The sequence below is a fragment of the Anser cygnoides genome, chromosome 1 (genome assembly GCF_040182565.1).
Source record: "Anser cygnoides isolate HZ-2024a breed goose chromosome 1, Taihu_goose_T2T_genome, whole genome shotgun sequence".
In the NCBI taxonomy this organism is placed as follows: domain Eukaryota; kingdom Metazoa; phylum Chordata; class Aves; order Anseriformes; family Anatidae; genus Anser; species Anser cygnoides.
This window is the reverse complement of record NC_089873.1, coordinates 28356436-28428524: the sequence shown is the minus strand read 5'-3', so window position 1 is coordinate 28428524 and position 72089 is coordinate 28356436.

Here is a 72089-nt window from a genome sequence, read left to right as displayed (position 1 = left end):
CATTTTGCATTAAACTTATATACTTACCCCTCATTCCCTACCCCTCTAGTCCCAAATTGTATCTATCTGTAACACAGATTTAGAAACATATGGGGACTTGGATCTGATAATGTTTTATCGTGGTTTCTCCTACCTACCAGGGACCACTTTCAATGCTAACTGAGCGGGAAGCTGCGTCTCCCTCCCTTGCTGCTCATCATACTGGCTTGCTGCCAGGATGGTGCATCCAGCAGCAAATGAAGAAGACAGAGAGAAAGTTGTGAGAGGAGGTGGGAGGGGGTCCAGTATCAGCAGCCCTGGTTCTCTGCTGCCAAGTAGCTCCTGTGGACGTGCAAAGACTAGCACAGGTGTAGTCATGTGTCAGTAGACATCAGAGCAGAAAAAGAGTGAAGATATAGCAGCAGCGGTAAAAAGCTGATATGGTAGGCAGAAGATACAATAAGCACAGATAGAATAACCATGTGTCATTGAATTGGGCCTTTGGTGTCTTTAAATGCACATCCTGAAGCTGCAGCAAGGCAGTTAATGAGCTTTCTTTTGCTTTGTGGATTTCCTCATGGATCACAATTCCTTATAGACAAGCAATGCTGGAACCTGTGTCCACTTGCCAGTGCGTGTTCAGGTTCTGGGACCATACTGTGACCAGCCAGAGTAAAAACCACAAACCACATACAATTTGATGTTGATTCCTCTGTGTCAGTGGTGTCACTCAACAAATCCACTCTTACTGACTTGTGCAACTCCTTAATCTAGATATAGCTGACATTGAAGTTTTACTAGAAACTTGTGGTTTAATTTGCTAGGCAGCTAAGCATCACACAACCATTTGCTCACTCTCTCCTCCAACCCCCAGTGAGACAGGGAAGAGAATTGGGAAAAAAATGTAAATTTGTGGGTTGAGATAAAGACAGTTTAATAGGACAGCAAAGGAAGGGATAATAATAATTAATAATAATTATTAATAATAATAATAATAAAAGAATGCACAAAACAAGTGATGCACAACACAATTGCTCACCTCACATTGGCTGATGCCCAAGCAATGGCAGCCCCTGCCCCAGGCCAACTGCCCCCAGTTTTATTGTTCAGCATGATGCCATATGGTATGGGATACCCCTTTGGGCAGCCTGGGCCAGCTATCCTGGATATGTCCCCTCCCTGCTTCTTCTGCATCCCCAGCCTCCTCGCTCACAGGGTAGCACAAGAAACTGAAAAGTCCTTGGCCTAGTGCAAGCACTGCTCAGCAATGACTAAAACATTGGTGTGTTATTGACATTATTTTCCTCCTAAATCCAAAACATGGCATCACACCAGTGACTATGAAGAAAATTAACTCTATCCCAGCCAAAACCAGGACAAAACTTTTGTATGAGCTTATTCTCCCAAGACCTTAAGGTGCCCATTTTCTGAATAGTTATGTCAACAAACTTCATTAGAGGGAAAAAAAAAAAGAGAAAAAAGAAAAAGAAGATATTATAGACATTAAGAAAATTTTCAGAAAAGAAGCTACGACTTAAATGAGATGTTTCAAAATAATGAGGTTACTTAAGTCTTTTTAAATTTCTTATTTTGAGATGTAAATTTATGGCTACCATTTCCCCTCATGTTTCCTAATCCTGTCATTTTTTTAACTTTGCTTTTGTGCATAATCATTTCCTTATTTGCTTGTAATGCATTTCATAGACACTGGTGTTGCTGCAATATTACTGTTTTTTCCCCTTTTCCCAGCTTGTATCTCTTCTGCTTCCCATTATGACCTATGAGGGCTTAGGTCCCACAGTCTTCTTTGCCTATTTATTTAAATGTTCACCAAAATATGTAGCGTTAACTCTTAAAGACAAAACGTTAGATTTAAAATCAACATCCAGAGAGCTAAATAGCAGAAGTAGAGCTGTTGCTTTTCTGAACCCAGATTTCCATCTGTTTCCAGCCTTAGGCATTGCACCAGTTTACAGTCTGCTAACAGTTGCAGGTTTTCTTCACAACTATGAAAGCTAGAAACAATATTTTTCTTTTAATGGAAATGATTTTATCTGAAAGTTTAGAATATTTAATCTTAGTGTAACATATGGGTTATATAAGTATATGAAGCAGGTCCATTTGGCCCAATGCCTTAAAGCATAACTGGATGTTTGACATCACTGCATAATTTTATGCAGTGATGTAAATCAGAAAAGGTGCACACAGGTAATTCAGCATCTACAATTGTACTACATGAGAAAGGTTACATTTGATTATGTAGCTGTAAGGTCTCCATTTACTTATTAGTTGCAGAAAAAATGGCAAAGATGGGTGAAAGCTTTGAAATGCTCCTGTAAAAAAAGCAGAGTCTTACTATTCATGCCATGCCAGACAGGCATAAAAGTGATGGAAAATCATTCAAGGGTAGATAAACCACAGAAAATACTAGGAGCAGGATTGCACACTGGCTTTGTCTTGTTTTCTCCAAATTATTGCTACCAAAAGTTTTCTGGTTTTCTGGTTGCTCTGGCTGAAAGATGATTACACTTACTGGCATTGCTGACAAGAGAAATGTGCCTAGTAGGCAAAGATGTTGAAGCCTGACTCTAGCGTCTTGGAGGAGACACCATGTATTACTACAATTACAGGTTTCTAACTAGGGCTTGGGCAAGTGGACTATAGATACAACATCTGAATCTTTCAGCTTTCTGTGCTCCCACTCCTGGGCTACCACAGGGAGAAAGGGGAACACAGTTGTGCCCAGTTTCCAATACAGGTAGAAAGACTGTGAAAACAGGCCTATCTCTTTGCTTCATTCTGGTAGTCACAGCTCAACTGCATGTAACTGTCTTAGTTAGTGGTAACAGGACAGGTAAAGGAGGGCACAGACTGCTTGCTATTTACCTAGCATCTACTAGCACTAGACTGCTTGCTCATCGTAGACTACAAAGTCATGGGTTCTACATGAGCTAGCACTGAACTGAGCTTACTCAAATCCAAGGTGAATTCAGTTCTATAGGGTGACTTCTCTTTCCTGAAGGGTATTTATCTGCTACATAATTATTTCCTTTAATGTTCATTTTTGTAGGAAAAGAATATTGGCGGGGCAGATTGACAGATGTTGTAGATGAACTTTTTCCTGTGGACCAGTAACAGTGAAAACTTGCTGAAAAACCTGTCCCTGATTAATGAGTGCTTAGTTGTGGTTGTGGTGATGCCAACTCTCAGTACTCCTGCACTGCAGGATTCATTTCAGAGCTGATCCTTGCACCTGTGTGGGCTAGCAGCCTCACATGTTCCAGTATGGGCAAGGCTGCCCCAGCTGGGTCAGGGCTTTCCTCTGTACTCCCAGTGCTGTTTTCTTGCAGTGAGTCATCACTGAGCCTTTGAGGCACATCTGATATGCTTTGGCAGCAACTATCCTTGTTCCTATCTCTTGAATTTAAGAGGCAAACAAAATCACATTGCTTTGTAATGCTTAGGAAATGTTTCCATAAAAAAGATTATTTATTTATTTATTTATTTATTTTTGAGGGGGGAGATGGGAACAAATGCATGTTGCCTGACTTTGTCATGTACAGACCCATTTCTCAAAGGCGTTGCTGTAATGGTGAGGAGCTGACACAGACAGATTTACTGGAAGTTATTCATGTAAATTCTAGTTCAGTTCTTTTCATGAGCAGAGACTATGTGGTCCTCTTCATCCTGGAAAATCCATTTTTTCTGAAAGCCTCTATTGTACTAAATGCAGTAGAGATTAAAAGCACTAGCTACTTTATTCAAAACATGTTTCCCTTAAATTACAACAGGTTACTTTGCAGCCAGACATCTGAAAGCCATGTGCTAAATAAACTGTACATTATGTAGAAAAGGGTGTTAAAAATCCCCTGAAGTTGTAGAAATATGAGAGGCAGAGAGGAAGAATATGATTTTGGCAACTGCAGTCAGTACATTGAGGCTAAACTGAGCTTTGTCTCTGTAGTTCCTCTAGCAAGGAAGACAGATGTCTTGAATGTGGTTCAAGTATATTGCAAACATGAGCTGCTTAAGGAGGAGGTCATTGATGATGGCAGACAGTATTGTAAAACTGTGTTTATGTTCCAGATAGGGAGTTGGAGGCCGAGTACCTTATATGCACATATATTCTGGTACATTTTCAAATGGTTTAATTACTGAGGCTTAGTGTTTTCTCACACTACACCACAGAAAAGGTTTGAAAGTAACAAATGACAGAGACAGTGTGCACATTTTGCTCCCTTGGATTCCTATAAAGCACTTTATAGCAACCGTTACAGCTATAGGGTAAGTCTACTACTATGGGAACAGTGAGCTTACATCAACTAATTTTGACAATTCTTCTGGTAAATTACTGGATGTTTGATATTTATATTAATTCAATTGATATGCCTGTTTTTTGCAACTGTATTATTTGTCCAGAAAAATAGAGAGCTCCACCATCAGCATGAGTGAAATAATTTTATCACACAAGATAACACTATAAGATGGTGCACATGTTGAGAAGAACAGTGTGGCATGGCCAGTTCTGTGCAGAGTACTCTAATTTCTAAAAATCGTCTCGGTTTTCAAGCACTTTACTTGAACAAGAAGATTTAATTTATTTGTTATTTTACGAAGCATTTTTATGTGTAGAAAAAGTGCTACTTGTTTGCACTTGCTGGTTATGTGGCATCCTTACATGATTTCATGCTTTGCTGATGGAAAATTAGACCCTTGTGTATTACAAAAGAATAGAAGATAGCTATAGAATCAGGATGCGATTGCCTCAGGACATTCTGTTGACAGCTAGAAATATATACAGACAAAGCAATGTCACTGGATGCTAATGTGAACTATACAAGCTGATGAGTACTGTAAATCCCTGTAAAAAGAGGAATCTATACCCTTTTATTTTGTGGACATTTGCCTTTAAAATTACCTCTAATGACACTTCTATAATTTTGTTATATATAATAATTGCTAAGATTTTATAATTACAGACATGTAAAAGCATATATATATATTATTATTTTTGCTAATATATCTATATTCGGATAACATATTAACCTTCAGTTGTTTACTAAACCTTTGCTTCATGTTTAAGGTGAAACTGTTATCAGTTTAAGGGGGAAATTTGACTGTATAAGAAATGCCAGACAGACCAGTATTGCGCTGGAGAAATAGGGCTCAGTTTTTGAAACTAAAGCAAGATGCATGAAATTAACCCTAATATTACAGGATCTTTCACAGCCTCTTTGTGTTTTCCACATCATCCCCTATAATCAGCCTACATGTTCTGTATAGACCACATCTCAGTAAAGAAAAAAAAAATTGTAGGAATTTATTTCTGTTGAGCCTAAATCTATCATTCCCAATAGATTACAGTACTGTATCATCCCCGAGTTGCAACTATTTGTTCTACTGCTTCCATTTTCTGAAAGGCTCTCTTAACAACCCAGTACAAGTAAAGCTGTTTTGATATTTCCTGTTTCAATTCACCTTTCTTATTTGTTTAATCTTTAAAAATATACCAGAAGTATAAGAGGACTGCAACAACAATACAGTAGCTATGTACAAATCTCCATCTTCCCTGTCTATACTAGTGTGATAACACTTTGGACATCAAATATTTATCCTAATTACAATTCTGCTCCAATCTGAATATATTTTATGCCAGCAATACTGTTTCTGAGAAAAGAAAAAGATAATTTTCCTCTCAGATACATTGCTGTTCAGGCAGAGTGACTCTGGACTTAGCAGCTGTACCTTGGAGCAATAATGGGCAACAGCGGGCTCATGAAAACGTGCAGTTTTGATTCAAACTACTCAAACTAATTTGCTTATGGGTTTATTATTTAATCTTTTTCTTAGTTCATGAATACAGTCTTTGTTTTCTAGGTAACTATTTACTCAAGCTGATAGTTTTATCTCACTAATTTATTCTTTATGTGTAATCAGATGTCTCTCACTACAGAAAGTGCAACATCTCTATATATCTTATAGACCCAAAGTTTTCCCCAGAATATGTGAGAACTATATGTCCCACATTTGAAGGAAACCTTTAAATTTGGAAAGAGTTCAAATATGAACTTGCCAAGTGGCTAGCAAATATATTGTCTGTTCTTCTCATTTGGAAACAATTATGGGACTAAAATTTCATATACATCAAATGTCATATGCATGTTTATAAAGATAATTAAAGGCCAGTAAAAATTACTGTTGTATGAGCCTGATTGATTGATGTAAGAATTTAGAAAGGAGGAACACAGACACTGGAAGATTAAAGTCTGTATAGTAAGTAGTAAATCTAAACAGTAAACAGGATCAGCTATGAAAGGCTCTACAAAGCAAAACTATTAGAATTTCTTGAGCATGGGAAAGGAGAAATATTTTTTATATTCTAATTTTTGTATTTTAAAAGTGTTTTACAAGCCTTCATTATGTTAGGCTGTTAGAGTATCTAAATATTTGTTAAGAGACAGACAAGAATAATTTTAGTAAAAATGTCTACAAGACAATAGGTAGAAAATTATTATTATTATTATTAGCCATAAGAAAGGCTAGCAATGGATTCATAGATTAAACTCTGGCCCTGTATTATGTAATATAGTTATTAATAAATTACAGTTTAAAATATATAATAAATGAACAGAAGATTGCTATAGAATCAGGATATGATTGCCTCAGGGGTAGTGTAAAGCAATGAAGCAAACTTTGCAGAAAATTAGTAAAGCTTGTGAGGAATTTCACAAAGACCTACTTAAAGTAGGCAATAGGAAACAGTGTGGCAAGCCAAGCTCAATAAGCATAATTTCAGAAACCTTGAAAACTTAGTGGACAGCTTAGGGAAGTTATCTACTCAGTGTATGATTGTCATTGAAAAGGAAAACAAATGTTTGTATTCAGTGAGATGGAGAAGGAATAGAAAACTTTCTAGTACCATTATATGAAATGAACTTATGACTGTCTGAAATACTGTGTAGGGTCATTGCTGATCTTTGAGAGATTTGGAAAAAGGCACTGAGAAACAGGAAGGGAATATTAAAACTGTGCAATGGAAAATAAGTGTTGTTTACTTTAGAGACCAGAATGAGAGAGAAAAAATTAGAGTGAGACAAAAGAATGAAGGTAAATGAGGACGGTCTGTTCTTGTCTTGTAAAGCAGGAGAGTGCTCAAAACTGAATGGTGGTGAGTTCAAACACAGTAGATAGAAATATGTCTTCACACAGATACAGATTGATCTAAGCAGCTGATTTTCCACTTGATGTCAGGGAGGTCATAAATTCAATAGAATTCCAGTAGGAGATGGAAATTTATCTGAATAACAAATGTATCCCAACTAGTACCATTTAATCAGAAAGGGGGAAGGAAAAAGGGGAAAGGAAAAAGGGGAAAGGGAAGGGAAGGAACCTAAACAATACTTCAGAAAAATCCAGTCTTGGAAAGCATATAAAGCCTTTAGCTTCATACTTTATACTAATCTTTAGCTATTTGGAATAAAGATGTAATTTTCCTGGGGACAGATGGCCTGCTCTCTAACTGAAGTGGAATTTCTCATCCTTCTTCCTGAGGAGACATCGTGTTGATTACTGTCAGGTAGCAAGGGTTGCAGTAAAAAGAAGGTATTGTCTTGTAGGGTGGTATCTAATAAGACATTTCCTGTGTTTCTGCTAAATTCTCCCTAGCTGAGGAGCCAGCCTTAGCTATACTGCTTGGAGTAATGCTGCTGTGGCTAACCACTACTAGCCATTTCTAAGCCTATTTACACATGCTCTTCTGTGCTCCCATTGCAGAAGAGGGGAAAAAATCTGGGCAAGTGTAGCCATGGTTACCAGTACAGGGAATGGACAGATTTCCAATATTCTAATACCAACTGATGCTTTTACAGAGAAAGTAATGGAAATCTGTTGGGCAAATTCATCCTAATGCCCAGTTTTTCCAAGCTGGTAGTCACCTAGCCATTGAGAATTACTTGCATGTACTTCCACTTGTGCTATGTAATACTAGTATTTTCATTCCTCTCTGGGAGGCCCTTGTTGCAGATCAGGACATGAGCAAATTGAATGTGTAGAAGTGCATTAATAAATAAATTTTAGTTGTACTGCTTTTGTTTTATATAGTACTTCATTAACAGAAACCATATTTCTTCCCAAATTCCCACTTCCTATTTTTCTCCTCCTTTCCATGCTTTCTATCCTGTAATTCATCAACAAGCACTTCATGATACTGTTATAAATAATTAACTGTGGTGTGGAACAAAGTTATTTCATACCATACACAGTAGCTCTATTTTCAAAGAATGATCAGCTGTAAAACACTTATATTAGACAGTGGCAGAAATGAGGTTGACTCCGCATACACAAGCATTGTGTTACCTTTCTACTCAAATAAAACTAAAATATAAATGAAATTCAAATAAATTTAAAGAAAAAAAAATCTACACTACTCCAACTAAGTCTCTTTCAAGTTGATATTCCTTACATAGCCAGACTCTGAAATGAGTAAGAGTTTAGAACCAAATTTTATTTTATGAACATAGAAATATTGGGAGAGGTTTATATCTGTATGTGAGTATCTCTAGAGTCATAAAATACTAGAAATGCTTTTATAAACCAGTAGATGGTAATTTACTAGCTGCAGTTTTTAAAGTATAACCTTTAGAACAAATGGGGTGATGTTTACTCCCCCTTTACTCTTTTAATATTCATTGTTTTCATCTCATTGTAAGGAAGTGAGTAATGGCAACACTCACTTTCAACCCATCTCTTCTAGATAAGGAAGCCATTTCTGAAGTTATTTGTGAATCACCTCAAACAATATGTTATATAAAATAATATAAATTTATGTAAAAATGTGCCATCTGAAAATTGGTGACTCTAGCCCCAAATTCTAGCTTAATATTTTTATGTCCTTACTTGTTATTTATCAAATATCTTTGGTTGTTATTATTAAATTAACTTGTAATTAGTATCATATTATTGCTATTCAAAAGCTCAGAGTCTTTGCTTGCGATAAATTCATAGACTTCCAAGGAAATGCATCACAGATATATCTTTTGTTATAATTTCCTTTTGTGTATGTCTGTGTGTGTGTGTAAAATATAAAGATAAAATGCTAGAGTTCAAATTGTTGTTGGGAGAAGGAAGATTTTGTGTATCTATGTAGTGAGAGTATTGTGTCAAATTAAATGCTGGAAGATGGAAGGCTACTGGATTTTTTCCTTTTCATCCAGGATACTGACAGTGTTCCTAACCCTGCCTCTTAAACCTGGAAGATATGGTGACAAGGACCTATTTAAATTAAATAGCTGAATTTGTGACTTGCTCATATTAGGTGAAAAGTGTTACCTATATTCATAAATGGCCCAGGGCCAAATTCAGCCCATACATATGCCCCTTTCCAGACCACTGAATGCTTCTGAAATCAGAACATGGCCATCACACTTGATAAATTGTAAATGGATGCAAACCTTCATATCCTGTGTGCAGTTATGCATTCTTAAAGCACAAAATGAGCTGAACACTGGACAGAGCATTCACCCCTGGAGCCACTAAGAAGACATATGGCATAATCCAAGGCAGGTGTTTGTAAATCCAAAAGATCACATTAGACCCCTTAGGCTACAATCTGAATGACAGCAGTGGGATTTTGTAGTTTACCTAGGACCCTAAATTAAGTTGTCACCCTTAATTTGTGGGAGATATCCTACCACGGGCAAAAGCAAGTTAGAAACTTTTTCTTGTTGTGCAAGTTGAATTATTTTCCAGTTACTGAAGTCTACATTTTCCTGTAAATGTATCTGTTTAAAATGTCTTTTAACTTTTGGTTAAGTAACTTTGTCTGCTGTCAAGTATTGTTGGTTTTTTAAATCATAACTATTTATTTATTTATTTATTTAGCATTTGGAGAAAAGAAGTAGGTGTACAGTGAACAGCCAGTGGCTATGGGATTGCCTGGGACATCCACACATCCTTTTCCAGACTGATCACCTGAACACATGCTGTATTATGAACACCTTTGATTGATGAATTCGGATCAGCTTTGGCAGATGTATATTCTAAAGGAGTAGATTAATACATATAAACCGTGGAGCTTAGCAGAAAGTACTGCTCAACATTGTAAACTGCCAACTTTATCATCTTTAAGTAAAAAATACAGTTTTTCTTCCCAACAAAGACTTTTTATAAAAGCAATAAGGTAACTGCATGAAGTGTGCTTATCATGATATAATCACACCCCAGGGGGAATGAGAGGTGCTCGGCTGCACCTCATGCTTTGTAATGACCCAGGGGTGTGATTATCTTATGATAACCACACTCCCTGTCATGCCTTATTGCTTATATATTCCACATGTCATAATGAATCCTGAAGCACTTTCTAGGTCTCGTAGCAAAGGCAATGACTTTGAAGTATAGGAAGTAGTCAGATTTTCTAGGTACATACAGATTAATATTGTATACATTAGGAGGAATTATGAATGACTACTTATCTGTACTAGCCAGGCCATAGTTTTTAACTGTTTCTGGGTTCTTTAGGTTTCATGTGATATTTTATGGGAATATGCTTAAATTGTTCTCTGTAAAGTGCAGCACAAGGACCGTGAAAGTTGGACCAACATCTTTCAGGACTATGGGAAAGATAGCAGTTATGACAGAACCAGCGCACACTTTCCTGTTAGGACGATATTTTAAAATTATACAGAAATATAACAATCTGATTTTACCACAGAAATCTTTGTTCATTTGCATGCTACTTAAACTATTAAAGCAACTTCAGGTAAAAAAAATCTGCACCTTGATATGCCAAATTTTGGCAGGAGATAGAAAAGGAGCTTCAGAGACCTGTATTTAAAACACTGACTGAATATCCCATCAATCTCCTTTACTGAAGCTGTAAGAAAGAATTGTGGGTTATTTGGAAATATCTATTAAAAAAAAAAAAAAAAAAAAAAAAGCACACTACACTTTAATAATAAAAATAGTAATAAATCCTAATTAAAATGAATGGGGTTAATAACAGGTCCATAAGGAACTGGGAGATCAAGAGGTTTCTGAATTCACAATTAGGGGCCGACATAAAAGACAACAGAATAATAAACTAAGCAATTATCTTTGATATACCTTATGGTATAATAGCACCACAGGGTGAATCTGCACCTCAGGGAATGGGATTCTCAGTAACTTTGCAACCTTGTTAATCTGATGTATGTAGCAGACAACATTTAAATACTACTCCACTTGGCAGGAAAATCTACGGTACTGTTTTCTGCCTGTCATTGTAAACTGGTTGATAAAGATGATGGCCTATCATTATGACCACTGATGGGTTGATTCATTGTAAGCTTAGTCTCTGAGATCAGCTAAGTTAACTGCAGGTCACTGCAAAGAATTGTGTGTGTCTAAAATAAAGCTTATTTAGCTCCATAGTGCACAAGTGGAGTACTACTGATTACCATAAAGGTCAGACATGCACATTTTAACTGGTGGTAATGAGTAGTTTTAAAGATGTTTGAGTCTTTTCCTAATCTTTCCATGTCACAAGGCTTCTATTGTTATGCACCAAAGAATGTGCCTTTAATTGTACCATTTGCCCTATTGTATCTTGATCATAGAGTGGGCTGTGTGATGTTACTGGTGATAAACGCCTACCACATGTCCTAATAATTACTAGCCTTCAGTAAATTGCATAGTGAAGTAACACAGAAGTCTGGTAAAACAAAAGGCTCCAAAAAGTTGAAAGCAATATTTAAATAGTTTCGTGTACTATACTAAATAGCACTAAATGTGAAGTGTCTGAAAGCAGGGTATAAAAAATAAATAACTTTCAATTCTGATTAATAAAAAATTATTTGACAACAGGAAACATTAAAAAAAAAAAAGTTGTATTGTCCAATTAACTTCCTATAAATGTTCGGATAGATTTAAGTGGAAGATTGAAGAGTGGGAACCATCCATCAACAAAATTAATGTTTGTGGCAATTATTTTTATAATTAAAGATATTATTTTGGAGTTTCATGTGGAATGAGGTTTTCAAGCAGAAACATGCTAACCAAACTTACGCTTTGCAAAGGATATGCAATTTCACAGTTTCACATGTAGGAGATTTGAGCAATTAGTTCCTCTAATATTTCATAAGAGCTGTGTGAAAAGATAAGTTCAAATAGTTCAAAATGGTGATAAACATAAATATTACAACGGATATAAAATACTACCTATTTGTGCATGTTTAGAAGAAAAAGAAATAGAGAAATCTAACAGTTCTTAAAGTGTTAGTGTGATCAGTTCAACACCATTGTAAAAATTGTAAAATAATGCAGTAGCTTCAGTTATTTTAAATATTGATTATTTAAAATGCTGTGAATTTAACCTTGTACTTTGCATTTTCATGGAGTTGATTCAAAGATCTGAAGACTGAATTTCTGTAACTGAGAAACTTGATTATGAGGACAGAAGTACTTGTTCATTTTTGTCTATAAACTATTAGGAGTAATGTTTAGCAAAACTAACAAACTTAAAGGATCTGATGCTGAATTCAGCAAAATGCTGAACTATTTTAATAAAGTATCAAAATTTCTTGATTATTATCATCAAATGCCCTCAACATTCAGAGTGGTCCTGAAGCTCTCAGATTACTGAAGTACAAAAGCTACATTGGGAAGGTCTCAGTAGTCAGTCAGCAGTAAAAACTGCTCTGATGTTTTCACTACACCGGGTCTTTTCCCAATGACTGACTTAATCTTCACATTTGATGGAGCAGATCAAATGCAACATTCTGAAAACAAGTTATTTGTATTTTGTGTTATTTTGTATAAAATATTATGAAATTATTTGAGAAATGTTGAAGAGTTGATCATGTCTCCTTGCTTTCATAAACAAAGACCAATTTCTTACCTACATAAACACATACATTTTTAAATAGGTATGCCCCCAGCACATGTTAAAATCAAGCATAAAGTCTGGTCTACTTATCCAAGATTTAATTTAATTGTAACTAGCCAGCAGAGTTGATGCTACTAAATGTATTGGGTTTTGTTTGTTTGTTTGTTTTGTTTTCCCAATATGGATTTTTAGCTGCACTGCTCATTTTAGAGGAGAGTTCTCCAGATCAGTGGCATTAAGTGTCAGAGAAGCGTTGGACAGCCATGACAGCACATTATAATAGTCATCTTGGAGTATACTCATGGAGTACTTTATACTCATGGAGTATAAAAATACTCCATGTATTTATACTCATGGAGTATTTTAGGAAGAAACAACACCGATCAACTGACAAATATATTGTGTTTATTGCGATGTAAAAATTATTTATCTATGAAAATTAAAAACTGTTAAGTTCCTGAAAAGAAAAAAGCACATCTTTCAAGGCTGTGGGTCTTTAATGTAGTTATTTATAATCTCCTGAAATAATGCATTCCCAATTCCCCTTCACTCTCTATCAGATAAAAACCAAACAATGTCATCAGTGGCTCCACAGAGGTGAGAAATTTTACAAGCTAATGTGTTTGATCAGAGTATAGTGTGCCACAGTATCATGTCTGAGTTGTTCAGTTACAAATACCAATGAAGAGCTCCTTACAAAGTAGAGAGGTCCCTTGTCTTTGCATTTTTTTTCCTTAATCTTAAAAGGGTTTTCTATTTTTTTTTTGTTATCGTTATTCTCCACATCTTATTTATTTATTTATTTATTTCCAGAGAGGAGTCTTTTGTTTTTTCTTGTATTTGCCAAATTTAAATTTTCTTTAACTCCTTTATAATTCTTTTGTAGCATTCCAGTCAAACAATAGGCAAAAATGCAAACCTAAGTGGAATAAATGAAACTTTTCTGAATTCTTTTACAAGCAAAAATTCTCTTAGATGAAACCGTCTGGGTTCATATACCTCTACCTGGTATATAAATGTCCTGAAACCAAATAAGAAAAAAGGAAAAAATGAGTTGACTTGTTTTCTGTTGGATTGCATTTTTTTCAAGCATATCAAAGTCAAATGAATAGCAAATTGAGAAGAATTCACTTATGGTTAGAAATGCAGTGATACTCATAACTACATAATTGTGTAAATCTGTCCTTATTTATGTGAACTTCTTGTAAGATTTACTTCAGGGTATAACCTGTGAAGTGTTAATGATCTTACACTTGCAGTCCTGACTGTCATATCAAATTATAATAATGTTGGGTTTATTTTTCAAGTAGTTGGAACAAGGATTAAACTTTTTTTAGACCTACTACTAAGCAGTTCATTAAATGGGTTAGAATTATTCCTGATTATTAAAATTAGTAATCTGTTATCAATTGTTGAAGTATATGATGCTTCTGCTAATAAGGATTTAGGTGCATTTTAATATTGTTATACCTAAAAGTATTTTCTTAAGTTACACTGCGATTAAAGAAATGTCAATTTAACAAGAATCAAATCTATTAAAAGTAAATTTAAGATAAAAAAAGATAAATTTAACAACCTATCAGCTATTTCTCTTCCTCAGGAATGAACCTTTATGTTATTTTTTTCAAATCATTTTGCTTGTGTTTACATGTGTGTTTTCATATGCCCTAAATAGAAGTGTGCGGCTATGCAAATAATGACGTATTTTTAATCATGATTATTAAAGTTTATGATTCTTTTTCTCTTCCCATAGAATACTTCTGTTCAATGGCTACAGTATAGCTGTTCTAAATCTACTCAAGTGGGTGAAGCATTAACCTTTTTTTTTTTTTTTTTCTGAAATGCATTTTAGTACAGTGGGAAAATTATGAATTTAGTTATTTATTACACTGTTGAGAAGAGATTACTGATTTTCATTCATTTTATATTTTTACATTGATTGTGCACCAGGAAAAAAATTATCTGAAAACATGTTCTTCAGTTTACTCAGGACAGGAATGACAATCTTAGCAAGTAAAACCACTTTTCTTTAAATTTTGTTGGTTTTTTTTGTTGTTGTTTTTTGTTCAAGGAAATAGATATCCTCTATTTTATTGTAAGTGGTCTCCTGAAGGAATAATTTAGAGCCTGATGAGGGTATAAGAGCAAATATATTGACAGACTACTAGTTTTCCTATGACTTTATGTAGTACTTTTCCTTTCCCTTGCTGAATGCAGCCTTTGCTCCCTACCTGGCACTCTCTGACTGCCAGAGGAGGAAGGCAACATACAACCTTCTGTTGTATCATCCCCTTTTTACATCTTTCAGTCTTCTTCCTGGAAAAATGTGGGTAGGATATAAAACTGTCAGAAGAAGCCTTGACCACTTTGTATTTTATTTGAGGAAGAGAAGCAGGTTGTAATTTGTACTTAGAAATTATTCATAAAATTACAAATAAATTTATAATTTGGTAATACAAATATAATTTTTTTTTTTTAATCCTCTTAAAAATGTCCTCAGCTTATTTCTTCAGTCTCTGTCCTTACAAGTAAGATATTGACTTGTTTGAGTGTGTGCCGAGTTGAGCAATGAACCTAGTAAAGGGGCTGGAAAACCAGAGTAATGCTGAGTGATTGAGGGAACTGGAGTTGTTTAGTCTGGAGAAAAGGAGGCTCATCACTCTCTATAATCACGTGAAAGGAGGTTGCAGAAAGGAAGATGTTAGTCTCTTTTCTCAGGCAGCAAGTTATAGGACATGAGGAAATCGTCTGAAGTTATGCCAGGGGAGGTTGTAGATTGGACATTAGGAAGAATTTCTTTACAGAGAATGGTCAAGCATTGGAACAGTCTGCCCAGGGTAATGGTGGAGTCCCCATCCCTGGAGCTATTTAAGACACTTGCGGACATAGAGACATAGAATCATGAAGACCTCCAAGATCATCTGGTCCAACCGTCCCCCTAACACCAATATTACACACTAAACCATGTCCCTAAGTACCACATCCAACCTTTCCTTAAATACTCCCAGGGATGGTGGTAACTCCACCACTTCCCTTGGCAACCCATTCCTACTCCTTCTGAGAAGAAAATTTCTCCTAATTTCCAACCTGAACCTCCCCTGGTGCAACTTGAGGCCATTCTCTCTTATTGTCTGCGAGAAGAAGCCAACCCCAGCTTCCTTTCAGGAAGTTGTAGAGAGCAATAAGGTCTCCCCTGAGCCTCCTCTTCTCCAGACTAAGGGACATGGTTTAGTGATGGGATTCAGTAGTTCAGGTTGACAGGTTGATTATATTGGATTTCTCACCTGTTTGCATGGACACAGAGCAACAGCTCAAGTTTGCATAACAGTTTTCTCAGCTAAATGAGTTCTGTATTCATGAAGAAGCTGATGGTGACTTTATGTAGGACAGATTCATAGCTTTGCAGTTGCTCTGGCAATATACTAGCTTTGGGCAGTATACTAGCTCAGGATGTATGGATGTGTCATTTTCTGGGAAGGACAAAAGAACAAATAAAAAATATTTATTCTTTTTTACCTCAAGTAAAAGTATCTATATGCTCTTGTAGCCAACTTGGAATTTATTCCCACCAAGGACCTATGTGTGTATATATGTACATACCGATTGGCAGCTGACCTTTGGATAAGAACTTTTGTGAAGCTGAGGTGCCAGAGGGAAGGGAGTTTCTGGGTCTGTGTGCATGCAATCATATCACCTCAAGTGACTGAGTGTCCTCTGAGAAGGCAAGTGATTATTAATGACGGTAGGAAGCTCTTCCTTACCGCTAATGGTATGGATTAATTGCCATTTTAGTGTCCATTCAAACAGAAATGAAAATGGTGGATATCTGCCTTTTTAAAGCCAAGTGTGCACAGTTTGTTTTTTTTTTTTTTTTTTTTTTTTTTTTTTAGCTCTGAGTGTATGCCCTTTATATAGTTGATAACCAAAAGCTTATGTGCACACAGCTTAAATTGCTTTTGCAAGACACCTTTAAAAAGAAAAAAATACTAGGAAAATGTGTCTAAGAAATGTCCAACCCCTTTGTTGTCACAATATATGAAGAAGGTACTGTGAGCTCTTATTAAGGACAACAGAAAGTCTATCTCAATGGGATCCTGTTAAATAAGTAGGATATGCTTAGATGCTTGATGATGCAGGTATAGGATGTAATAGAAATATGCATCCAGAGATCCCCAATGTAGAAATATAGCTTATTTTACTGATTTCTGGAGACACTTAGAAGAAAAAGAAATATGCATTTATGGTCTAATATTTATTCTGGTTTTATCAGTGAAGCTATTTACAACCCTTTGGGGCTGAGCTGACCCACAGCAGAGAGGACCAGCCCCAAACCCTTTGCCTCATCCAGAGGTTCCTCAAGAGGTCCAGGAAGCCCAAAGTGGAGCTGTGGCTGGCTAGAAGCCTGTCAGTTGGGTCTTCAACTCTAATTCACACAATTTATATACAGACAATGAAGTTATTATTGTAATTCCTAGAGGAATCCTGGAATAAGAGTGTTTCTCTTTCTTTTGTGTTTATGCAGAAGTGTACCTCCAGTACATTTCTGTTTCCACATACCTATTTGTAAACCCTGGACACAGATGCTGCTTTCTTACAACAGTTCACAGAATCTGCCAGATTCTCTTCCATAAGATTTTAAAAATTCTTTTGAGGTCTTTCAATGGTACGATGACAATTATTGCTGGTTAAAAGTAAATGTATTCCTTACTGTTCACTTGCAACCATGCTATAAATCATGATTTTAATATATTTTGTTAAATGTGGTGAGATCTAAGTCTACAGCATTAAAAAATATTTTACTGCTCTTTGTGCTTGAGGCATTTTTAGCAAGCTAAGAGATCTTTACAGGCATTGACAAGTTGTATAGTGTCTGTAGAGAAATGATTTAGAATGAAGAAAATATATTTTTAATATACCATAATAAACAAAGATTTTTGCTGCGAATTAATAAAATTAATATTTAATAAAATCTCTACCTTATTTTGTTTATGCAGCTTCTGTCTCTTTCTGTCAGTTTTGTCGATTGCTCAGTGCTATTACCAGTCAAAATGCATAAAAGTGATTTTTTTTTTTTTAGAAAACTTGCAATTGATCAAAGCACACTTCTTTTACAAACCTCTCAAAATTCAGAATACTGGTGGTAAGATGTGGCGTGCGTTTTGTTTTTTTTAAAGACAATTTTCTTTTTAATGTTTTAGCAATTCTTTTGTGGCACTGTACAAAATGATACAGAGCATCTGACATCAAAATCAGCAATACAGATTGCCTTTAAATATAAAGAATGTGTTGCCTGTGTCTGGGAGCTGGTTATGTCTCACATATAACAGAAGGCACCTTTTGTTCTTTAGTTAATTAGCTCATTATACTGTAGGTACATAATTCTTTCTAAAGAAGCAAACTCATTTGACCAGGAATCACAAAAAAGTTATGGATGATAAATTCAGACAGTGCAAAAATGTTAAAGATGTTGACTTTCCATGAAAAATGCATGTGGTAGCATGAAAGAATTTAAGCTTGTGGAACCAATGCTTCTGTAATGTTTTAATTCCTATCTGTAGAAAGACTTTCTATTGTTTGTAAATAAAAAGGAAATATTTCACTGTGGCACTTCCATCTGTTACCCTAACAATAAGTGAAGTCATGCAGTTAATCACAGCATTTTCTAAAAAAGGATTTAAACTTGAGGCTCTGCTCTTATATCCCCATGCAGTTATAAAACACTTACCCACCAAGAACAACTGATTCTGACTGTTAGTGTTGTGTTTTAATTCCAGTATGGGCTAGTTCAGAACTCAAAGGCATGGGTTTCCTACTGAGTGCTGAGATCTGCTGCCAGGGATGGCTGCTGTCCAAGGAAACGTGCTACCTTTTAAAGAAAATGTTCTCGGGTGAAAGAATGTCAAGACTGCAGAAACTGTTTGCTCGCAACATTATTTAGTAAAATGTAATCTTCCAAGTATTTAATTTAAGCATGCTATCAAACATCAAAATAATGGGTAAAGAAAAACCTTGAATCTGGCTTGATGGCTCAGAACTCTAATCCTTCCTAGCACCAGTGGTCTGCTCTTCTGAGGACTGTGATTCAAATCAGCATACAGTGCCCTGAGCTGGGAACCAGGCTAACAGGGCCAGCCCTGCAAGGCATATTTCAACTTAGGCTGCTCAATAAAAGCTGCTTTTACGAATTTCAACTTTGGCTATTTATTTTTATTATTATTATTATTATATTTTTATTTTTTAAATTATTATTATTTCAGTATTTTTTTTTTTTATGGATATCTGTTGATTTTCCCTAGGGAAGGAATTCTGGAGTAACAGTGGCACATACCAGGAAATCTAGGGTCATCATATTTATCTAGACAATAGTCTATTTTGGAAACATAATGGCTATGGGGATTTTTTACTGATGGGTTTACTCAGTCATCTGGTCTAAGCATCCCTAGTGGTGATGTAGAGTCAGTAAAATGTTACATTCATTATAGAGAATTCCTGAGGAAATCTGAAAAAAATGTTCAAAGGCAAACAGCAGTTTAAAGAATGTCACTGACACTTCATACTGCTTCACAGAGTGGGAGCTGCTGCAGTGAAAACATCAGTTATGTGAAGTCTACCTGGAATTAAGTGAGGGAAATTGCTTCCTTTAAAAAAGAAAAAAGTTATACACAAAGTATATAAACTTTTCCCCATGATCAACAAACATAAATTTGGGAAAGGGGATGTGTTTTAAAATATGTATATGATTACTTACTCTGCAGCTACCTTACGTTTGGAAACTTCACTTTCACAAAGAAATGTAGTGTATATGAATTAAGGGCAAATATTTCAGCAAATGAAAAATGTGGAAAGATCTTTGTACTTCTGTGTGTAGATTCACTCCTATTCCAACCCTAAAAAGGAAGCCCCCTCTGCTGGCTCAGACGGTATATTACTTTATTCCTTTAAACTGTGGTCCCTACAAACTACTACGCAAATTGCTGTGACTTAGGTTCCTGATGTTCATTTCTGCTCTGCAGGGATCACTTTGCTGCTCTAAGTAGTACCAATACAATTTTACAAATATGCCTTTTCATTTCTCCACTTTAAGGTAACAATGCCACTGGTAAGACACAATCAAAAGTTTGATGAATTATATTTAAATTAGTTTTGTGGTTCTGTACAAGCAGATGGAACAACTTATATTAAAATCTCCTACTGAAGGATTTGTTTTATTGATTTGCAAAATGTGTAACCTTGAACAGAGGTACATGAAGGTTTTTGGAAACTTCTCTAAACGTAAAGGTACAAAATCTGGGTAGGCAAAATTGCAATTTCAACAGAATGGAACCTGTGCAGATTATTTCACTAGTTTCTGGGAATGAATGAGTTAATTTTTACATTGCACACTTCACATATAATTACTTTTCTGCTGTTATTGAAAGTACAACATGACTGCTCCATATGTTTCCACTGGGTTCTGCTACCAGCGTATTATTCTTTTCATACTTTGTGTGTATTTTTTTTAATATAAAAAAAAAAAATATCAAGTGATTTTCATATGTATTCCATATGAGCTGCTGCATCGGATTGTACTGTTCATATCAAAAGAGCCCAATGGAATACGCTGGAACATATCATAAGAACAGGTATATTTCAGAGTGAAATACAAAATGGACAGGGCCAGATAATACAAAGGCTGTTCTATTCCTTTCTAGTAGCTTTTTGCCAGCAATGACCTTCTCTTGGCTTACCCTTCTCTGATAGAACTGAATTATATAACACCACATGGTGGCATATATTTTCAAATTGTGTCCTAAATGAGGAATAAAAGGGCTTGATCCAGGACAGCACTGGAGCACACGCCTCAGAACCGACTGTGAGTGCATATGTCTGTGCTCAGGTGGATGGAGCTCTTGAGCGTTAGAGGTTGCTCAGCCTAGTTTCCAAAGAGATTTCATCTGTTCAAGGTAGCTTTGCTGAATGCTATAAAGTACATTTTGAAATAATGGTAATAGGACTTCTTGAGTTTCTCCCGTCATTGAGAGAATCTATCAAACAAATGAATGGTGGTAGACAGGGAATCTAAGCTTGATTTTTTTTTTTTTTCTGAGATATATTTGGAGCACAAACTGAAAGAGGAAAGTCTTTGATGCCGTCAGTTTGATGGCAGACCTTACTGCTGTAGTCAGTGCCTGGGCTGAGGGGTGTGCCATTGCACTAGAGCTTCCTTGTCCGCAGCCCCAGCTTCCCAGGATGGAAACCACTGCTGGGAGGGAGGGAAAGAAAACTGTGAACATCTGCCGCTCATCCTGAAATGTGGTCAGAGTGCACAGCTGGACCATGGAGCTTGAATCTTTTGGCATATAACCTTTTCTTCCTCCCATGTGAAGTGATTAGTACCTAACCTCTACTCTAGGAGCACCAGAAGATGTGTTGAAACAATGTTAAGTGGAGAGAGGGCTATAATATTTAATGCTGATGTAACTATTACTTTAATAATGAAAAATGATGTTCAATTCTAAAATATCATCACTCATAATAATGCAGGTTATCCCTAGACAAAAAGAGGAATATGCTCAAGCATATTTATTACAGTAGCAATGAAAGTAAGGGAGGGAAAGATCAGAAAGTTTATTTATTTTGTAAAAGAAAGACACTTCGGAATTCAAAATTCCAGTTATTAATGGGATATAGACTGAACTGAACTGATGAACTATGCATGTTAATACTAGATCTGATAACACATAATTAACACAAGAATTCCAAAATTGAATTTTCTGTAGAGGTCACTCCTTTGACACAGAGACAGGTGGAAAAAAAGTGGCATAATTTTAATTTTGTGTTAAGCTTTTATTAATGCATATTTTCAAGACAATATTTTTTTTATATATGAGTTGGAATTTTATAAACCACACTCCTTTGGTAGAGTTTACATTCTAAAACTTTATAAAGTAATTAAGTTAATTTATATAAAGATAGACATAGGGAGAGAGATATTCAGAGGGAAGAGAGAATATTTTGTTTTCAGATAAGACAATGAGTAAAACAGAGAGAGATACTACTTGTATGGCAAGGTCTGCAGAGAAGATTCTTTCCTCAAACGTGACAGAAATCACTTAGAGTGCAGACACATTTAAGAATTACAGCTGTTTGTTTACTGAAGGACACTTAAATCCCTTTTCCTGCTCATACAATCCACTTCACCTTACAAGGTCCTCTTCTACAACTCCATGAAACTATGCTGGCACCTCAGTTTGCAGCGTCTGAATGTTGGAGAGTTATTGTGTTTAATTACACCTGATGGCCTGGCACTTTTGTGAATTATCTAACAGAACTGACCATCATGCAGAAAAGGGAAAAATTCAGCGATAAGCCCAGCACCCTGATTTATTTATTTTTTTTGTCTTAGCACCGTTAGCTGCATTTCTAGTTTTTCATTCCAATTAGTGCCTATTTTAGTCATCTAGGGAATGACTTCTAGGGAATGACATCTAGGGAATGACTTCCACTCTATGGGAATGCCATTTGGGAATGATGCATAAATTTGTTAAATCTAGGATATTAAAAAACATGTATGTTTAGAGTGAGATTTTCAGTACATTTCTTCTGGCTTATGGCAGTGGCTGTCTGTAAATAGCCTTATGTAAGGCATAACTGAGAATGGAAGCTTAGCGAGACATTATCAGTAAGACTGTATTTGTCATGTAGAGGGGTGGTTACCTCGTGATGCTTTTTTTTCTAATGAACCACAGTAGCGCACTGAGAGAATACTGATATCCTTTATGTAGAAATATTTCTTTATCTTTCATAAGAGTGTGATTTGTGCTTCTCTTCATTTGGTAGTGAAGGCAGAATAAAAAATCAAAAAGGAAATCGTGTTGAATGAATGTTGGAGTTGCCATGTGAAAGGTACTGCTGCCGTAAATCTTTTCATTCTGCAAAATGTATGGGCATGCCCAAGGGAGGGAGGCTTCATAAGAAACACTTCTTATGAACAGTTCTTACGAACACGGGATGCCCCCTTTTTGAACAGCAAATATGGGGCAAGATAAAGAATGCATCTGAACACTAATGAAGCTTGGGGCAATGCTACTTTACAACGCTCCATGTGGGACTCTGTTCTGCCAAGCTGCACAAGTGCAGGACTTGCTGCCCACTGTAGTGTGCCTTATACCATGGTTCTGCTGGCCGGAGCTACATATTGCTTCTGAAAACAATTATGCTACTCCCAACACGGTTGGGGAAGTTGAGGCAGGGAGCTTAGTGGTTCACTGAGGATGAAACAGTGTGTCAGGGTAAGAGCAGGAATAAAACTCTTTAAGTCCCAGTGCCATTTTTTTTTTTTTTTTTGCTTATACCACTAGATCATAGGGTCTTACAGAAACTTATAAAGTGAGAAACCCTAAAATGCTCAAATCTATCTCCATATATTTTATCTTTTCTGCAATGGTATCACTTAAAAATAGCTAAGATGATTTTTTTTCTAAATTATATTTTAAAAAGCATGACAACTGTCCAAATAAGAACTGCAAACTACTTGTAAGCTTTTTTATGGATATATGCCACTGTGGAAATAATAATTGGTTGTAGAAACACTGAATTACCACATTCTTCATAATACCATCAATATATTTCTGTTTTTGTACAGTCCACCCTATGATTCTCATGATCTCCGTTTTATCTTGTCATTGGCATGAACATAGTGTGAACTCCACACGTGCTTATCTTGAAACCTAAACAGAAAATGCCACTGCAGTTTCATTGTCTGTTGTACAAAGGAAATAAACATTCTTTTGTTACCTTTGTTACAGTATGCTGAAAGTGCAGTGAAATGGAATTGCAAAGTGTCTGGTTTCTTGGGTTCCTGTTTTGATGAGTGTGCTTACAGTTGGATTACATGGTTCCAGTAGCTTTACAGTGAAAACAGGTCGTTTTTCCCACACAAAAATTAAAACTCTGTGTTAATATTAAGCCTTAATTAGTGCTCAGTTAAGAGAGAAGTGTGGTTCTGCCTTAATGTGCTACTTTTTAAAAGACAGATCACTGTGTCTGTTCCAAATCCTATGATGACTGTATGGGACCCTAATATAGATGATACACTCTGATACTTTACAAAAGTGTTTCAGTACTTTATTTGATTTTAACATTATTCTTCTCATAGAAAGCTAGAATCTCCTGCAGATATCTTATGATTTTATAACATTTCACCAATGTATGGCTTTTTTGGAGATGAAACGATCAAAGATTTCAGTTTAGCAGTATGGATTTCAGGACATTTTATTCTCCAGCTGCAACTTCTGATGCCAAAGAATGTCCCAATGCCCTTTGCAAATTTGACAAGCGAAGCCACAAGAAAGAATGAAATTGCATTTGAAAGAGCTTAAAAATCTTCATAGCAGGACCTTGTTAACATTACTTCTACACCTTAAGATCTGAAATCATATGTTTTGATAGAATATAAACTTATGGAAATCATTTGTAGAGATGTAAGTATATAGCCTTACTTAAAAAGAGGAGCAGTGCTTTGCAAAATCCCTCAAGAGAGCCCAAGCTTCTTCATAGTAATGAAGAAATGTCAGTGGAAGTTGATGGTGCGTGTGTGCATGTGTATGCATGTTGCAGGGAAGGAGAGAAAGGAGGTAGTCAGCCTCTAGAATTTTTACATTTCAAATGTCTTTTGGAAATCACTTGTGTACTCTAACACATGGTCCCAAACTCTTTCTGTGCTATTAAAAATGGTCTGCATACAAATCAGTCTGCTGTAAAAAATTACTTTGACAATAGCAGTTTTAAGTGGTTGATGGCTTCAAGTATACAGAATCTCCCTTGGCTCTTGATCCAGCACGAAAGGGAGGATGTTTATCTGTTATACCTACATTTGTGTGATGGTAAAATAGAGCACATTCTTCTTTGCTATTTGTTCTCCAGCTTAGTCTCCATGTCTTAGACTTTTTAAAAATGATCAAGTTATTGTTTGGTTTATACAGTATTAATATCCATTAGAAATTTAAATAAACTTGTGTAATGTCTTCTCTGAAAACCACAGAAGTTAATCGAAACATTTCAGAAATTTGAATGGGCTTTGAAATTCCCCCTTATTCCGTCCTCAGTTCATTCACTACTACATTTCTATCAAAAATGTAATAGTGTACAACACATTGTACAGACACTTAATGGTTCCTTACATGGTTCCTGTTCATGTCTTAATAGATTTCAGGTGGCAAATCTAAGGCACAGAATGCTAAGCAGCTCAGATAAGGTCCTAGCCAGAAGCAGCACTGTGTCTTGACTTAGGGCCTCCTATCTGTCTGTCCTTGAACAGCAAACTAGAGCCTTCTTCTCAAATTTATTCCACCTCCACAAACACAACTGAAAATAATTAAATTGCAATAATGTATTTAAATATTTTATATCTGTTGACTGACATCCAACAGTTTGTGTACAGTAAGCTATGTTTTCTACAAAGTAGCCAAATTTTTCCCTTCTTACCAAAACCATTCTACGAGTCTATAATTCTGTGAAATTTTTTGAAGTCATGACTATATGTTTTTATTTATTTATTTATTTATTTTTAAGGAAAACATTGTAAAACAAATGTAAAGTACAGTGAGGAACTTTATATATATATATATATATATACACATATATATATGAAAAGAATCCACAAGAATTATAGTGAGCAATTAAAATTTCATTTTGTGGAGTGAAAGCTCTAAACCCCAGAATCTTTACACTGATTTTTGGAGCTTTGTACTGATTTTTCTTGTTGTTCCACTGAATGCCATTTGCCTCATGGCATGAAACACTGTACCATACCATGTTGTTTTACCAGGCCCTCAGCAGTTACTTGCATCAGACAGCTGCCGAGAGTCATGTATGAATGATGTTAGTTAAAACTGTGGTCTAATGTGTCTGCTTCCCTGCTCTCAGAGCCTTTCTCCTGTTTAGATTCCTGTTCTCCAAAAGAAAGCTGAATGCTTTTTGCTGGTTTTGTTTTGTCTTTTAGAAAGTTGGCTGAAACTTGAAGAGCTGAGCACCTGTGCTACTTTATGACACAGTATTGCCTTTCTCTACAGCCTATTCCAAACTAAAAAAATTTGAATAGGATTTGCACCAGGAAACCTTAACACTCCTCTTTGTTACACCATGGCAGCCAAGCATGTCAGGTGTTGTAGCAACAGGGTTGGTAAAAAGTGGAGCTATAAAGTCAAAAGTAGTGCTATATTAGTAGCCATTGTCAAAGAGTTTTAGGAGGAAGGAGTGAATCAGGACTATAAGTCCTTAATTTTGCACTGTGATTGCTCACATAGCTTTTGGTATGCTGAAATCATTAATTATATGCAATTTCTTTCCTTGTGAAGTTTATTAGTGCTCATCCTCATATTTTCTCATTTAAAGATATCTTGACTCAAGGCAATATGAAAAGATTGCTGCATGTGGAAAGAACTTTGTAGCGTGCTGCAACATGATTGTTCACACTTCAAAGAAACCCCAAGAAAAACTGTAAATAAGGACTAAAGGCATAAAAATACACCAGCACCTGGGAATATTCAGCGTGCTGCACACCAGAACTGAATCCAAGCCCTGGAAAATGGCCAGCCACTGGGGATAAATCTGGAAGGACTTAATATGGACTGAAGTGATCCACTTGGAAACAAACTACATGCATGTACTTATCTCCTTGTCACATACTGTAGTCATTTTGCTACTTTGAATAAAAAATAGGTCTTGTCATCATGTAATAGACCTCAACCTAGCACTCCTGGTGTGTAGAGCTAAAATTCAGAGTTTGTAGGTAGTGCTCACACCTAGAAAGAACATTTCTTTTTCCCTTTTTGTTGGTAATTTTTTGATGTACAGGTGGACAGTGACATTCAGACCTAAGAAAGTGATTTGAAATCATTTCAGAAAGTAGAGATACTATACTGGAGGCTAGGGTGAACATTAATAAGTCTGAGTCATAAAATAACACAATAAAAGTCATAGATGAGTCATTTGTGGAAGTTGCCATAGTTATACAACAAAACATGAGGTTTCTGTTTATATATGGACAAATTAGCTCTTTCCTGCTAACTGTAACAATAGTGAGTTTAACAGGTTGGCTTAAAATTATTTTTAGCTGAAAAATCTTACATAAAGATTTGACAGATAAGCTGTTGCTATTTGAAATTAAAACTACTGTTTCATGGTAGAAAACAGACCATGTATATTTTGTATATGTATATTTTAGAATGTAATAATAGGAAAAAATCTAGAGATCTTCAGCATTCTAGCTGAGTGGTAAACCTCTAAGATATAAAAACTTTCCCAGTCAAAGGGATCTGTAAAAAGTAATTATTAAGTACAAAATGAAATGTTAGATTTCTGTTAGGCTTACTCAATATCCTAGTTTCTCTTTCCCTTAAGTATATATTTCTCTACTGTTGCAGGTTTCACTAGGGAAAAGCCAGCTTCAAATTTATCCCTAAGCTAAAACCTATAAAATGATTGACAAAATATTAGGTAACTTGAAAACTGGGTTAAATATAAACTCTCTTGTTACCAGTGTATATTCTCTACACATTGCATGTACAATTACTGTTCAGACACAATAGGAAGACAGTATTACCCAAATATACATATTTTAAAGCTCACAGCCTTTTGAAGAGCTGCACAGGCAATGCCTATGTGTATATACACACTTCTACAGAATTTTCCTTGGAACTGTGGCGCTATTTTTTTCTTCTTTTATTTTTTATTTTTTTCTATTAAGCAGTCTCTGTCATCCCCTCTACTCTTCCTCTTTTCTTTCTCCCCTCTTCTTCTCACACACTCACTCCACTGCATATGTTTGGGCCTGTGTATAAAGTTATTGATAACAGTGCAAATATGATGATCAGTAAATCCTTTCACTTAGACAAACTGTGCTAGCAGCACAGACTGTTGTGGTCATAAAAAAAGCACCAGTGGCATTTGTATGTGATTCCTATCTTAACAAATCTTTCAGAAGAGTAAGAGGTTGATCATTTATTACAGACAGATGTCTTTGAACCACATTGATTTTTACTTGTTAACCCCTTCTGTCATGAGAGCAGTTCAGTCAAAGTCAAGATATGACCTTCCAATACATGATTCTGCAACAGACTAATAATTTCATATGCAGGATGGCAACTCCTTCTGAGTGGTCAGCACATAGATTAATACATATGGAACAAGTCATTAAAAATGGCAGAGACTTAACAATTAATCCATGGGTGCAATCTAATGTCCAGCTCTTGAAAATCAGGCCAACTTCTTCTGTTTGGACATAACAACAGGTTTGGAAGGGAGTGGATAGTCTATCATCGATAGCATAGTGTTGAGACAACCCTGATTTTTTTTCTCTAATACAATTTTCTGTGTATGGCATATTTGGTAAACTTTTTTTTTCTTTTTTTTTTTCTTTTTTTTTTTTCTAAACTTGCTTTAGAATACAAGGCTGTGGTTACATGTTAGTATTTGCCATGTATTCCTACATCTGTCTGTTGACTCTGAGACAGGGATAAATACTATAGGTATTTTATAATAGCTATTTACTGTATTTTTTATATTCTTAATATCTTTGGATATGTAATTTTGAGAAGTTATATAAAGCATAGTAATATCAGCTCACCAGTGAAAGAGTGAGACAGAAGTAGACAAAATGCTAGTAAGAATGATACTGACTATTCATGATTTTTATTTTATGTGTTGACAATAAAATCAACACAAAATGAAACTTCAGGGGACTGGACGCATGACTCAGGTCGTCTTTAGTTAACAGTTTAAGCTTAAAAGAGGGGACAAATATTTTACTCTGTCATTTCAAATATTTGATTGCAAGATTGCAAAATGATAATATGTATGCCTTAAAAATTATTTCCAAATAAAATTATAACCATAAAGCTGTAACAGACATGCTTCTCAGTGCAGAATAAATTAAAGATAAATTGAAATATTTATTTACATACACATATGAACCCCCCCCTTTTATTTTTTCTTTGAGCAGGACCTTTTTTTTTCTTTTGTGTCAAGGCACAAGAACAATTTATTATTTGCACAATTCCACTGCTAATTGGAAAACACACTTTAATCTATAATATTACTAAAAAGAAAAAATGTAGCAATGTATACTTGCTTCTTTATTTGTTTTATGTATGATAGTTTAGTAATGGTAGATGGGGAGACTGAAAGTCCTCAGAAACACATTGGTGATATAAAGAACAAGAAGAGAAAAGGCAGGGACGTATCACATTGCTCCAGTCTGCCAGCCTGCTGCGCCTCAGTGTTAACCTCAGAGAACTGCCTCAGATAGTGCATAGTATTGCACTTTCTTTAACTTCGTTGAAAGTGCCCTGGGAGCAGTGAGAGCCAAAAATGTGCTTGTACAGAGAGCTAGGCTTTTTTTTGAGAATGCCTCATTTCATATAAGCCTTCAAAATATCTGCTCCCTGCCACCTTCAGTTGGATGAATACTCCAGAACATAGGTCACATTGCCAGTTCCCTTAACCATCTCATGCTGCTTGTGTACTTTTCACTGTGCTTTGTTGTAAAACTCTCCCGGTTCCTGTGGTTGTGTGTGGCATCACACTTGTTCCTAGTAAATTTATTGCATTAGCATAGCAAAAGCATTGAGGTATTTATAGTTAGTGTCCCATCTTGCTTTTCAGAAAATAATATAAATGAGTTTATGGCTTCATGCCAGCAGTAGAAAAATGATGCTTTTCTGGAACAATCTATGCTCCAAACAGGGATTTGTGCTGCTCACCACATCTGTGTTGGCCCCAGTTACTTTCCAAAAGGATGCACACTTTGGCAAGAAAATCCTTTTCTACTCAGTGAAACCTTCCCTCAGCATGATAGGTGCAGGCAAATTCATAAAATATTCCACTCTTGTGGTGGAATAACAGATGTGCAGCAGCCTCTTTCAGATGTGGAACAATTAGAGACATGAATGGACTTAGTTTCTGCCCACATTGCTTCTACCATGCAAGCATTCCCATATTGTCTTTCTTTTCAGAGGATGCTAAGGGACTTTGGAATATTCTCCAGCTCATTCCCCATATCTCCCAAACTTTTGCCTTACCTGTAGCCACTGTTCCTGCATTTCACATTTTCAATCTCAGATACTGTATGTATGGCTTTAGCGTCATGGCAATGTAAAATCCCCACTCTTAAAATAAGGCTGTCTCGACCTACCCTGGTTCACTGATTGCTTCCCATGAAAAAAATAAAATGAAACTGCACTTCTACCTATGGAAAAATAGTCAAAAGTGAAACGACATAAATACTGATAGGAGCAGTGGGTTGCCATATATCTGCACCTTTGACATTTTAGGCAAGCAGAAGTGGGATGGATCATAAGTGGGACAAAGATTTTTTGATGAACAATAAATTCACTGAGCAATGCAGCTTGAGGTTATTCAGCTATTTGTGGGTCTATTTGTGCTGGCTGGATTCAGGCTTGATTCAGAAACTGGCAAAAAGAGAGATGCAGCCTTGGGAGCTGTGGGTTCAATTCCTTCCACTGCCTAAGGGAATCTGAAATTGCAGCTCCCATGTCCCAGGAGAGCGCCTTGACTGCTAGTCAGGCTTAAAGAGTCATTCACACTCTCTTGCTCAATTAATATTTAAATACGCTATGGCAAGTGCCACTGCTCCCACAGGAGGGATTTCAGGAGCTCCACACTTGAACACCTAATAGCGCGGTGGTTAGGCTGCTCTCCTGAGTGGCACAAGACCCTGATCCAAACCCTCTCTCTTTCTGATTCGGAGAGATGCTGGAACCAATATCACTCTGGGGAAAGCTCTTCCAGTTTGCATGGGTACCTAAATATTCATTGAGCAAAGCCACGAAAGAGGGGCTTTCCAGCCTTGCAGACAAGAGTCTTTGTAGAAGTGGGATCGCTGGGCTCCAGCTTCTGCTGCCATGAATACAAAGCAGAGTGGTGCCACAGGGCTAGCTTGGTCCTGGCCCCTCAGTGTCCCCCAGAGCTTTGCTGTGGCATGCTGGTCAGGATGCTCTCCTGGCAGGTGAGCACTCTGGATTGTATCTCTTAGGCTGAAGAGAGGTCTTTCACAGCTTGGGAGATTTTCCCACCAAATGGGATATTAATTCAAATAGCTTCTCTCTGGAACAGATATGAATTTATCCCTTTCCTTGCTTTGCTTTTTTTGTGGGTGTGTCCAAACTGCAGGGTTTTGAATGGAATATTTTGTACTGACTGAAATGAAAATGATCTCTTTTCCCTTTTCTTGCAAAGAATATTACTGCGTATATTTTTGATCTGAACAATTTATTTTTTGTTTAGTGTTTGGATGATAATTTGCAAAACACCTGTTTGGCTGCAGACAGCACTGCTGTGAGTGCAAGCTTTTTAAATCATTGATCCTTGTGTGAGCAGATATAAGGGTGTTGATTTTACTGCAGTACTCACCTTGGGGATGAAATTTCTGCCTATGTGGTGAACCAAACAGAACTGCAAGGGAAGAGACTGTCGATAGTGGTAGGTTTGCAGGTTGTTGACAGGTATGTTAATGAAGTGAAAGGCATTTCACCAATTCCTTCTTTTTCACTCTATCTCATCCTTTAAGAAATGTCATGCCAGAAGCAGCAGTGATGTGGCACAGAGAGCAAATGGGAGACTTACCTCTCATTTCATTTCAGATACAACATTTTTTGTGCTTCAAGGTAGGAAGGCCAGACCCAAGGTTAGGAAGATACATCCTATAATAAATTCTCTTTCCTTTGCATCAACATCCTCAGACAAGTCTCACTTCATTTTGTCGTGTCCTGTAGGTATTTATTTCTAAACTCAAGTACTGTTTACAGCATATTTTACATATACCAGTACACAAATTTGAATGAAAGTAAAAATCTCCAATGCCAGAAGTTTGAAATCCAGAGATACAATTATACCATTGTTATAGCATATTTCATGAGACCACATTCAGAGGAAGATGCCCACAGTAAGGGTGAGAGGCCTGAGCCAGATTCACATACTCTATGAATAATTTTTGCAGTCTCTAAACTGTTATTTGAGTCATGTTACGGTATTGATTTTTTAAACAGAAATTCTATTGAAATTAATATTTTGGAGTGCTTAAAAAATGGATGGAACATAAGAAAAGCTAAATGCATATCTTGCACTATATAACATCCCTAATTTTCTGCTGTAAGATGTATCCTCAAATCCTCTCTTTGTTTAAATTTAGAAGGCCAGTCCTCATTTTTTCTCCACATTTTTTGGTTCATTCAGTGTGGTAGGAATAAATAGCTTTGTGCAGCATCTGAAAGTAGAATGCTTTTCATATTTTTCTGCCATTTACAGTACCTCTACACTTATTGCACATTCACAGTTGCATGACAGTTCCTACCAACATAATGAGACCCATGGCTGGACTGAGACATTATTAGAGATCTCTCTGAACTGGTCAGACAGCATGTTATTAGAAAAGTAAGAAAAAAAAACTGTTCTGTTTTTAACATGGTCAGTAAATAAAAGACAGTGCTCTCTGGATGCCTGCTGATGTGAAAAACTGGAAATATTTCATTCCATTGTGATTTATAATCAGCAAATACGTATGAATAATACAGATGAGATGAACTCCCTAAGCAGTTCAAGTGCTTTCAAACACAACAATTCTCACCTGATGACCTTCAGTTTAAAGGTGAACTGCCAAGGATTTGCTAAAAAAGAGGAAAAAAAAGTAGACTTTTGCCTTCTTCGCTTCATTCTGATGTATTCAACAAGCTGAATGGCTTGCATTTTAGATGGTTCTTCATTGTTTTTTGTGGAGTTTGTTTGCTTGTTTGTTTTCAGTCTACAAAGATCAAAAATATAATTTGAGTCACTTTACTTTTGTTGGAAACCCTTTCTGAATTCATAAGGGTGCTTACCAACTCAGAATTAAATGTATTTTCTTTGTTCAAAATACTGAAATAGTCAAAATAAATGTTAAAATGTAAATGTTAAATGTTAAAATGAAAAAGAATCAAAACATGATACCATAGGCATTCAAAGTTCTCTGCAATTTGAGCTGTTCACACATTACTAGTTATAAATAATCTCTGAATAACTACAAATGGCAGCCTACTTTTTTCTGTGCACTTGTACAGGGCCTCACATATGGGTGGGTTAGTGTCCTAATGCACTAGTGCTATGGAAATAATTAATGATAGTTTAATATTTAAAAATATTTCAAAGGTGAGACTGATCCTTAGAGAAGGGATGCCAACCAAAAAAATCAATTGATATCAAAAACTTGAATAAGAACGAACATATCTGTTATTATTGCAGAGGGGCTACAAGGGGAATTGGGGTCTGCATGGGATCTCTTCATCTTCATACCAAGAGGAGTGATGGTCTTAATCCCCTGTAAATGAATCTTTGATTATTTGGATATAATGATTCTGTGATTATTTTTCTATTCAAATTATATGGAAACTGTAGCTGTTTTCTCACCTTTGCTAAACTTTTTACTCATGGCTTTTGTATTCCCACAAAAACTGTGGCAGATGTGCCAAATACAGATGCTATTAAACAAAACCAAAATCTAGCTTAGTAGGGTATTAGTCTTCCTCTAAAGATTAGATTCACCTTCCCATGTCTTTCTGTAGTTGATCAGTAGTTAAAAATAATATTTTTTTTTCTTAAAAAATATTAAATACAGTTAACAATGATTTCAGTGATTCTTTGTTTGGCATTTTAGTCAGTTGTCTCCGAGGCATGAAAGTCAAGACTGTTAAATGCTGATATGGTATCATGGGGATTCATGATCAGAATTTTTGCTGCAGTATAGCTTCTCATCCAGAACTGACATTACACCCCGCTCAGCAGTGTCGGGATCAGCTGCAGTATCATTATCTGTAACAGCCATAGCAGTGTCTTTTGGACATAAAAGTTTTCACATTTACTTCTAAGGATGTTTCTTATTCCTGATGTTCACATAATTGTTCATTGCACTTCCACAAATACACTGGAAATATTAATATTAAAGAGGAAGTGTCTTTTTTATTATTGTCTTATGAAACCTGGAATTCATAGCTTTTGAGTTCACTTTTTCAGCATGCCTCAGATTGCTTAAGTGGCCTTGGACATGTCACTTAATTTTCTTGGTCTTATTTATGATGAAAAAAATAAAACAATTCGCCTATTTCCCCACCACACAGTGGTTGTTAGAGGATGAGTTGTAAACTGACTGTGAATTGCTCAGACACTATTTTATAGGGGGCATAATTTTTATAAAGATTCCCATGTTACTGTCTCTGCTCTGATTGCTAAGGAATTGCACAGCTACATAAAGAAAATACCTGTAAGTTGCTATAACTCAGTGTCTGCCTAATGATGATTACACCATCTGTATATATTTTAATTATGAGAAAGGCCTAGTGGTGATGGTCTGGGTATATTTTTCCTAACTTAACAGGCTAAATTATATTAGATCATTAGGGCAGGCTGCTGTCAAGGTTGATTTTGTTCACTTTTTTAAAAACCGTGGGAAAGTATCCATTTGAACATATCTTCTCAACACAAGAGGGGTGCTAACTCACTCTTGAAAATGGTTCAGTGTGTTGAAACACAAAAATGTTCAAACTGCACCACACTTGACCTCTTTGGGATTCACCAACAGATGTTGACAGATGGCACATGTGGACATAGCACTTCTTTTATAGAAATGTTTCTCTTTGCTTTGCCAGTCTTTGAGATAGAAAGTGTGTTATTAAGGCAACTGATGATGTTATTTTCTGTGTTTCTCATACAGATGCCTTGAGGAGCATATGTATTTCATATTTCATCACTCTGAAAGTTTGTGGTGGACATCTCACTGTGAGATATGTTACTCCTCCCTGTCGAACACTGTGTCCTGAGAAACCTTCCTGCAAAAAAGAAAGAAGTGTCGTCAGTTGTCTGTAACCTTCTTTTCAATTGACAGGACAAGTTACGCTTTCCATGCAGCTGTCTTAATTTCCCGCATCTTTGTTACAGAGTATCTGAAACGTCTGCGTTTTACATGCGGCAGCCAACATGTTGTGAACATTCCTTGTATTATGGAAAAAAAGCAGAGATTTCCAGGTTGAGTGTGGGTGAAACATGTTATGAGAAGAGATCCAGCATCCTGGACTGCGTTCAACTCCACTGTTCAAAATAACAAATGCTGTGTAAAAGGCCATTGGTTTATCTCTGGCCTTTACATTTCCAAGAGCTCCTTGGCAGGATGACTTTTCTCTCTCAATGTCAATAACAAATAGTAAGATAAGCAGGGCACAGACTCTGCAAAAGAGTAATAAAGATGAAGAAAAAAATTGTTTTCTGCCATTTTTGAATGTGTTTCTAGTCCATAGGTTTAGTCTTATTTATTTATTTATTTATTTTTAATGTAATTAATCCTATATGATTTGATATTTTGTGGGTTTTTATTTGTTTTCATTTTTTTTTTGTTTGTTTGTTTGTTTTCAGCATGAGTCTGTAAATATGTCTGCTCCAATATTTGATTACAATGCTCTGGTTTATATGTGAAAGAAGGAAAATGTCAGATTTAGTCATAAAATGGATTCTATTTTTAATCACTACACAAGGTATTAGCTTCCTTGTGGAAACTGAGTACTAAAAAGAAATATATTCTAAGCAGAATTGTCTTTCCACATGATCATGTGTTGCTGTTACTGCAAATGAATTCCATGAATGGGATGCAAAGGGTGTCCACTGACATTTGGCAGGGTGCTCAATTACAATACCAAGATAGCATTACTGCTTCAATATAGGTCATTTTTGCATGGTGGTTTTTCCAATAACTTCTGAGTTACATATAAAGTTTTATTTTTGTTCCAGAGACTGTACTTACTTACTTTTCATGCAGATCAATAGAAAACATGATAGATGATAAAGACAGAAATAGAGCTCAAGGTCTAAAGAATTATAGCTCATCATAAAATGGCATAATATAATCTTTGTCCAATGGTATATAGAATCTTTCTTTGAGTTTGTTATATTTCCATTATCTATTAATTTTATACATTTGTATTGATTGTAACCAGGTCATGGCTTCTTTCATTTTAGTTTAAATGAATTAACCAAGTCTTTTTGATGATCTTTTGGGTCTTGTATACTCAAGAGGATCTACATTTCATAATTTTATGATAAGTGATGGTTGTAGTGCTGTATGATAAATTGTTGGTTCACTCTCATAATAAATCAAAGGAATAAGTAACAACATTCTTAATAAAAGCTGTGCTTTTAAAAGCTTTAACTCCTTGACAAATATTGCAGTTAATGAAAAGACTGCACTAAATATATATCAACTATTTTTGTAGAAGTTTACAGATCACTATGGCAAACCTCTGCACTGTTGCACTCCATGTTGTTTTTTTTTTAATATATATATATATTTATTTATTTATTTTTTATACATTCAAATGGCTAGGAGAGAAATTCTAGTAGTAGATGAGCTGAGGTATACTTTATGTGAAGACTTATTGCTTAGTAACACTCGATAACAAATAAAGACACAGAAAGAGTTTGTTTGGAGCAGGGGAAATTAATGCCATTGGGATTGAAGCTTGCTATTAAAACCAAGCTAAAATAGTCAAAGTAGGACGAGTATGTTTTTAACAATTTTTAGACTATATATCATCATAATAAAAAAATCAGGAAGAAAAGTTTTTGGCCTTAGATGGCAAGTTACTTACTCATTTTTCAGTGTTGATTTAAAATGTATTTCTTTCCTTTCTTCTTTTTTTTTTTTTTTTTTTTGTAAAATGCAGTGGCTGTTCAAAAGAAATCATCTTTTTATTTATTTATTTATTTTTACTTTTTATTTAACCTTCATGGAAGATTTCTAATTAAAAAAACAAAACAAAACTAAACTAAACAAAACAAAATGTAGGATCTCTTTATACAAATAGAACCGTTAAACAAAAATATGTCTATTTCAGTGATAAGTTCCAGAATTCTCATTTTATGACATATTTATTTTTCCATTTTGAACATATAACAAGGTATAATTTCAAGATGAAGAACAATTAAGATTTCTTACTAACTTAGTATATATATTTGAATAAACATGATGTATTTTTAATAATCAGTACCCTCCCTGGTTAATTACCTGCTTACTTTTTTCAAATGAAAGAGAGTTTGAAACATTGTCAGATGCTTTTGTTTGGGTTTGAGATCCTTTGTGTACCTCAAAAAACTATAAAAGGAGTACTCTGTGTTTCTTATAGAATCTGCATAGTTTTGTATTATATATATAAAACTGCCTATATTTTATTTATTTGTGTATGATCTTGAGAGCTTTGACTATTTGACACATGATCTAGCTTTTTCTGTTTGAAAAGCGTCTGGTTGTGACAAGGGACTTTTTGGTGGTAGAATGTGTTATCAGCTCCTCTTGGTTGGATAGGTTGGCCAACCACGTGCTCTGAAAAGTAAAGGTATAGGCATCCTGGCACCACTCCATGACAGAGACTGGAAAGTTTCCTTTAAAAGGATCTTGTTCCTTATGTTCACTAATTCTGTTTAACTTGAAGCCGTACTGAACAAAAACTTGGGAAGATAAAACTTATGAAGACTGGGAAAGTCACTTTTCTGCAAAGGTTTCTGCTTCACATTTAATCATGTTTTATGAAAGGGATGGAATCTGTGGTTTGTAATTTTTTTTTTTTCCACTGATAATACTACAGGGCAGCTATTTGGTCCCTGCTTACCCAATGTTTATACCAATCCAGAAAAGGTTTACGAATATTACAAACATTTGATTCGTTTCAGTTCAGAGAACAGGTTTAAAAACAGGCTTAAACATAGTCACGTTCATAACCCATGCATTTCTGTACATATTTCTGGCATCAGCCTGGCACACTCCTATCAGTTTCTTGGCCTTATAAATCCACATTTTAGCTGGAAAGACATGAAATTAAATATGAGAGGAATTTCAGAATCCTTGGCTGCAATGGGAAGGCAGCATTCCCAGAAATGATAGTGACTCCTGTTATGTCTGCTAGTTGAAACTCTCAGTGTGTCCAGACTCTCAGTGACAGAATGTGAGCCCATGCTGTGGTCTCTCATACCCAGAGAGCTGTGAAATTTGAGCAAAGGCCCTCTCAGAACAAGCTTTTGGGGTAGCAAAACTGTTCTCACTGACAAGGAGGACACAGCTTTTCCAGAGGCAGCTGGCACAAGCAGAGTTCCATGGAAGGATGGACACCTCTGGAAGAATGCCCTGAGAATCCAAGGGGGCTTTCTTTGATATTGCTTCACCTCATGTCTTTTCTGCATGTCTGCACAAAATGAATCTGTATGTTATTAAATATCATGTAATCTTAACTGATCATCTCTTTTTTGGATGCTCTGATGCAGTCCTTTTTTCAAGAGAAGTCCTTGGTAGAGAATTGCTTGAGCAGAGAAGCTATGTCTGATGTATTTTGATCTATGTTCTTGGTTTTAAGATAAGATAAACTAAGAAAATTCCCCATTTTTTTTCCTAAAAACAAATAAAAAATCTTTATGCTAAATTCTTGGGTTAGTCATGAAACAATTAGAACACAGATATGAGGGAATCCTTCTGCACTGCGCTGGTAATGCCTTCAGCTATATGTATGTATACATATATATGTACGTGTACATATCTAATACACATTATATACACAATATATGCACAAAGATATATACTCTGTGTATAGTATATATGTGCACATATCTACTGTGGTGGTTTTACTTGGGTGGGCGGCCGAGCTCCACCACAACCGCTCTCTCACTCCCCCTCCTCAAAGAGGAACGGGGAGAAAATACGATGAAAAGGGCTCAAGGGTTGAGATAAGGATGAGGAGATCACACAGTAATTATCGTGACGGGCAAAACAGACTCAGCGTAGGGAGATAGTAAGATTTATTGTCTATTACTAACAAGCTAGAGGAGCGAGAAACAAAGGAAAGAAACCAAAAGCACCTTACCCCCCTGTCCACCCTCTTCCACCTCCTCCCCCCGAGCGGCGCAGGGGAACGGGGGAATGGGGGGTTATGGTCAGTCTATAGCGCTTCTTCTCCGCTGCTCCTTCTCAGTCACTCTCGTCCCCTGTGCTGTGGGGTCCCTCCCACGGGATGCAGTCCTTGCTGAACTGATCCGGCATGGGCTTCCCACAGGCAGCAGCTCTTCAAGAACTGCTCCAGATATGGGTCCGTACCACGGGGTCCATCCCTCAGGAGCAAACTGCTCCAACCTGGATCCCCCACGGGCAGCAGCTCCTGCCAGGTCACCTGCTCCTGCGTGGGCTCCGCTCCACGGGCTACAGGTCCGGCCCGGAATCTGCTCCAGCAGGGTTCTTCCACAGGCCGCAGCCTCCATCGGTGCAGGTCCACCTGCTCCACCGTGGTCTCCTCCACGGGCTGCAGGGTGGAACCCTGCTCCACCGTGGTACTCCATGGGCTGCAGGGGGACAACCTGCTTCACCGTTGTCCTCACCACAAGCCACAGGGGTGGTCTAGCGCCTGGAGCACCTCTCCCCCTCCTTCTTCACTGACCTTGGCGCCTGCAAGGCTGTTCCTCACTCCTCTCACTCTCCCAGCTGCTGTGTGTGGCGCAGCATTTTTTTTTTCCCGTCTTAAATATGCTTTCAGAGAGGCGCAAAACAACCTCGCTTATTGGCTCAGCTCTGGTCAGCAGTGGGGCCCTTACCAAACATGGGGCAGCTTCTAGATCCTTCTCACAGAAGCCACCCCTATGGCCCCCTGCTACCAAACCTTGCCACGTAAACCCACTACATCTACACACATGCATACATACATTAGAGATGCTTGGCAGTAATTAGCTTCATAACTCTGAGGTTCGATTTCCTCCTAATGTGCAATGATACAATCAAACTTTTGAATAAATTATAGACAAAATCCTTCTGTTGTCTAACATTTGACCTAGAGTTTCTGTAACCTGCTGTTTATTAAGACATATGGTACAATTAGAAGCTCTAAACACTTACAAGGATCTGTTGCCTGGGGGAGTATGTACACAGCATCTCCATTAAGCAATTTAAGTATTGTTAGTGTCAGTTTTAGCTTCAATTTTTTTTCACTTTCATTTCCTGTTCTAAGTACATACTGTACATCCCTCTGCGTATTACATGATAGCAGATAAAGAAAAATTGCCAGTAGAAGCATAGTTTATTTGAAACTACATTTTGTCACCAGTGATTTCCCTTCCCCTATTGTATAACTGCATTCCTTCTGGCCATGGACAAAGGTCAGATGTTCAGAGTAATTTTATTAGATCCATCAACAGCCTTTGATACCTTACAAATGAGAGACTGCTGACCCGCCCGCTGTTTGTGCTTTGTGCTTTCTCTTGTGGATAGTTTAGTTTAATATGTTGCTTACTTCTTCTGTGTGTTTCAAACTCAGATGTTAGGATGACTGGGTGCATAAAGCTCATTAAAGGTAAAATATTTTTGTCTGGGCAGCATACCATTTTTGTGTACAGAAACTTGTCTCTGTTGTGTAAAGTATGAGGAAATCAGAGTTGTACAATGCAAAACTGATGATAGAATAGCATCTTTGATTTTTTTTTTCTTTGATAATAGAATGTCTCATTTGAGTTCCTCTGACAGGAAAGCCAAATATAAAGGTCACTTTTGTAGCAACTTCACAGATGCTAAACTCTAATACCAGTACTACAATATAGTTACCTTAAAGTGGTATTTCATATCACGGTTAGGCTTTTCCTTGTTTCCATTAGAGATTTTTGTAGAGGCTTTGGAGCAGCTGTTGTCCTGGTTTTTAATTTCATTTGTAGACCACTTTTCTTTTGCCATGGCTAACCAATCAAAGAGTTCTTAACTGTCAACTCTTCGAGAAATGTCTTTGCATTAGGGTCCAACTGTGCAACAATGATTTCTCTCCATCTGCTGTATTTCTCATTTCTAATTAAATCTGAACACAGGCTTAAATACATCCTGAAATACCTTATATTGAATACAGTTCATGTTAAGAGTAGGATATTGAATTAATGTTGACAGATCTGAAGGAGTCAGGGCCAATAAGCAACTTCAAGGCAAGGGTTTATTGTGTTTTCAGTAAACCAGCACAGTCTGTAACACATACTCTGCCTCAGCCACCTTATCCACAGATTTGCTACATTGTGTTGCTTAGCACAATCATTCTTCATAAGGCATTCTGTAGTTGCATCTTTGATGCCTAATTTATTTATGTATTTTAAGGTCATATTGAGGTCTATAAGATCTGGGAGCTTTTCACTGACAGATTCTGATTTGTTTGTGTATTTCATCCTACAGTAAGAGACAGAGTACTCTAGACCTTTGTCTTCTGGGATTTGGTGTGCGCTAAGATTTTGGGTATACCAGAAGTATTTTGGGTGTCATGCAGCTGCTGCTGGGGCAGCCATGGTTCCCTGCCAGCCCACATGCTTGAATTTATTTTACGTGGAAAACAAGACTTGAAGAGGGGGCAGGTGGAAAGGAAGAGAAGTTCACACACCTGCATCTACCTTTGTCCTAAGTAAAATATACTAACTTTAAACCTAACCCTAATATACTTAGGACATAGCTAGGGTGAATGCCGGAGACAAGGGAGCACCTCTGGGCCCTGCAATAGAGGGACTAGCAATAGAGCCCCTGAAGAGACTTAAAACTCTCTTTCTTACCTGTGAATGAAACATAAAAACACAATTTGATCCTTCCTGTATGTACACATAAGCACCTAGTGCAGTCTAATTATATCCTCCATTTGTAATACATAAAGGAGTCAGCAAGTTTATAAAGTATTTAAAAGAAAAACATACTAGCATTCAAAGTGCTAAAGTAGGCATTTATTTTAAGAAGAGAAAAAAATAAACAGCCAGGAGTGAGTTAATGATCTGGTTTGCAAGGGTTTTAACTTTGCAGTTATGGAACAACTTCAGATATTGGAAAGTGTTAGGCACATTGGCTCCCTTGGACCCATATACTAAAGAAATGGAAAAACAATAGTAGGGGAAAAACATTTTTTTTTTCTTTTTTTTTCTTTTAAATTCATTTCAAGCCACTTAAATGAATAAAAACACTGGAAGCCCTATAATACTAAAATCTTCAGTCTGCTAAAATTGGCAGCTACGTCTCAGCATCTGCTGACTGAACAGACACACCCAAAGCATTAGATTATCTCAAAACAATCACACACCCTGTTGTGTTTTGGTTTGCACTTCATGGATTCACTTGGTGACATTCAAATGCACACGAATTATAAACATTTTTCACACACAACTGTTCCAAAATATAATTCTTATGCATATTCATGGTCAATCAAGTTTACATACAGAGACATCACTGCAGTCATTGTGATTAAAAACTATCACACAGTTGTTATACTGATTAGGCATCCATTAGACACACATACATTTTACAGTAGCTCTCGATCCTTCATAAATATGCTTTTTCTACATTGATATTTATTTTTCAGAGTGCTATTTGATTATACTTATCCAAAAAGCAAATTTGTGAAATTTTAGAATGGGAATTTGTTTCATTTATGTTCCCTATATAAAGTATATATTTTAACTGTTCCTGGTTTTCAAATCGATAAATAGTCATCTATTAAAGTTTGAAAAAAGTAGAGCACAGTGCTTTTTCTAACCTGGAGGATGCCATGCTTTCAAATTGTTTTTTGTGTTTGAGCAAAATCACTGCATATTGAATGAGAAACATTTTTATTTTTATTTTTGCACAACACAATGCTTTGCAATTGATGTCAAAAAATAAATCAGCCAAATAATTATCCTTCATCTTAAAACTTATATAAATCACGAGGCCCAGATGCATAGTTTAATAACACGATGCTGCAACTTTAACAAGGACTACATTTGTCTTTAAGTCCGCATGATAGTGAAAGCTTAATATGAAAAACTTTTGTCTAGCACAAGTGATTTGAAGATGTTTTGCTCCATGCATGTGAACTCAGCAGGTGATTCTTGCCTATCTTTGATGTCAAACAGCACAAAACTTCAGTGAGTAGTAGCTTCAGAAATGCAATAGACATAGCTGAGTCTTCATATGAAGCTCATGCTTGAACTACATCAGAAGAACTGACATCTATTATGGTGAGCAAAGACAAGTGTTTGAAAAGAGATTCAAACAGAAGTGTCAGAATTTACAGTGCATAGTTTTATATAAGTTGATTTTAACCAAGCATATCTCTATGAACTCGGCAGGATAGAAAAGAAATTTCAAAAGGCAGAGAAATTGTTGTCATCTAAGGGCATGGAATGTTTTAATAGCTTAAGGAAGAACATTTCTGAAAGGTTATATGGTGATCCATTTACTTTGACTGAGTAATAAGGCTCGTCATTGTCATGGTGAAAATTTTAACCCTTAGAACAATGGAAATGTTCCAAATACACTCCTAGAATTAAAAAGCGTAGAGTAATTGGCTGTTGCAAAAAAGTCTTTGAGATTTTTAGTCTCTTCAAATACATATTTCACATTAAGATATATGAATAAATCAAATGCATTTTTTCAGTCACCTTATGTCTGACCTAGAGTTTCCTGCCTCAGTCTAGACTAACATACCTTAGGATAAGGACTTGCACTCACAAATGATCATTTTTAAGGGGAAGGAATGTAGACAAGAGTTTCATTAAGTACTATTAAATTTGTTTATTGTTCTTCTTCCATTTATTCATTTTCTTTCCTTGTCCTAAATACATACATCCCTGCATTCATTACATAGCACAGGGAAAAAAGAAAAACCCTTTGTAGGAATGTAGTTTGTTTGAAACTGTGTCCTACAGGCTTACTTACAGCAGTGCTCTGAAACTATCCCCAAGGAGTCCAGTGTCACAAACCAATCTAATTGTTCTTGAAATGCTGCTTCTTTCATTAACAAGTGAAGGAAAAAAAAAAAAAAAAGGAGGAAGACAAAATAAAAAAAGCAAAACTCCATGGCTGAAGCAAAACAAAACTAGAACTACTGAATTTTCTGTGTAGTAATCAATATGGAGGAATGTGATGTTGTTTTTAAGTTTTCTTAATTTGCAATGAGTATAATTAGTAAGACACATGGAAATCCTTTTGCTTAACTATTATACTCTGAAGTGTTATAATGTATTTTTTTAATAGATTTTACTAGTTTCATAAGGCATATAAAATCACTATATTTTAGAAAATAAAATGAAATGGCCAATTGAACTGAACTTTGTCTTCACTTTTGACTATAGGTCGTTACAATCTAATTTGTTTGCAGTACTGAGCTATACTCTATTCAGTATAGCTGAACTCTTCTTCATACTATGAAAGAGCTAATGATTTATTTGTAGTATAGAAAGGTTAGTCCATACCACATTCCTTAAAACATTTTAAGAAACTATGGACACACAGTTGGCTAGCCATAGAATATATGGAAATGATTTTTTTTTTCTTCTTTACTTGGAAAGCCATTTAAGCCTACCTCAAACTATCTTGAGAGATACTTGGAGTTCCTGCCTGGCAAGCACAATTTAAGATGAAGAGTTGTGTAAGTGTTTGTTCTCTATTATAACTTTTTTTTTTTCTGGTTGTGTTTTCCTTTTGCTTAAATACTTATGCAACATAAGATGGAACAAATAGTTTTGGATCTTCTATAACAAAATGATCTTTTCTCTAATACATGAAATGATATGTATTAATGAAAATCTTTCTTTTGTTTTAGAATATTAAAAATAAGTTTGGCTAAAAATACAGTACTGAGGCATTAATATCTTTTCCATTTGCATACATTGCTAAGTAATCCCCTTAATTATTTTAACATAATGAAGACTATGGAAAATGCAGTAAGGAGTTCTGAGATGGTTTGAACCTGTTCAGTTGCCCCATGATGTTTTATTTTTTTCCAAGGTCCCTCCTGGAACTAGCATGGGCCTGAGACATGAAAGCAGACAGCATCTTCAAACTGAGATATTTTTCAGAAAAAGTAAGCATGACCAGGTTGTTTGATAGGAGTTGATGACTATCACAGAAGTCCCTCTCTTTCCTTCTCTCAGAAAAACACAAACAAATAACCCTAAATGACTTCATAGGGATAATTTGCAAAAGAACACTAACAAAGACAAAATTTACATAATTTGAAATACATGATTGTACAGATCCTATACCATGTCCACTCTCAGGCATGGCTTAAGTCATACAAGTGTGCAAAGCAATAAATTGTTTCTAAATGTAGGTAGTAATGTGAGTGTCTAGGCCAAAAAGGTTTTCTGTATCTATTCCTTATTAGAAGAATACAGAAAGGGAAGGTTCATCACATCATTGCTTTGTCTTTACGTTACTTTTGCTGGGCAAAACATAATTTCTTTTTGGCATATACTCTATTCCTAAGAAATACAAGGTTAGTTGTTTTGAAGTTGTAACAGCTTAAAATTTTGGTTGGGAGTTCTGCTTTGGGACTAACTTCACAAAACTTCTGGAAGATTACCCTCATCATGCCTCCAGCTATACAGTTTCCAAGTAGGTCTGGGAAGACCCAGTATCTGTCTCCTCCTTCACAGGCTGCAAGGCACATCTGTCTCCCAGGAAGCCTTCCTAACCACCGTGCTGTATGGTATATTGTGTGGAAGAGTTATGAGATTTATTTAGCTTCTGTATACATATTCATAAATAGTGCGCTGAGAGAGAGAGAGACTGCTCTCGCACAGGTTCTATGTTAGCCCTTTGTCTTCATGCACATCTGAAATGGAGGTTGAACACAACAGACCTTTATAATTTTTTCCTTATAAACCAGAACAGCAGTGGTTAAATGTGGTGCAGTTGATAGCTTTATTGACTCCATTAAAGAGGTGTATTTTATTTCTAATTGGATTTATTTCTGGACTTGTTAGGCTACCTAAAGCCTATGTATAAACCAAGCCTGCCCTTGTGGTCATTATCTCCATGCTTTCTGGAAATGGCCTCCTACATAGAAAACCTGCCATGAAAATCCCTAGGGAGAAAGTTCCCCTGCTTCAATTTGAAATGCTGCCAGTGCGGGTTTGCTACAGTTTTAAGGAATTATGAGGGTATAAGCTGGCCTACTTATTGCTGTCTTGCACATCCCCCAGATGACCAAATACCTTGCAGGGGAACAGCATACTTCTGTTTAGGAGATACATAACTGGATAGTCCATCATTATCTGAATCCAGGTCACTGTCCTGGATTCAGGCAAATAAAGAAATTCAAAAATCTCCAATTACAGAAACTTCAAGGGTAAAAACTATGTATTTTAAAATGAAGTGTTCACATTTCACTATTAGGCTTTTTCACTTTTAGTAGACTACATCTTCAAGTTACATTAAGAATGGTAACATGCTTTAAATGTCTATTAATGTATGCCTAATTATAATGGAAGGCCTATAAAAATCTTTCTGACAGCCACATGAATAGCAAAACAATTATACTCAGTATAATTGCAATGAATACTAAGTGAATTAATAATGAAGGGATTCTTAGAAACAAAATTGCAAACAAGGATGTTCAGCTTAATCTACACTGGGCCAAATCATTAAAGAATTTATGGAGCAGTTCTTCATGAAATCAATGGGCAATTTTGCTTTAAAATTATGATAAAAGCTGTGTCACAATACTTTCAATCGTTTATGAGAGCACTTTAATCTGGAAACCCAGTGCAAACTTTTACTTCTAGAGGGAAGGAAGTTAAAAAGTCAGCACATGGTGATGAACATAGGAGATAGTTTTGTTTTGTCTACCTGCATATTCAACAGGAATTCTCTCCATGATTGTCTAGATTGAAAAAAACACATTTGAAATATGTGATGGAAAAACATACTGCATAAAATAATAAGCAAATTTAGCTGTAAATAAAAAGACACTATTAACAATATTTATTGAAGGAAAATATAAATAAATGTATCCAAATGAATTTTTTATTGTTTTTATTTTTAATGGGATTCGGCCCTTCAACTTTAGAGGACCTTAATGCAGACACCTACATCTCTAAGAATAGTTTATATTGCCTTGTAATCAGTGGATGTAAGCAGCAAGTCTAGAGTACAATTAATCTTTTCTCAAGACAGATCTAAAAAATAAGTCAAATGAATCACTCTCTAGAAATGTCTGTTTTTTTCTCTGTAAGAAAAAAAGGAATCTAGCTGCTTAACTCATGTGGAGAAGCCTCACAGTAAGTGAGATGAATCCCACTCTGTGTCATAAATTTGACATTACTAACGTATGGAGTGTTTTTTGCGTACTCCTCCTAATCATGACCTCTGTGAGTACTTCTGTGAGAAGAGCAGTGAGTCCTTCTAGAGCTTGGCTGGGGATTGAATGTGAAGACCAAGAGAATGAAATCTGTTCACTGGAGTAAGATTCATGATTCTTATCCATAGTAAGTTATGTCCTTCAGGTGAGTATTTCTGTGATCCTTCTTAGGCAGGAGGCACTTGGTTCATAATTTTACTAATATTGAAACATAGTAAAGATTAATTAAGTCTATTAAAAATAAGACTAAAATTAAATTTTAGTCTATATATTTCAGCCCAGTTTAGTGTTAATTTTGGCTAACCATAGGTGGGTTATTTGGGGTTTGTATACTGCAAAGGAATAGCTACTGAAACAGTAGGATATTATCTGTTGTCATTGTGCATCCTGTAGCAATAAGGTAGGAACACCTCATTTAAGAATATCTATGTGAAAGTTCAGCTTCTAGTCTGCTAGGCCTTAATGGAGAGAAGCATACCCTCCTACCACAAAATTGATGTTTAGGTAGGTGCAATGACTTGCTTTCTGTATGTGCCCATCTCTAACACCAAAAAAGGCTGGAGAAGTTTCATATCAGTACATAATACTGAGTACTCAGTACTGAGTATGAATGCTGAATATATAATACATATCAATATATAATACTAGATGAGTAATTGCTAGATGCATTTAAATAAGATTAATATTTCAATGAAAATTAATGTTGCAATGGATTATTTTTTTCTGGGTACTTATAGGGTTCACAATTGTCACCCTTATTCTCAATACTTGCATGATGGTAGTTCCCCAAAAGTGTATTTTGCATTGGAATATGAAGAACTCCATTAATTCCATTACTAGTGTCATTTTTATTACTATTAAGAACAAGTAAAGATTAATGGTAATATTATTGTTATAAATATCATTGTTATTCTTTATTATGAAGTACAACAACAAAAAATACATAGTAACTAGCCTGTATCTGACATTTTTAAAGCAAATGAGGATGTTCAAGATATCACTGATTTTTTAAAGGAGCTGTACAATTTATGAATGATCAGATATATGTTCAATAAAGGACGCCACTCTTTCCTGATAATAGTGTGTTAGCCTAAGGTGTGAACCAAAGAACAGACAAAAGTATGAGATTGACTGTATCTATACATGTTATTTACATTTTCTAAATTTGCAATTTTTTAAAATTTTATTGTGTGTGTGTGTATGTGGTAATTATGAAATCAGAACATTTATTTAGATATACTAAATATAACAAAAATGATATGAGAAGATATTTTACATGCACAAACTCTATTTTTCAAACTCAATTAGGAATTTGTTTCTTTTTAATATTAAAATAGCTGTATATTTTAAGAATATCTGCAGCATTTATTAGTAATTAATGCTTGTTTCAATAATGACACTTAAGATGTATCCAAAACCAATATGCTTCCTTTTCTGTAGTTCCAAAGTATTAGAGAAGAATTTCTAAATTGTATTTTATTTTTAGTACAACAGTTATTCCACAGCTGAAACACTCCATATGAAACATTTGACCAAAGCCAATTTCTACCAGTAAGTTTTAAGGAGCTGAAAATCAAAGTTTACAATGGAAGTTTCACTACCTATTTAGTGACAGAAACATGAACAACCTCTTATAATTTAACGTGTAGATTGAACCTCCATATATCTCTGGCAAATACAGACTTAGCCGCCTCAAGGGTTTGGCATTTTTAGATAAAAAAGAATCAATGTCATTATACAGTGTCTCTCTGGAGCATCATAATTATTCTGCATGCATACAATATTTATTTTAAACTTAAAATTAAACTTCAAGAGGTGGTCATTTGAAAGCTGGCAGTCAGTGAACAGATCCTGTCTTCATAAAAAAGAGAATATTTCTTCTAAAAGTTAAGAAGTAGATCAAAACGGTCTTTCCAGTAACTGACACTTTAGTCATACAGATGCTTTTTATGTGTCAGATTTATTAATAAAGAAGGTCCATGGGAACGAACAGAAGAAAATCTTGAGGATGTGACTGTCAGTTTTTGATATGTCAGGTATAATTTTGTAACTGTGATTTTTGGATAGCAGTACACACACAGCATTGTACTGATGTTTGTGTACTTCTTTGTACTTTTCATTTGTGATGACTGAGAAAGAAGATGAGGTGGAGATGTTTTGATACAGGATTGAATCTTGAAACTACAGTCCTTCAATTTGAACATCATTCCTTTTTCATCTTTCTTTTCATGTTACCTTTTTAACTTCTGCCACTGATGTAAAGAAAAAAGAAAATTTGAAAAGATGCCAGGTGTTGGTTCTTATCTAGGTGAAAGATCACAGAAATGGAGAATAAAATATAGTTTTAGTTTGTCGCAGTGACAGAATTATGAGACATCAAATACTTGTCAACAACAAATGTTTATCCTCCTAAAGCCAACACAGAATAATTTAGACTGTGACATCTCCCCCTATTTCTTACAGAAAATATGAACATTATTATAATTAGCTGAAAGTGGGATATGCTACCACTGCTCTTCTGCAAATAATAGCATCTGCTTTAGCTACCCTTTGTGTACACTGGTGGTGTTTTTAAGTTATCAAAGTGCGTACAGCAAAGAACTGTAAAAGAATATCACAGTGCATCAGCTGAAGAAAAGGAATTGAATGAAAAAACGTTCCTTTTTTGATGTTATTGACCTTATAGAGCCTGGTACATCAGAAAAGGCAAAAGTGAAAAGTCTCTGTTTTCCACAAATTTCTGTCAGTCACAAATTCAATTTCTTTTAATTGGAAAAGTGATTATAAACAACCCTTACTCTTATAAACAACCCTTGGATTTATGAATACACATTAAAGATGATATTTCAGAAACCAATAGTCATAAATATTCAGGCTAGGCATCTGCTTAAGGGTTTTATCGTTTCAAGCCATAAACAGAGGCAAGGGCATTCACTGTAGGAAGTCTAGTGACCTGAAACCTACTCCTTGGTCTATAAGCAAGAACAGCATGAAAACAGGAATATTTCCTCTCATTGCCCAATAGATTTTTATAATTAATATTTGGGTGCAATAAAACTATTCATTGTGGTGAATCCAAACTACTACTCCTGCTTATCTTCCTTATGATCTAATTCTTAATTTTTTCATGCACCTTGCGCAGAAATTGTCCCTTTCTTTTTTAGCTTATGAGATCTTCTTTTCTATAAAAGGGGATAAATGTATCTTAGAGTTGATTATTTTTCTTCTTCAGTTTAGTTGGTTCCTAAGGCTCTTCCTGCTTAACCCTTAAACTCTCCCCAGTTCTCCATATGGTGCTGCTTCAAACACATCTACTTTTGTAAACATCAGTCGGAGCCTGGCTGCCCTGTCTACTTAAGAAAAGTCAAAGTTCATTCATTCATTTGTTCCTTCCTTCCTTTCTTGTGAGATACAGCAGTCTATTAATTCACTTCAGTCTCCTGACATACAAGGTATTCTGTTCCTTTCATCTGGCTCTATCAGCTAAACAAAGATAAACAAACAGGCTATCTTGGAAATTTTTTAAAATTGCATCAGGCAGGTTTCTCAGTATCATCTGTTCTTATAGTAGACCCTCTAAAATGATGAGAATTAAGCTTGAATGGAGACAACTATTTTTCCAGAAACCTCCTATACAAAAGCTGAGGCAATCTTTACAGTATTACTGGTGGCGGTGACTCAGGGGAACATGACAAGCTCCCACACAGCCTACAGAACCAATATAACAGATATCAAATCACGCAATTGAGCAGCACTTAGGAATTTGCAATACTTATCACTTACAGAAGAAGCCACTCAGCCTTCACACATGTGCAGGCTTTCCCGGTAGGCTCAGCCTTCCCCGCTCTCCTCAGGAGCTACGGGGAGAGCTTGCCATTCACCAGGGAAATCCTCTGGGCTTGGCTGCTCTTTTCCATGCCTCCCCTAAGGAAATGTGGCCAATCAAAGCTGCTCTGTGCTTTACGTTCTTCCTCTGATGAGAGCTCTTATTCATTCTTGAATGCCTGCTAGCACATTTTCCCATTTTTTAGGAGCCTAAATGCCTTTTCCAGTTTAGCCCTTACTCCAGGATTATTTACAGTCTCTGGCTGGTCTGTAGATGAGTGAATAGGAAGTGCCCGTTTTGTGTCATCACATGCAAAATGAGTTTCTGTTGGTGCTGGGGGAAGCAAAGCCCTGTCAGCTCTGGCTATCTGCTTGCTCCCTCTTCTTTCAGCTACTTTAAAATTTTCCTGGCTAGCTGAGATGGGCTTCCCAGCCTGCTGAGGAGGCAGGGCTTGAGGCTATAGGCATATCTATCCTCACGTTTTTTGGGGGACACACAGACATCTGTCAGAAGAAAGAAGGGCTGCAGGATCCTGTTGTAATTTCATTGTAAGAGTAATTAGTACCATCTCCTGCTCTTCTGATATAGCAAGGGTGATTGCAGGGATTGCACAACACATGCCCAAGAGCACCTGCTCACATACAGAAATAACATAGAGGCAATACAGTTGAAGGAGAAGGAAAACTTCACAGATCCAGCTTCTGCTGACCCATTATGTCATGCTGGGTGCTCAGCTGAAGTTTATCTCTCTGAACACCTCCCATAGGAATAAACAGAATTCAAGATGAGAAAAAAAGGAAACACTAAGACAAAGTAATGGTAAATATATCTTGGGACAAAAGATATCTTGGAACAATTTTCAAACTATCTTAGCTGGTTCAGGAAGTATTAATTTCTTTCTCTTACTTTCTTACTTTAATGTCTTGAATAAAACTAGAACCGCTTGCAACTGAATTGCAACATAATTTTAAGACTCTACAGGGCTGTGTGTCTATGTGTGTATGTGTGTGAAGCTGCAGCATTCCTGGCAACCGCCTTGCTGACATACCTGCCAGTCAGCAGCTGCACGCACCAGCCAGCCCTCTTTTGTGCCAATCTGGTGGTGAGTGGTGCAGAAACATTTTAATTAATGTTGAACTTCTTAAAGTTGAAGTGAAAACAATTACAGCTCAATTTTACTTTACCTCCTCACTTTCATCACTTATATTCTCTCTTCCTCCTCCCTCTCCATTAGAGGGCTTCATTTCACAGACTGTGAATTATAATCTAATTATTATATTTTAAAAAGGCAGACAAGACATTGTTTCTTCATCCTTCAGTTAAAAAGCTCTGAAATGACAAAGGAAAAGCTCTTTCCTTCGTGAGTGCCAGGAGCAGAGTCACTCCCACCACAGACATCTCATCTCATTCTTCCCCATGTGTTTTTTTTTTTTTCCCTTTTTTAAATACAGAAGGGATCACACCATTCCCTTAACAACTGTTTGCACACCAGACTCAAAGAAAGTTCACAGCACACATTGCATGTACATTGGATATGTAAGTGAAGTGATCTGTAGCACAGCTAATTAGACTTAAATTCTTGATTTACTATTTATAAAACAAAATTGATTATTACTTCATCAACAACATTTAAAGCATCATTAAGAGAGGTCTGCTCCAGCAGCCTCAGGTTAAATTTTTTAACAAGCACTTTAGTTGCTAATCTGTGTTATTGCCAACATATGTAAACTTCCTAATGCTAATTGCATTCAGCTGTGAATCAAACAATGTCTAATTCTCTTCAGGATTAATTATGCACATGTGCTGCCTGCATTCCTAAACATGGTTCTCATAAATAATAAGAGATATATCTAGGCAGATGGGATTTTTCCAACTAAATGATCTGTTTATCATGAATAAAACAATTGACATATACTAGACGTCTAATGCAAAGTCACCACAACATTCCCATGTTTTTTAATCATAAATAATTGCTGCGACAGTTGTTTGTGTGAACATGTTTTTGTACAGCCAAGCACTAAAAACCATGTCCATCAGTGAGCACTGTTACCTTTGTGTGCATGTCTGTTTCCTTTATTCCTTCTTTCTTCCTTCTTTCCTTCTTTCTTCCTCCTTCCTCCCTTCCTCCTCCTTCCTCCCTTCCTTTCTTTCTTCCTTTCTTTCTCTCTTTTTGTTTGAATGTGCATAACAGAGTGGTTTATATCATGTGTTTGATAAATGAACTAACAGTCTTCTCTAAATGCAAAAGTTTTGTAAGCCCCAGGGAAACCTGGTTTAAGTACATTGTAAGAAAAATTGCTAAAGTGTTAGGTATTCTGCTTGTTTCAGGAAGAAGCAATGAGCTTCTAACATCCAAAAATAATGTTGGCAGAATCTTTATATATATATATGTATATATTAGTCTTAAAGGGATGATAATTAACTGAGTTGGTAAAACCAAATTAAAAAAAATAACTTGCAATGCTAAGAACATGGTAAGTAGAAATATATATATCTTTAATTGGTTTTGACAATGAAAGAAGGAATTTGTTCCTAAAGAGGGGATGCAAATAAAAGTTGTCCATCCTTCTTTTTAATGAAGATGTCCACTTGTTAAAATCTAGCCCCAGTGAGCAAATCCATAGCATGTTTTTTCTTATATGACACAAACTTCTTGGTTTCTGCTGGAAAAGTCTTACGTGCAAAATGCACCAGAACAGCAAGAACTTGATACGTGTAGAAGCTTATAAAATTATATTGTTTAATCAGATATTGTTGCACCCATTATTTTCAGTGTTACTGTAACATATTTTAATTTTCCCTGGCTGCCTAAGTCAATTTGAATTTCAGAGTGAGTCAGTATAATTTCTCTCTCTCTCCCATCTCCCTCCCCCCCCCCTTTTTTTTTCTAAACCAAAAATTGGAATAGCATGGCATTTAAGAAAGGTAATAGACTAATAGCCTAGGTGTCTGAAATCTTTCAGCTTCAGAATAAGTGGAATACACTTAACCCCTGGCAACATGCCCTTAAACTTATTTTCCAGGTGCCAAGTGTAGACGTGTGAAAGTTGTTGAGCACCTGTGTCTCATTCAGTTCGTCTTTTTTTCTGTTGAGTCAAGCAAGAAAGGTTATTAATTGCTATAATGTTTTTTATAATAAGGACATCTGTCCACTATACAAGACCATCAGCTAATTTCATTAGGTCATCAAAAACTCAGTTATCAGTGGCAACCATTGCTGAATTTAAACTGGTGACATAGAGATGGTGCGCTATGCTTCCTATTACTTGTCTGTGAGTCAGCCTGCCCCTTGCTCACTTTGGGCAAGATAAAACTTGATGAAGCTTTGGCTGACCTGTTTTGAAGCAAAATTCTGATGTGACAAAAAAGCTGGATAATCTGAAAAACACATTTTAAATAGTTTGAACAGTTTTTTCACAAAAAGAGATATTTTTTATTCTTTGAAATCAGATTATTCATGATAACAGCATGTAGCTGAAAGAATAAAAAACAATTGAAGAGCTGAGGGAACTGTAATATTCAACTGACTCTCAGCAGCAGAGATTGCAAAAAAAATAATACATTTAACAGTGCAGAGTGCTGTACTAGAGCATGACAGAGAAGAGTACATGCATAGGGCTCTTTACCACTAAGTGAGAATATACTTTCCAGGGATATTTTTTATTTGTTTTTGTTGTTTTTCTTTTTTTACAAAGCCTAGGAGTTATGCTTACCCAAGTCAGCTGAAAACAGCTCAGATTTCCACTTACAGAAGAATGCCTTTCAAGAGCTTAAAGAAGTCCCAAAGCTTGTGTTTAAACAGGATTTGAACTTTCAAGCAAAGGTGGTTTCGTTGTCATTTCTGAAATGTTACAGAAGATAAGACTGAACTAAATTATCATATTTAACCAATTCCCCAGTGAAGAAAACAGACAGTACGTCTGGAAGGTATTGGACCTTTGGAGACACAGTTGTTTCACCTGCTTACCACTGGGTTGTTTCACAGCCTTCTGTTCCTCCTGCTTCTCCAAGGCAGACTGACTACAACACCTGATCTTATTTTGGATGGGGAAATTCAGCCTCTGACAGCATGAGTGACACCCTTTCACTGCACAGAGGTGATATACAGAGAAGAGGAAAAGTAGAGTGTTGGGAGAAAAAAACTGTCAGTACTAAGACCCACATACCTTTTCATCTCAATTCCATCATGAAGACCTAGTTTAAAATTAAATGTTAGCAAAAAATATATATTTTCTTACAAGTGATTCCAAATAAATTAATTCAAAACATCAACTGGCACTTTTACAGTTTCACTTGCCTGCAAAATGAAGCATTTTGGGTATTACTGCTCTTCTGTAGCCTGGAGTATAATTGTTTATGCATTTTAAAAGAGGATTGTTCGCATCATGCAGTCACCTTGGAGAATGTAAACTGGACACCTTTACAATGGAACTAAACTGAATAATATTTCCCAAATGTATACTGAAAATACACCAACTGCAAACAGGCACTGAGCTCATGGGCAATACAAGGATCAGTCTAAATTAACCTCCCCTTGAAATGTGTACAGTGGGGGTGCTGGATCTTAAACACCATCTGTTTAGTTTTGCAGATCCACTGCTTGGCTACACTACTAGCACATATACAACTACAAAGGCCATAAAGGGTACTCATTGAATGCTGAACTTCTCTGAAAATCTAAGCATAAGAGTGAGAAAAGCAGTTAACACGCATTGTGATTCTGCCCTGCACAAGTAAATGCAGAATGTGTCAAAGATGCTTTGACAGGTTCTTTTGTAAATTGGTGGCATCATAGGTGAAACAGACCTCGGCAATTTTTTTCTGAAAGAAACTTTAGAAGAGGATTTCATTGTTATTTTAGCACAGGAAATTGTCAGGTCAGCATGAAAGAGGGAGAAAAGTACCTTATAAAATGAAACTCGCTAAGCAATACACTTAGACAATGCCTATGCTGCTAAACAAAACAGGGCAAGGGAGACAGCACAAGCTCTGTATGGCTGGACATGGATGCTGTTTGACTGCCATGTGCTGTTAGGCCATGCTCACTGTGGCTGCCTGGGACAAAGCCTACCCACAGCCAGAGTGGTGTGGTTTAAATGGCAACAGAATGGGTTCTCTCCATCCCTCACAAATCTCTCCCCCTTCTACCCTCCTATGTGTCTTCACGCTACACTCCACAGCATGGAAGTGGATGGGCTGCATCACACCCCTCAAGAGGTTCTAGATGATCCAAGCTGAAAAACATACACTCACAAAGTCCAACAAAGGTGCAGGTTCCTGCACCTAAGGGGGAATAACCTCAAGCACCAGTATAGGCTGGGGGCTGACCTGCTAGAAAGCAGCTCTGCAGAGATGTATTTGGGGAGCCCTGGTGGACAGCAGGTTAACCATGAGCCAGCAATGTGCCCTTGTAGCCAAGAAGGCCAACGGTATCCTGGGGTGCATTAGGAATAGTGTTGCCAGCAGGTTGAAGGAGATGATCCTGCCCCTCTCAGCCCTGGTGAGGCCACACTTGGAATACTGTGTCCAGTTCTGAGCTCCCCAGTACAAGAAGGACATGAGCTACTGGAGTGAGTCAAGATGATGATGAGAGGACTGGAGCACCTGTTGTATGAGGACAGACTGAGAGAACGGGGCCTGTTTAGCCTGGAGGAGGGAAGGCTGAGAGGGGAATCTTATCAATGTTTATAAATATCATAAGGGAGGGTGTCAAGAGGATAGGACTCTTTTTGATGGTGCCAGCAATAGGACAAGAAGCAATGGGCACAAGCTGAAACACAGGAAGATCCATCTGAATATGAAGAAAAACTGCTGTGCACACTGGAGCAGGTTGCTCAGAGAGGCTGTGGAGTCTCCTTCTCTGGAGGCATTTAAAACCTGCCTGGATGTGATCCTGTGAAATGTGCTTTAGGTGACCCTGCTTGAGCGGGGGGGGTTGTACTAGATGATCTTCAAGAGGTCCCTTCTGACCTCAACCATTCTGTGTAATATAATAATTACATTTTAGGATCATAAAAGCAACATATGAAGCTTTGTTGGTACACAGGCCATTTTCACCTTCTCTGTGATTCCACTTGCGATTTCTCCCATGGATTGCTTTAATCCCAACATTCCTTGCATTAACAAGTGCAGAGCTGTAAATAAGACCAAGCTAAGAAAAATAGAATTTCTAGTCTTGTGTATTTTACATAATAGTTCTCCTAGAAAGTCATTTTCACATTGTAGTGGCTCCATTTCATTGTTATTGTTGTCAGTTATGAATATATTATTGTCTGATGTGATTTTTATATCCTCACCGATGATAAAAAGATAGGGTATTTAAGGAGAAATCTCTATATTGAGTGGGAGGGACTTGAATTAATTTGGAGGGAAAGTTTCCTGAGCAAATGAGGAGGGAAGAACATCTGCTTCTACATTTTGTTTTGCCTCCTCTCATTCCAAAACATTTTGAAGAACTTAGTGGGATGCTGAAAGCTAGGGAATTTTCATCAAGTTATTTCATTTACATAGTGCTGGTGTTTCTCAGCTACATGCATGAGATAAAAGCCTATAATATGCCTCTTGGTTGCAACTTTGACCTTTAGTAATTTTGTTAGTGTGACGCAAATATTTTGTTTTCCTTTCAGGCAAAACAAGCGAAAGCACTTTACACAGAGCCTTCCTTCTTACTTTAAAATCAATATCAGATTCTTCAGCTGTTTTTGCATAAAATCAGAATATCATCCAAGACCTTTTCCATAGCTTATTATTTTGTTATTTTATTTAATAATAATAATAGTGATAATAGAAAAAAATAAAGAGGTGTTTTCAATTATTTTCTATGTTTTATTCATTAACAATTTACCATTTTTAGCTTAGGAGAAATTTTCTGATGCTCCTGTGTGCAAGTCATTTACTGACATACATAGAGCAAATGACTCAAGCACCTATTTTCACACAGCTATATAATTTGCTGGCAGGATGTGCTAGTGCTAGAGCATATTATGTGTGTATACCTTCTGATCCCAAGCTTAAAATTTGGGATTTTAATGTACAGAATATCTCACAGGTCTTACCAGAACTCAAATCTAACAGTACTTCTATGCTTTAAACACCAAATGAAACCCTGTTTTAGAATGTGATTTTATGTAACAAATCAGTTGCTTTTGAGACCGAGTATAACATAGCTGCCATTTGCCACACTCTGGCCTGCTTTGCAGACATGGTGAAGCACACTACATTTGCAAGTCCTCGATGACATTCTCTCAATTGCTTCTGTGAAACTGTTTGGATGATACACCTAAACTGATTAGGTCACCATTATGGACATTAACATACTTGAGTGTTTGAAAAGGGCAATAGCAGAGCCCCTTTGGATGGTAATGACAAAACGCATGTTCTAAAGGATAACGTTTCTTGTAATGTATTTATTTATTTATTTTTCAGCTGAACTGTTTCTAACAATTAATTTCCCATCTACTAAAGCTTACCATTCTTATATTCTGATTTGTGTTTAACAGCCTACTGATCAGCCAAAGAAAAGCAGATAAACATATAATTTCAAGGGTGTAGAAATGGGGATGAATGGATTATTAGGGCTGTGATCCCCTCTGAAGGAGGATCTGTCTTTTTCTGTGCCCCTCCCTCCTTTATTTCATTGCAGGTTCATTTAAAAATCTGACTGTTTTTATTCTGGAAAGTTAATAGATACTTTAATATCATCTCTGCCATTAGAGTTAGTAAAACTTACTCTTTTTCTGTTGAGCACTGTGGACAAACTTTCTTCATTTTAAAAGAAGTTAAAGAAAACTTGCATCAGTAGTTTTTGGGGGACTATAGTAAACAGCTGCTCTATAAAGAATACGGAGAGTTTCTACCACCCAGTCATTACGTCTAGGGAGATGCCACTAGTAGAAACAGTAGTAGTAGCAAAACCACGGTCTGGCTGGAATGATCAGTATTTAGTTTGCTTCTCATCAGGAGCTCATTATTATTGGGAAATATACATATATATATATGCACCAGTCAGAAGGCTGACGTAGTAGAATTATCCACATCTGCGAGCTTGCTAAAGAGGACTTTGGCTAGGGTTACATGTTTGCTGAGTTCAGAGAATATAGTATGCTCCTTTCTGCTCAAAGAGCTTCTGTTACTGATACTAACTGGAGTTGAGAGGAGACCAAAAGGAGACCAAGAAAAAAAAAAGTTACGAGTCTAATTCAAAATATGACTGAAGGGTGGTTTCAGAAGTTCAATAGCTGAACAGCAGTAGCCACATGTTGTTCGTAGACATATGTCCAGATACTGAGGTCCCCATGCTTAGTGTGCACAAAGTGTATTGCTCCATTAAGGATCTGTATTACTTTTATATTTCTTTTTGTGTTTGTATTATTTCATAGTCATATGTATTGAATTATATTGGTCATAAGCAATTTATATCACAGAAAAATGTATGTGGCATATACTATCCCTTCTTCAGTAGCTGACAGCCTATTTATAATAGGTAGGGCATGGGTGGACAGGGCTGTTAAACTGGGCTGGAAATGGGATGGAAGCAGAAGCAAGAGTCTATGATTAAAAAAGATCAATGCCAGGAGTGGGAAGGAGCCTTAATGCTTCAGTCTAGGGAGAAAAGACCTTATGTACAAGTCAGGTGGGAAGCCCAGAAGAAAAAGCATCTGTATATCCCAAACCTAAGGGGCAAGGCAGAAGCCTAGCACTGGTGCAAGTAAAGGCCAGGGCACTAGGGATTTAAAATCTGTAGTGAGGGGACAGGAACAGGAGCAGGAAATGCAGGCTAGTTGGAAACAATTCGGCAAGAATGATCAGAAAATTAACCAAGAAGTACAGACCACTGGAACAAGACTCAGAAGCAATCTATAAGTTGCTGAGAGTCTTTTTTATAGCTCACTGGATCTAGTCGGAAGCTTTATTTGGAGCAGGATCCAAAGCAAGATGTTGCCTCTGAGGTAGTCACCTTGATCCACTTTATAACCAGCTGGGAAAAATATACACCTGATGGGTGCAATTCATCTATTCCTAAAGCAGATGTTTAAAGTAAGACTGATGAATTGCACCCTAGAAGTGTCTATTTCTCTCCATTAATTATGAAGGGGCTCTATACTAAGTAGCTGAGATGTATGCTTTTGTTATAAATGTCTAGTGTTGGATGAGTCCTACAGCCTCAGGTGTCCTAGTCATTCTGCTGTACCACAGCTCTGCCCTATTCAGTTAAGGCCCTGATCCATCAAGCTATTAAATATGTACGTAGGTTTTTGAGAATGAATGTGATTAAATGTTATGGGGGATTGTAGGGAAGTTGCAGATGAGTAAATGCTTCAATGTGTGAAATGTGAATCTTAAATTAACTGCTTAGTTTGTATTCCAGAAGTCTGACACCAGTTTTGTAAAAATCTCCATCTCCTCTGTACTTCAAGCTGCATCCTGTCCCTAATGAAATATACCAGCCCTGCTATCAATACAGCAGTGTGCAAGCACACACTTGGCTTTCTGGTAGCAATTCAATAATATTCAACCACCCAGACATCTGGAAATGTAGTCAGCAGGGAACTGGAAGAGTAGCCAAAAGAAATTAATCTCTGAATTTCTGTGAATATTCAGGTGTATTTCATGATCTTTCCCTGCTTATATCAGATGGGGTGAAGTAGTATAATCAGTGTCAGAGTTCATGAGATCTATGGTTGATGGGATGCTATAGCAGATCATAAGGAGATCTCATTATCAGCTACTATAGCTGTCTCCTAGAAGTAAGGAATAAATAAACTTGGTTGAAAACATGATGTTAAAATATTTCTGGTTTAGAACATTATGCATACGATTCATCAGATTTTCTTAGTAGGTTGTGTCACTGACCATGACTTTATCGAGCATTTTGGTACAGTGTCCCATTTTTGTTTCACAGTTGAGATGTTACAGTCTAGATGGGTAGACTATCAGGTGGATGAAAATATGGCTGGGTCACTGGTCAAAGTGTGTAGGTTCACCATCCTTGCTCTTCCTTGGGTGACTGCTTACAAATGAAGTTTCTAAGGGGTCTGTCCTGGGACCAATGTTATTTAATTAATTCCATTGACAGCTTAGAGGAGAAGATAGAAGATACCCACGTCAAGTTTGCATTGTACTCCCATTGTAAGTACAATGGCTACTCCTGAGAGCAGGGCTGCCCATCAGATGGATCTGGCAAGCTAGATGAATCAAGGAACCTCGTGAAATTCAACAAGGATAAATTCAAGGACAAAAGTCCTGCATCTTGTACAGACAAGACAAGCTACATCAGTGCTGGCTGGGTACTGACTGACTGGCTCAGCTCTGCTGGAAAGCCCCTGGGAATCCTGGTGGACAGCAAGATGGACTTGAGTCACACCTGGCTGTGATAAGGGCTAACAGTGTAAAAATAGGACTTTAGCCACTAGATCAAGGGAAGTGCCTAACCACTTTAACAATCTTTAGATCACTTTCTGGAGACCTGCATCCAGTTTTGGGCCACTCAGTGCAGTAAAGATGTTGATTAACTGGAGCCAGTTCAGCAAATGACCACCAAAATGGATGGGGGATGAAGCACTTATCCTGTGAGGAGACAATGAGGGAGCTCAGTTTATTCAGCATGATCAGATGACGTGGCTTCAGGGCATCTTAGGGACTACCATAAGCACAGAGACAGGCTTTTTACTGAGATGCACAGTTAGAGAATGACAAACAGTGCTCATAAATTGAAGCAAGAGAGTTTCTGTCATGGTACAATGAAAATATTTTTGTTATGAGGATAGATAAGCACTGGTGTAGGATGGTCAGTATCTATAACCTTGGAGGCCTTCAAGAATGGACAAAGTTCTGAGCAACTTGGCCTGAATTCAGTGTTGACCCTACCCTGATCAGAGGAACTAGAGATCTCCTGGCATCCCTTCCAAGCTTCTGATTCTGTGATAGGTGAGGTGACCTCATCTGTGCTAATGGTGACTGTGGGTATAAGGAAACAATTATCTGACAAATAGGAACTCGGTACAATACTGTGTTAGGTACAGGTCTTTGTGCCAGACTATGAAGATAAAACCTAGTGTTCATGTGTTGCAGAAAAAGTATAGACAAGCCCACGAGTAAGTCTGACTGGCTTGAACTACAGTATCAGAACAAAACACCAAATTTCTCCTCAGAGAGGAATCATCATGATTTTTTCCAGGTTTGATATTTCAGAAGCACAGGTGAGACTGTCCTGGCCTATTTTAATACTGATATTGTCATTGCAGCTTTTGTTATACATGATAGCTATACCTTTTAGGGTATCTTTTAATATTTTAATAATTTTTTGGCTTATGTAAAAGGCCTAGTGATGAATGTAGTTTCTAACTTGGCTCTATCAAACTATAGGTCTCTCTGAAAATTTTACTGGAAAATATAAAAGCACAATTAAACTAGTGCTATGAGTAAAGAAAATGATAATTTATAATTTCACACTCTGTAAATATGTTTTCTTTGGCCATCAAAATTGTACATGCCTCCACAGCATGGTATGTCATAGTAACATCGTAAACATAATTTGAAGTTTTTATATTTTTGAGGTATGCAGCACCTTTAAAATTTTATTCATAATTGGAATATAGGATACAAACAATGTAAAGCTTACAAAGTTGGATTCAATGCATGTATTAAAATGCACTCATTATGCTTTTCACCATCCATTTGAGGTGACCTGTTATTTGGCACTTTTTGGATGGAAAGATTCCTGTTCAATTCAAGGAACATTTTCAACTATAGTGGTCCTAGTATGTAGCAACAGCTTTATGTAGACATAGACATATAACACTTATGGAAATACTGGAGTAGAGTACCATGAAAATTAATATTCTGCTTTTTCCCTGTAGACATCTAGAATGAGAGACTTTATATTATTTTTACAGAAACTTGATATGAACCTATACATACATTAAATATCACATTCACTTTATTTGCAGTATGTTTTAGCACAATGCCAACATCTTACATACAATACAATATTTATTTTATGCGAAGTGTAGCTTTGATAATTTACGTTTAGTATGCAATGTGTATTTAAAATATCCATACTACACAGGATCTTATTACAGCAATAAACATGGCATATAGTAACTTTTCATTTTCTGTAAAAATATAATCTCAGCAAACTCCTGGCAAGATTACCATTTTTTTTTCTTTTTTAAATCAATTTTATATTAGACATTTTGTTGTCTAAATATGTTGTAAGGGATTTTAATGTCTTCTCTACAGGTTTAGTTTTGCTTCCATTGAAGTGGATTGTAAGAATTCGACACAGTTGTATTGCTTATGTTAGGCAAAGTCATGAGTAATTAATAAACATTAATTTCTAGTTGTTTCATTCCAATAGCACAACAAGGTCACTCCTGAAACCAGCCCTCCTTCTGATGGATCCTTTTCAAGTACTTGGGAAGAATTAGTTGTGAGTCACATTGTTTATGGTACTATCTTAGACCTTAGGACTCAGTATTGTTTGCACTGGGAACAAGTACTTTTAGAAAGGTGGAATATCCTTTCTTTCCTGTTAGCTTTGTAAAGTTCTGAAATATAGGCTCTCATACTTGTATATGCAGCAGAAGTGAACAACAGCATTTCAGGCTGCTGGAAGTTTCTATTTCCAAAGGCTAAAGTAACTATGTTAATGAAATCAGCAGGACTTTAGGAATAGAAACAATATGATGAAAATTAAGACATACTTCTGTTATTAATGTTGTTTTTTTTTTTTTTTTTTTTTTTTTGGTGATTCTACCCGGACTTTTGGAATATAATTTTTTTTTTTTTTTTGGCTTGGGAAAGTTCAAAATATACACTGAAACCTTCAATAATTTGATCCTTAGGAAAGGCAGTATTTTATATTCTTTCTACACAGTGTCTAACAGAGTGGCTCCTATGTGCCAAGGTGCACAGGGAACAGTCGTCACCACCACTACCAATAACTCTTGCTTTACATTTTTTTCCTTTATGTTTACAGAATTTAGCTATTATCACCAGGTTTCACCTCAACTGTTTGGTCTGTGCATATGATTATATATAATTTTCTGTTTTTACACACCAATACATAGTGTGGTGACTTTATAGAAAAAAATTTTCTCTACCCTTTAACTGTCTCATAAAAGCTCTTTTACACTCAGCATTTCACAAAACAGTTACTGTGTTATGACAGTTTTCTAAAAATAAAAGTAGTTTATTAAATTCTAGGTAAAAAAATCAGCTTCCTCCATAATTGCATGTTCTGTCCTCCTCCCTCCCTACCGGTCTCTGGAATTACAAACTTCAGTTCTTGTTTCTGAGTGCATTTCTTTGGTCTCTCAACAAGTCATAAAGGGAAATCTGGTATTTTTTCACCATTGTTTCCTGGGGTTGTGCTTTTGTCACCACCGCTATTAAGAAACACTTTGGAAACTGATTATCTAGCCAACATTTAGGAGTGACTAGAATTTCACAGAAATCTCACCCAGAAAGGTGACCATCAGGAAATGGGAAAGGGAGATTGCTTGGTCAAATTTGTCATTTTAGATTTGTAGACTTGAAGCATTCTATATTATCGCTACTCCAGTGTAAACTGCAGAAGGTGCTGCAAAGGAGCAATTTACTCAATTCTGTCCCAAATATTAATGTCCAAGCCTCCTTATTCTTCTGTCAATAGCCTCTCTCTTGGAAGAGAATTCCATCAGAGGAAGTTGAAGGGAAATGCACTTTCCTCAGTAGCAGAATATTTATCTTCCTTTTGAAAAGAAAGACAGTGCTATATTTTTTGACCCCTTTCGTCCTGGCAGTAGCATACATATTCATTGCCCTTTTTTTTTTTTTTTTTTTTTAACAAGAGAATGCTGCTGCATCAAAAAGAATTGCTTGATATTTGTTCAGTACCTTAAATGTATTGATAAATGTTGTGTTGTTTTTAAAAATGTAACTCTACCCAAAAGAAATAATGAAAATGTGTTGCCACTGATTTTGTGCTTGAATAATCCATATATTTGAATATCCAAACAGTTAAAAGATGTATTCTAGAATCTAATGCCCAATCTTTTCCTGAAGCTTGATGAATTCCCACGTTCTTGTTCCTCTAGAGCTGCTGTTTTTTCATGATTTTTTCTTTTGATTTATTTTTTTTTCCACAGCAAAACGTCAAATACTTTTTCTATTTTGCCATAAATATGAACTCCATTATTTCTTCTTTTATAATGTAAACTTTTTTAGTTTTTTTTTTTCCCTTTTGTTTTGTTTCCAGTTGTCTTTGGTAATAAACATAGGAAATTTCAATACAAATCCAAGTAGTCCTGTTCTCTATTATGTGTCTGGTATGCCTGATTTGTTATTTCAAAGACAACTTCAAAATGGACATCATGCAGTGTAGATTATTCTCTCTTTACTTTGTGTGCTGTTGTCATCCGGAAAGTGAAAAACTGCCAAAGTAGGAGAAAGTGGGGATTTCATTTGAAAGATTTCCTTTTTCATCACAGCTCCAGCACCACTCACCCATGCTACATTCCCGATCAAGCAGCATTCTTGCTTATTCTGTTAAACAAATGGGAATTCCAGACAGAAGCAAATCATTTCCATATTGTCAGCAGACAAAATGAAACTTTGCATTAAATTCTACACTTATTTTGGAGTTTGTGAGGGCTGTTGTTGTTATTGCTTTTAATCTCCTAGAAGATGAATTTACTTTAGAACTCTCATATTAATACCAGTTCTGAAACCCTTAACTCATGTTTAATTTGAAAATATCATACACAGTTAATTAAATTTTGGTTTGAGTTCTTTAGAAATAAACTTCTTGTTATTGATGATGTCATTAGTGCTAGGAGATATGCATTTCCTGTGAAGGGCCGTAATAACCCACTGGGATTTTTATTTTTTTTTACAGTCCCTGCATGATAAATTAATAATTCAGATAATTTGTTTATAAACTAGGCTGTAAGGGGACATTGCTGAACACTACAAATAAGTTTTCGATGTAGTTATAAAATTATTTCCTATGCTATTTATCATTTCTTAAACCAGACACTGTTGATGAATATTCAACATCTGCATAAAGCATAGGAAAACCTTTTTAATCAGTGCTAATATTGAAGTGTGAATTTTCTAATTAGTATAACAGGTCTGTGGTGTGGGAACCTATAGGGCTGGTGAATTTTTCAGATTAGGGAGTGTTAATGGATGGAAGAAGGATAGGTGTTGGCATCCAGGCAAAGCTCTCATTCTTTTTTAGCACTTCCCTAGCTTCCAGGAATGATATCTAGCCATGGGGAGAGGAACTGGCTTGTAGGGCACAGACTGTCACCCACAATGGACCTGGAACCCTTCCAATAGCTTATGTAAGTCTCCGTTTTGATGTGCATTGACCCAAACCAACTCGCTTCTTTATCATTTGTGGATTTGTAGCTTAACAAAATGGTGTTTAGTGTGGGGCAACTCTCTGGATTTAAATGCATGATCCAACAATGAAACCCAAGTTGTTCATATTTCTCTTGAACTATACCTCATCCACTCATGCACTTGTTTTCATGGACCATAATTATGTAATTAGATTCAATGTAATTTCACACTGCATTGTCTCTGTTAGAAATAAGTGCTGAATTTGTCAGGCTACAAAGTGGCTGGTGCAAAAGTACAAAGTGAACTGGAGAGCATGTGGGGTACCTCTTTGTCTTTGTTTCACCCAAGTTAACTAGACAGTGTTAAAGAATGGTCTCTACCCACCCACCCCCCACCCCCCCAACAGAACTACTTAATTCTCACTACACTTTTTTCCCTCCGTTGATTCCAGAAGGCAGCTTTTCTTTCTAGCAAAGACACAGCTTTAGGATACAGCGGTTCTGCTATCTCTGTGCCCATTGGACCCAACCTCTTCCTTGTCTAAACAGTGACCAGAGCAGTTGTGTAGAAATTACTGTATTACAGATTAAGATGTCTGCCCCAGCCCTTTGCTGGGGACTCCCTCTTGCATGTTGGAGACGTGGAATGGAAAGCATCTCCATGCTCTGAGAGCTGTTTTCACAATCTGACAAACTGATGCAAATGGATCTGTACTGATGATCTGTAGACTGGACTCACTACTCATGCAGCCACTCCTGACAGTGAGGGAACAGACAGCAAGAGAGGACTGGAGCAAAGCAGGAATAGGTGGAAAATTCCTTTACCTGAGCTCGTATGCCAGAACTCTCAGAAAACTACATATTGCAAAGAAATTTGTCCAACCTGCTTGCTGAGCCTATATAATGACTCTTATACAACTAACCTCTAACTATAGATTATGGTCATCATAACAGAATCCATCCAATCTTGTATTTCTTTTTTTTATTTTATTTTATTTTTATTCTATGGCAAGAGATATATCATCTGGAGCACCATAAACTACACCTGCTGAAAACCATTCCAAGTTCAGGCCAAATCTAATATAAGCATGCACGACTCAATTAAAGTCATGCTTGCTTACACCTGTAGTGAATTTGGTACTAGATGTATGCATCGACTTGTACTAAATATGTTGTCTAAAATGATTAAGTACCAACCCAGTCTGTAGCAAATCTCTGAAGCCTATTCAAGTTAGGTGATTTATGATAATTTTCATTGAAATTGTTCTTTTCTGTGCTTGTCTGCAATGTCTGCATTACACTCTCAGAATCTTTCTGGTTAATCTGTTTTCATAAAAGCTCTACCTGTGTTGCTGTGACTGCAGCTCACTTAGAAATAGCTGCAGAAGCTTTATACTAGCTAGCAAAAGTACAAGTGGCAGGACAGTTTCTGCAGAAAAGAACTGAGTGTGGGCTGCAGAAGCTGCTGGAGAAGCAAATTAAAGGTTCAGATGGTTAAACCAAGCTTCATGTGGCCATGGTTCTCTGTTGACACATCCACTTGATCGGATTTCAAGTTAACTCTGGTATGTCCTCAGGAACAGCAGTCACTGCAGTGACAGCAGTGTAGACATCCCAGGAAGCAAGCAAATAAATTCACAGCTAATGAGGCTAACTCTTAGCAAAATCATCTTCTATTTTATCAACACTATATATATAATATGATTCCAGTACTTTATGTTGTTTCATGTACATTTTCTTGGTTATTTTGTGAGAAGAAACACAGAAAATACCTAATCATGTTAAAACATTACACAGCTTTTTACATAATCACATTAACTGCTTATGAAATGACTACATTACAATATCATTTTAAAGGTAAGGCAATTTAAGAATGGTCTATAAATTGTACACACTGCTGCCTGCATTAATGGTACCTCATATAGAAATGTATGTTGTTTCAGTTGGAAAACAGAGTTTGTAATGAAGTCAGAAACATCACAGCAAATTGGAAAGACACATTAAATTATCATTTAATCAGTTGTTTAATAAAATCTGCTTCATTCATAAGTATGGGAAAAAATAACAGCAGGAAATATAGAACTGCTATCCCATTTAATCTTACTTGGAAACTACTTTCATACTTTCTCAAAGTATTTGGAGAAATACAAGGTTAGTCTATCTTCAGCACTGCTTATCCTGTCTGCAGAAGAAGAGAGGAGATAACGTATATTAGAATGGAACCACCTATTTGCAATAAAAGCATTTGGTACAGGTACAGATTGGTTTTGATGCTTGTATTTTTGTTTAAGTGGAAGAAAAACATGCAGTAGAACAGTCTTATAGTTTGCCTTTTGTAGAGTTTATTGCAAAGATCAGTTAATCTCTTTTGATATGGTCATGATTAAAATCAGTTGAGATATGTGGTGTTCTCAGTCAGTCAGGCTACAGTACCTGATCACACACGGGTGTGTCTGATTTTGCAATTGGGGTGAAGCAACAGTGCACATACCATCAGTTATGATAGCAGTTAACCTGAGTGGCAGTAGTCAGTAAGACCCACTGACTCAATTGAATTGTTATTTTGGGTTTGGACAAATGCTCAGATTTAGTTTTCTCATTCAGGATTTTGTTGAGTGCTATCTCGCAAAACATATTTGATCTAGGAGAAAAGTCATATTCTCCTCTCAAGTGAGAGATGTGGAAATGTTCCTGAAAACCAGAAGGGAATTTATTGGGGCAATGTCAAAACATGGCAGTCTTATATTGGCATATTTACAGAATATTTAGCAGCTCCAGCTACCAGAAAACCATGGAGTGGTCGTGGGTGGTAAATCAACAGTCTGTGTTCCTCAGGAAGTAGTGTCCAACAAGGTTTGCAGAAGCTGTGCAGGGCAGAGGGATGTGAGTGGCCAGAGCCATCTGTGCCAGGATCCATGCTGTGCCTGCACTACACACAAGGCCTAGGGAGATGAAACCTTTCTGTTCTGATCCCTTAAGTCTGCTGGTGCAGGCTTACATATGGAAACTGGGTGTTTCACTGGTGAAATATCTATGTATTTGTGCCATTCACCTAAGAATGGCATAAGATGCAATTCTTCACTGGATCATACCATTTTGTATTTATTTTTGCATTTTATTGGCTGTTATCCTTGAAAAGTAATGGAAATTGCCAGATAAAAAAAAGAATTATTTAGCTGAGATATGTCAATGAACTGAGTATTAAAATATAATCAAATATTATAAACCACAAAAAACATTTATGACCATCTCTATTAACATAGTGTTGCTTACTGCAGCTGTTAAGGCTTTCACAATTTCTTTTCTTTTCTTTTTTTCTTTTCTTTTCTTTTCTTTTCTTTTCTTTTCTTTTCTTTTCTTTTCTTTTCTTTTCTTTTCTTTTCTTTTCTTTTCTTTTCTTTTCTTTTCTTTTCTTTTCTTTTCTTTTCTTTTCTTTTCTTTTCTTTTCTTTTCTTTTCTTTTCTTTTCTTTTCTTTTCTTTTCTTTTCTTTTCTTTTCTTTTCTTTTCTTTTCTTTTCCTTTTCCCTTCTTTCCTTCCCTTTCCTTCCCTTCCCTTCCTTTCCCTTCCTTTCCTTTCCCTTCCTTTCCCTTCCCTTCCCTTCCCTTCCTTTCCTTTCCCTTCCCTTCCCTTCCTTTCCTTTCCCTTCCCTTCCTTTCCTTTCCTTTTCCTTTCCTTTCCCTTCCTTTCCTTTCCCTTCCTTTCCTTTCCCTTTCCCTTCCCTTCCCTTCCTTTCCCTTTCCTTTCCTTTCCTTTCCTTTCCTTTCTTTCTTTCCTTTCCTTCCTTTTTTCTTTTCTTTTCTTTTCTTTCCTTTCCTTTTTTCTTTTCTTTTCTTTTTTCTTTTCTTTTTTCTTTTCTTTTTCTTTTCTTTTCTTTTCTTTTCTTTTCTTTTCTTTTCTTTTCTTTTCTTTTCTTTCTTTCTTTCCTTTCCTTTCCTTTCCTTTCCTTTCCTTTCCTTTTCCTTTCTTTTCCTTTCCTTTCCTTTCCTTTCCTTTCCTTTCCTTTCCTTTCCTTTCCTTTCCTTTCCTTTCCTTTCCTTTCCTTTCCTTTCCTTTCTTTTTCTTTTCTTTTCTTTTTCTTTTTCTTTTCTTTTTTTTCTTTTCTTTTCTTTTCTTTTCTTTTCTTTTCTTTCTTTCTTTTCTTTTTCTTTTCTTTTCTTTTCTTTTCTTTTCTTTTTTCTTTTCTTTTCTTTTCTTTTCTTTTCTTTTCTTTTCTTTTCTTTTCTTTTCTTTTCTTTTCTTTTCTTTTCTTTTCTTTTCTTTTCTTTTCTCTTCTTTTCTTTCCTCTTCTTTTCTTTTCTCTTCTTTTCTTTTCTCTTCTTTTCTCTTCTTTTCTCTTCTTTTCTCTTCTTTTCTCTTCTTTTCTCTTCTTTTCTCTTCTTTTCTCTTCTTTTCTCTTCTTTTCTTTTCTTTTCTTTTCTTTTCTTTTCTTTTCTTTTCTTCTTTTCTTTTCTTTTTCTTTTCTTTTCTTTTCTTTTCTTTTTCTTTTCTTTTCTTTTCTTTTCTTTTCTTTTCTTTTCTTTTCTTTTCCTTCCCTTCCCTTCCCTTCCCTTCCCTTCCCTTCCCTTCCCTTCCCTTCCCTTCCCTTCCCTTCCCTTCCCTTCCCTTCCCTTCCCTTCCCTTCCCTTCCCTTCCCTTCCCTTCCCTTCCCTTCCCTTCCCTTCCCTTCCCTTCCCTTCCCTTCCCTTCCCTTCCCTTCCCTTCCCTTCCCTTCCCTTCCCTTCCTTCCCTTCCCTTCCCTTCCCCTTCCCTTCCCTTCCCTTCCCTTCCCTTCCCTTCCCTTCCCTTCCCTTCCCTTCCCTTCCCTTCCCTTCCCTTCCCTTCCCTTCCCTTCCCTTCCCTTCCCTTTTTTTTCGTCTGGGAAGTAAAAGCATAGGACCTACCTTGTTTTATAACCAAGGAAACATCTTTCATCTTCCAGACATCTGTAAGAACAGACCCATACATGATAATAGTCCAATCAATATACTGAAAATAATATAATCAGGACCATTCTTTTGTTAATTATTTCTCTACATTTTTGTTTTTACAATGCTGAGATGTTATATTCTGAGTTACCAAGAAATGTAATAAAATATATCAAGCCTTTCCAACACAATAAGCTTCTTGTAATGATCTCATTGTATTTTCTAGGAGGTATTTGTCTATCTCATAAAATCACTGCATAACAACACAATTGGCAGCTCCTGTTCAGCAGAAGAAGCATAGTATAATGGCAGGTCAAGGATAACATACTGGCAGAGCTTTGTAGGTAAGTTTACAATTTTTTTTTCTGACTTCTCATTACTGAAAAATCATTTAACATAATGATTCCAGAATTCATATATTCTGTTTATGAGCTATACAAAAAGCTAAAGAAAAGCTATATATACTTGAAGTTAATATCAATAAAATATTGTAATTACTCCATGCATGGTATTATTAAACACTAAAATATTTTATAGACTGTCCTGTCATGACTAAGCTGTGGATAGCCCCTGTGAATGCCTCTTCTGTGAGCTCTTCCTCCATATGAGTGTAAAGATGTTACTATAGCTTGGCATCTGTGATCGTTCTGACACTCTGTTCTTCTCAAGCGTTCCTCTTTACATGTCATGAAATCATCAGCGCAACAGCAACGGCTATTTCTCTTTTTCTTTCTTTCTTTCTTTTTCTTTCTTTCTTTCTTTCTTTCTTTCTTTCTTTCTTTCTTTCTTTCTTCTTTCTTTCTTTCTTTTTCATTCTTTCGTTCTTTCGTTCTTTCGTTCTTTCCTTTTTCTTCCTTTTCTTTCTTTTTCTTTTTCTTTTTCTTTTTCTTTTTTTTTTCTTTTTCTTTTTCTTTTTCTTTTTCTTTTTCTTTTTCTTTTTCTTTTTCTTTTTCTTTTTCTTTTTCTTTTTCTTTTTCTTTTTCTTTTTCTTTTTCTTTTTCTTTTTCTTTTTTTTC